At 40.7% G+C, this 72,089-nt stretch overlaps 1 long non-coding RNA gene across 1 annotated transcript; it reads left to right on the top strand.

Moving 5' to 3' along the window:
* Window positions 1-14,458: 14,458 nt before the first annotated feature.
* On the top strand, window positions 14,459-63,920 carry LOC129057590 (uncharacterized). Its single transcript, XR_008522228.1, has 4 exons — window positions 14,459-14,599; window positions 18,731-18,790; window positions 60,069-60,220; window positions 63,710-63,920. It is a non-coding gene; the product is annotated as an uncharacterized LOC129057590 (long non-coding RNA).
* The last annotated feature ends 8,169 nt before the right edge of the window (window positions 63,921-72,089 follow it).

The following is a 72,089-nucleotide window of genomic DNA, read 5'->3' as shown; positions in this document are numbered from 1 at the left end:
TGAAACTTGGATGCATACTGCTAAGTGTAAGAAGCCAGGCTAAAAAAGATACATACTGTATAATTCTAATTATATGTTATTCTGGAAAAGGCAAATCCATAAGAACAGTAAAAACATTACTGGTTGCCAGGGGTTCAGAAGAAGGAGAGAAGGCTAAATAAGTAAAGCACAGGGAATCTTTTATGGCCATGAATCTTCACAATACATTCCGTATAATGCAGTAATGATGGATACATGACATTATGCATTTGTCAAAATGTACAGAGTTTTACAGAACAAAGAGCAGAATGTAATGTATGTAATTTTTTTTAAGTCATTTAGTAAATCGGGTGATCTCCTGATCGGTAAATTGAAATCCAGGAATCACCTGATCACCTGGATTCCTAAGTGGAATTCCACTTAGGAATCCAGGTGATCAGGTGATTCTTAAATGGAATAAAGTGATTAGGAATAAGTTGGTCTCCTAAATGGAATACAGACCATGACAAAAGAATCTTACTGTATTGCAAATGCATGAAACATTATCATTGAAGGAAAAGGTAGTGACCCAAGTAACTTTAGAAATGCGTGGAGTTTTTAAGGCTGAAGGCAAAAAGAACTGTATATAAGCGCAGTATTCTTGTTGCTAAAGTTATTTCCCACAGGGGTTCAAGTTAACAATTCTTGCTATGCATGATTGAACAATTAAGGATGGTGGATGGTGGGAGCTGGATTTCTCACTGTTGGAGTGGGAGTGTACAGATAAGCCTAGAATGATCCAAGCAGTAATTGATTAGAGTTGAAATCATCAGTATGCATTCACGTTTAGTTTAATATAGATATAATTATATATAGAAATTGTTATAAATATGTGCACACATATGGATGAGTATACACACATACAGTTCTTTGCTCTGTCATCTGATAGAGGCTAGAATCAACAATATCACAGTGGCAATGAGCACACCTATGACTCAGATCTTGGTTTCTAATACCATTCTCCAATAAAAGGAAACAGAGCTCCTTGGAGAACAGCCTGAATCTAGAAATGGAGCAGGAAATACACAAGATAATTCTGGAGCATCATGTACTAACAAAAAAGTAAGGAAATACTAAAAAAATAAACAAAACTGGGTGTATGTCAGGGAAACACAGGAGCCAACTGAAAAAGCTCCCAATGGCCAAAGCTAGAACAATTCAAGCAGCAAAATAAATAAAACAAAATAAAATAGTATTGAATAACCCAAAGTAGAAAATAAATATTCATGAGTTCATATTGATATAAATAAATACATGAGATAATATACAATTCTCCCCTGTAGAAGAATTTTAAAGTTTATATATATATATATATATACTCCCTCCTCAAGCAGGTGGAGCATAACTCCTCAGCCCTTCCATGTGGACTTCACATAGTGACTTCCTTCTAAAGAGTACAACATGAAAAGGGAAAGGAGAAGTAACTTCACAATGGACAAACTAGATAAACACTATTCCAACCAGGCAATCAAGTCAACATCAACAGCGATAAATCATTCTGATAGTGTGTACCCTTGATATGATGTGATGAAAATGGCAATTTGCCTCCATGGTGTTCTTTCAAGAAACCTATAACTCCAGTCTAATTATTGTAACAATTGTACCATACTAATGTAAGGTGTTAGTAATAGTGGAAACAAGGTGGGAGATATATGGAAACTCTCTGTACTATCCTCCCAATTTTTCTGTAAATCTAAAATTATTCTAAAAGATAAAAGCTATTTTAATAATTATGCTGTACACTTATGATTGTGCGTTTTCCTATATACGTAATTCTTCACTTTATTATGTTCTGAAAATCAAATAAATTATATGACTTGGTATAAGCTATAACTTTTGCCATAATAGACAAAGGGTTTTGTGTTTTGTTTTTGTTGTTTTTTGTTGTTGTTGTTGTTATACTTTAAGTTCTGGGATATATGTGCAGAACATGCAGGGGGCTTTTTTTCTCTTTTTTTCATTATTTTATTACACTTTAAGTTCTAGGGTACATGTGCACAACGTGCAGGTCTGTCACATATGTATACATGTGCCATGTTGGTGTGCTGCACCCATTAACTAGTCATTTATATTAGGTATATCTCCTAATGTTGGAACCAACCCAAATGTCCATCAATGATAGACTGGATTAAGAAAATGTGGCACATATACACCATGGAATACTATGCAGCCATAAAAAAGGATGAGTTCATGTCCTTTGTAGGGACATGGATGAAGCTGGAAACCATCATTCTCAGCAAACTATCACAAGGACAAAAAAGAGAACGTGCAGGTTTGTTGGTGGTTTGCTGCACCTATCAACCCGTCATCTACCTTAGGTATTTCTCCTAATGCTATCCCTTCCCTTGCTCCCCACCCACCAACAGGACCCTATGTGTGATGTTCCCCTCCCTTTGCCCATATGTTCTCATCGTTCAACTCCCAGTTATGAGTGAGAACATGCAGTATTTGGTTTTCTGTTCCTGTGTTAGTTTGCTGAGAATGATGGTTTCCAGCTTCATCCATGTCCCTGCAAAGGACATGAACTCATTCTTTTTTATGAGTGCATAGTATTCCATGGTGTGTATGTGCCACATTTTCTTTATCCAGTCTATCATCGATGGGCTTGTGGGTTGGTTCCAAGTCTTTGCTATTGTGAGCAGTGCTGCAATAAACATACGTGTGCATGTGTCTTTATAGTAGAATGACTTATCATCCTTTGGGTATATACCCAGTAATGGGATTGTTGGGTCAAATTGTATTTCTAGTTCTAGATCTTTGAAGAATTACCACACTGTCTTCCACAATGGTCATACTAATTTACACTCCTCTGATTTTTCCACATCCTCTCCAGCATCTGTTGTTTCTTGACTTTTTAATTATCATCATTCTAACAGGCATGAGATGATATCTCACTATGGTTTTGATTTGTGTTTCTCTAATGAGCACTGATGACGACCTTTTTTTTCATATGTTTATTGGCCACATAAATGTCTTCCTTTGGAAAGTGTCTGTTCATATCCTTCACCCACTTTTTGGTGGGGTTGTTTGGTTTTGTTCTCATAACTTTGTTTAAGTTCCTTGTAGATTCTGGATATTAGCCCTTTGTCAGATGAATAGATTGCAAAAATTTTCTCCCATTCTGTAGGTTGCCTGTTCACTCTGATGATAGTTTCCTTTGTTGTGCCAAAGCTCTTTAGTTTAATTAGATCCCATTTGTCAATTTTGGCTTTCATCAAAATTGCCTTTAGTATTTTAGTCATGAAGTCTTTGCCTATGCCTGTGTCCTGAATGGTATTGCCTAGGATATCTTCTAGGGTTTTTATGGTTTTAGGTATTACTTTTAAGTCTTCAATTCATCTGGAGTTAATTTTTGTATAAGATGTAAGAAAGGGATCCAGTTTCTGTTTTCTGCACATGGCTCCATTTCTGTTTTCTGCATATGGCTAGCCAGTTTTCCAAGCACCATTTATTAAGTAGGGAATCCTTTCCCCATTGCTTATTTTTGTCAGGTTTGTCAAAGATCAGATGGTTGTAGATGCATGGTGTTATTTCTGACGCCTCTGTTCTGTTCCATTGGTCGATATAACTGTTTTGGTACCACTACCATGCTGTTTTGGTTACTGTAGGCTTGTAGTATAGTTTGAAGTCAGGTAGCATGATGCCTCCAGCTTTGTTCTGTTTGCTTAGGATTGTTTTGACTATACAGGAACTTTTTTGGTTCCATGCGAAATTTAAAGTAGATTTTTCTAATTCTGTGAAGAATTTCAAGGGTATTTGATGGAAATAGGATTGAATCTATAAATTACTTTGGGTAGTATGGTCATTTTCACGATATTGATTCTTCCTATCCATGAGCATGGAATGTTTTTTCATTTGTTTGTGTCCTTTTTTATTTCCTTGAGCAGTGGTTTGTAGTTCTCCTTGAAGAGGTCCTTCATATCCCTTGTAAGCTGTATTCCTAGGTATTTTATTCTCATTGTAGCAATTGTGAATGGGAGTTTACTCATGATTTGGCTCTCTCTTTGTCTATTAATGGTGTATAGGAAACCCTGTGATTTTTGCACATTGATTTTGTATCCTGAGACTTTGCTGATGTTGCTTATCAGCTTAAGGACATTTTCGGCTAAGCTGATGGGGTTTTCTAAATATACAATAATGTCATCTGCAAACAGAGATAATTTGACTTCTTCTCTTCCTATTTGAATACTCTTTATTTCTTTCTCTTTCCTGATTGCCTTGGCCAGAACTTCCAGTACTATGTTGAATAGGACTGGTGAGAGAGGGCATCCTTGTCTTGTGCTGGTTTTCAAAGGGAATCCTTCCAGCTTTTGCCCTGTCAGTATGATATTGGCTGTGGTTTGTCATAACCAGCTCTTACTATTTTGAGATACATTCCATCAATACCTAGTTCATTGAGTGTTTTTAGCATGAGGGGATGTTGAATTTTATTGAAGGCTTTTTCCGCCTCTATTGAGATAATCATGTGGTTTTTGTCATTGGTTCTGTTTATGTGATGGATTACATTTATTGATTTGCATATGTTGAACCAGCCTTGCATCCCAGGGATGAAGCTGACTTGATGGTGGTGGATAAGCTTTTTAATATGCTGCTAAATTTGGTTTGCCAGTATTATGTTGAGGATTTACGCATCGATGTTCATCAGGGATATGTGCCTGAAATTTTCTTTTTTTGTTGTGTCTCTGCCAGGTTTTGGTATCAGGGTGATTCTGGCCTCATAAAATTAGTTAGGGAGGATTCCTTCTTTTTCTATCATTTGAAATATTTTCAGAAGGAATGGTACCAGCTCCTCTTTGTACCTCTAGTGGAATTTGGCTGTGAATTCGTCTGGTCCCAGGCTTTTTTTGGCTGGTAGGCTATTAATTACTGCTTCAATTTCAGAACTTGTTATTGGTCTATTCAGGGATTTGACTTCTTCCTGGATTAGCCTGGGGAGGGTGTATGTGTTCAGGAATTTATCTATTTCTTCTAGATTTTCTAGTTTATTTGTATAGATGTGTTTATAGTATTCTCTGATGTTAATTTGTATTTCTGTGGGATCAGTGGTGATATCCCCTTTATCATTTTTTATTGTGTCTATTTGATTCTTCCCTTTTTTCTTATTAGTCTGGCTAGTGGTCTATCTATTTTGTTAATCTTTTCATAAAACCAGCTCCTGGATTCATTGATTTTTTGAAGGGTTTTTCATGTCTCTCTCTCCTTCAGTTCTGTTCTGATCTTAGTTATTTCTTGCCTTCTGCTAGCTTTTGAATGTGTTTGCTCTTGCTTCTCTAGTTCTTTTAATTGTGATGTTAGCGTGTCATTTTAGATCTTTCTCACTTTCTCATGTGGGCATTTAGTGCTATAAATTTCCCTCTAATCACTCCTTTAGCTGTGTCACAGAGATTCTGGTGTGTTGTGTCTTTGTTCCCATTGGTTCCAAAGAACTTATTTATTTCTGCCTTAATTTCGTTATTTACCCAGTAGTCATTCAAGAGCAGGTTGTTCAGTTTCCATGTAGTTGTGTAGTTTTGAGTGAGTTTCTTAATCCTGAGTTCTAATTTGATTGCACTGTGATCTGAGAGACTGTTTGTTATTATTTCCATTCTTTTGCATTTGCTAAGTAGTGTTTTACTTCCAATTATGTGGTCAATTTTAGAATAAGTGCTATGTGGTGCTGAGAAGAATGTATATTCTGTTGATTTGGGGTGGAGAATTCTGTAGATGTCTATTAGGTCCACTTGGTCCAGAGCTGATTTCAAGTCCTGAATATCTTTGTTAATTTTCTTTCTCGTTGATCTGTCTAATATTGACAGTGGGGTGTTAAAATCTCCCACTATTATCGTGTGGAAGTCTAAGTCTCTTTGCAGGTATCTAAGAACTTTCTTTATGAATCGGGTGCTCCTGTATTGGATGTATATATATTTAGGATAGTTAGCTCTTCTTCTTGCATTGATCTCTTCACCATTATGTAATACCCTTCTTTGTTGTTTTTGATCTTTGTTGGTTTAAAGTCTGTTTTATCAGAGACTAGGATTGCAACCCCTGCTTTTTTTGCTTTCCATTTGCTTGGTAAATATTTGTCCACCCCTTTATTTTGAGCCTATGTGTCTCTTTGCACATGAGATGGGTCTCCTGAATACAGCATGGTGATTGGTCTTGACTCTTTATCCAATTTGCCAGTCTGTTTCTTTTAATTGGGGCATTTAGCCCATTTACATTTAAGGTTAATATTGTTATGTGTGAATTTGATCCTGTCATTAAGAGGCTAGCTGGTTATTTTACCCATTAGTTGATGCAATTTCTTCATAGTATCAATAGTCTTTACGTTTTGGTATGTTTTTGCAGTGGCTAGTACTGGTTTTGCTTTTCCATATTTAGTCCTTCCTTCAGCAGCCCTTGTAAGGCAGCCCTAGTGGTGACAAAATCCCTCAGCATTTGCTCATGGGTAAAAGATTTCATTTCTCCTTCATTTATGAAGCTTAGTTTGGCTGGATATGAAATTCTGGGTTGAAAATTCTTTTCCTTAATAATGTTGAATATTGGCCCCCAATCTCTTCTGGCTTATAGGGTTTCTGCAGAGAGATCCACTGTTAGTTTGATGGACTTTCCTTTGAAGGTAACCTGACCTTTCTCTCTGGCTGCCCTTAACATTTTTTCCTTCATTTCAACCTTGGTGAATCTGAAATTTATGTGTTTTGGATTGCTCTTCTTGAGAAGTATCTTTGTGGTGTTCTCTGTATTTCCTGAATTGGAATGTTGGCCTGTCTCACTGCGTTGGGGAAGTTCTCCTGGATAATATCCTGAAGTGCATTTTCCAACTTGGTTCCATTCTCCCCATCACTTTCAGGTACACCAATCAAACGTAGGTTTGGTCTTTTCACATAGTCCCATATTTCTTGGTGGCTTGTTTTTTTCCTTCTCGTTCCTTTTTCTCTAATCTTGTCTTCATGCTTTATTTCATTAAGTTGATCTTCAATCTCTGATATCCTTTCTTCTGCTTGATCGATTCAGCTATCGATACTGCTCTATGCTTCACAAAGTTCTCGTGCTGTGTTTTTCAGCTCCATCAGGTCATTGATGTTCTTCTCTAACCTGGTTATTCTAGTTAGCAGTTTCTGTAACCTTTTATCAAGGTTCTTAGCTTTTAGAACATGCTCCTTTAGCTCAGAGGAGTTTGTTATTACCCACCTTCTGAAGCCTACTTCTGTCAATTCATCAAACTCATTCTCTGTCCAGTTTTGTTCCCTTGCTGGCAAGGAGTTGGGATCCTTTGGAGAAGAAAAGGCATTCGGGTTTTTGGAATTTTCAGCCTTTTTGTGCTGTTTTTTCCTCATCTTCGAGGATTTATTTACTTTTAGTCTTTGATGTTCGTGACCTTCGGATGGGGTTTTTGCATGGGCATCCTTTTTGTTGATGTTGATGCTATTGCTTTCTGTTTGTTAGTATTCCTTCTAAAAGTCAGGACTCTCTTCTGCAGGTCTGCTGAAGCTTGCTGGAGGTCCACTCCAGACCCTCTTTGCCTGAATATCACCAGCAGAGGCTGCAGAATGGCAAAGATTGCTGCCTGCTCCTTCCTCTGGAAGCTTCATCCCAGAGGGGCATCTGCAAGATGCCAGCTGGAGCTGTCCTGTATGAGGTGTCTGTCTACCCCTGCTGGGTGGTGTCTCCCCAACAGGAGGCATGGGGATCAGGGACCCGCCTGAGGAGGCAGTCTGTCCCTTAGTATAGCTTGAGCACTGTGCTGGGAGATCTGCTGCTCTCTTCAGAGCCAGCAGACAGGAATGTTTAAGTCTGCTGAAGCTGCACCCACAGCCGCCCCTTCCCCCAGGTGCTCTGTCCCAGGGAGATGGGAGCTTTATCTATAAGCCCCTGACTGGGGCTGCTACCTTTCTTTCAGCGATGCCTTGCCTAAAGAGGAGGAATCTAGAGAGGCAGTCTGGCTACAGTGGCTTTGCTGAACTGCGGTGGGTTCTGCACAGTTCAAACTTCCTGGCAGCTTTGTTTACACTGTGGAGGGAAAACCACCTACTCAATCCTCAGTAATGGTGGACTCCCAACCCCCCACCAAGCTCGAGCATCCCAGGTTGACGTCAGACTGCTGTGCTGGCAGTGAGAATTTCAAGCCAGTGGATCTTAGCTTTCTGGACTCCATGGGGTGGGATCCGCTGAGCAAGACCACTTGGCTCCCTGGCTTCAGTCCCCTTTCCAAGGGAGTGAATGGTTCTGTCTTGCTGGTGTTCCAGGTGCCACTAGGGTACAAAAAAAACTCCTGCAGCTAGCTCAGTGTCTGCCCAAACAGCCGCCCACTTTTGTGCTTGAAACCCAGGCACCCAAGGGAATCTCCTGGTCTGCGGGTTGCAAAGACCATGGGAAAAGTGTAGTATCTGGGCTGGATAGCTCTGTTCCTCACAGCACAGTCCCCCACTGCTTCCCTTGGCTAGGGGATGGAGTTCCCCAACCCCTTGTACTTCCCAGGTGAGGCTTCTGCTCTCCCTCCATGGGCTGCACCTGCTGTCTAACCAGTCCCACTGGGATGAACCGGGTACCTCAGTTGGAAATGCAGAAATCACCTGCCTTCTGCATTGATCTTGCTGGGAGCTGCAGACCAGAGCTACTCCTATTTGGCCATCTTGCCCAGGAATCCCCAGGTTTCATTTTTAAGCAGTTCAAAATTATTCTTATGTTTGCCTGTCATGAAAGTGATAATTAAGATAACCCTTTTATTTACACATTTATTTATCTCATGTTACAGGTGAGGGCTCCTATAATTCATTAGTTCTAAAAAAAAGTTTATTCATTTTTGTAGTAATGGTTAGAGAGCAAAATGAAACATTGGACAGAATAAATACTAAGGCAATAGGCTGCCAGCAGTATCCTAAAATACCCAGGTACAATCAGTGACAATGGCTGCAAGCTTAGCTGGCCTTAGATGATCTTTCTTCTTTCTTTTTTTTTTTTTTTTTCGTTAAGTATTTTATGCCACATTTTCTCTTTTTTCCAGCATTTTCTCCAATATAGATCCATATTATGTCTTATAATTGGTTTTTTTCCCCTGAGTTCTTCTCCCTTTTTCTCCGACCTACTGACTCCCAAGTGTGAGTTGCATACAACATAAGAATCTCATTTCCCTCTATTGGTAAGACTGGGGTGCCCCGATGTCATTGCTTGCTTTTGATGTACAGGGCTGGTAGGCCCATGAAAAGGCCAACCTGCCTCTGTCTCCACTGCTCTTTCCCTCATGCCCACCAGTCAACCACTGCCCCATGGAAGCCAGCAGGAAGATCCTCTCTGGCTTCTGTTTCTCTAGAGAAATAGGAAGTGGGATGTCTGTGGCCTGAAGTAGGCTTGGCATGAAATCCTGAAATTACCCTGCCTCCTTCCTGTGACAGAATCTATGAGAGCCTACAGTGTCCTGGGTTTTGATTGAGCTCCAAAAAGTGTAGAAGCCAAGTACCGAGCACAGCCGAGAAACCTTTATCACTTTGTTGAGGAGCTAAAATGCTTCAAGGCCCATATTCAATAATTGTTGAATGGATAAACCTATGAATTTAGAAGGCATTGCTTAGAAGTCATTGTAATGTTTCACTGATGTGTAATTTGTATAAATCCCTAGGATAATAGTATTTTCAAGCTACAGAAAGGCCTTGGAGAAAAATCTTCTCATCTAAGCCTTTTATTTTCTAAATGAAGAAACTAGCTCAAAGAGGTTACTTAACTTTCCTAAGGTCATACTACTACTGGTTGATCCTTCAACCAGAACCCCTTTTATTATTACCAGCTTTCTAACTAAATATATGACGTAGTGGTATAATAATATGTACTGAAGACAAATATGGTACCCATTTGTTAGTACGAACCCTAGTTAATCCCTGGGTCCCATATCTCTCAAGGCATTGTTTATAACTAGACTCTCTCATGCTCTCATTGCCATTTCCTTTTTGCACATTGTATGAGTATATTTATGTTTGTGTGTCTTTCCTCTCCCTACCCATTTAGCCTCAATTAATGCAATGGCATTGCAGATTTAAAGACCCAATCTTGCTGACCATTACACTCTACCCCCAGAAACAGGGCATCTTAAACTCCCCTATGGCTTAAGAAGAGCACTTCTTCCAAATGAAAACAGCAAACTTGATCTTTCAAAATCAGACTTTTTTTTGGATCAGTGCTTCAATGGCAACATAATTAATTCAATTAACCATCAATTCAATTGATATAAAGAGAAACCCAACTTTGGCAGAAATATGAGTTTCAGGCTTGGTGCTTTCCTATGTAAGTGCATTGCCATTGCCTCAAACATAAATCATATGGCTAGCTATTCTCAATGCAGTCATCATCCAAGGATTTAATTTTTGATCATGCCTTAAGCTTTAGAATACATTTGTAAACTGCCCCTCTATGGAAAACAGATGCTTCATAAAAACAGCACTTACACTTTGGTATGTTCAGTGGAACCAGGACAGGATATTCCACCAGTCCAATCAGACCATGGCATACAACTACATACTCAGACTAAGCTCTTAGTCCTAGTTCCCAAGAGTAGAAACAGTTTTAAATTATTACAGAATTCTGCCATGATCAAAATTCTTTGTTCACTGGATTTGACTAATAAAAAGTTCCTTGTTTTAGCCTTCAAAGGTTATTCTTAAAATGCAAGGCAACCTCTATCACTGTCAGCCAGGAATCTGTTAGCTGTAATTAGCTTATCAACACTGGGTCAGCTATGTTTTTATGGGAACAAAGATTTCATGGTCTGGAGCAGAAAGCAATGGCAAAGTAGGTCCTGGAAAGCCAAGGACCAGCAAAAGTATACAAGGGAAACCCAATCAGCATTCTAAATAATCGATTTACAGGCCTTTTGATAAAACATGCAGTATGAAGATAGTTGATTGCTTTGTTAAGAGTCTATGCTTAATTAATATTAGTTAGAGTGAGTTGAGAGGTATTTTTCTTGGCTTCAAAGAGTTTCTGTTTGCTGGAAGTATACACACATAGGTTAGATGGTCACGTTGAGGTGTGTCAGTAGTCTAGTGCAAGTAATGACACACTAGCAGCACATGAAATTAACATGGGGTCATAGTATTACGGAATTGAATGGAATGGAAAATGTCACAGTGTCTTACATGCGGTAAGGATAAATATTGTTTTATGAAACTTTTGTTTCATTTGTCTCTGTGTACAAATGTACCTAAGCATAACACAGCCATTGTGGCAAGAAAAGTAAATCACTGGTTTAGATGACTCCCAGAAACTATTCTATTTATTCATCTTGCCTCTCCATTATATTTTACACCACCTCATTCATAGTAGGTGCTCAAGAACAATTATCCATAAAATCAAGTAGAAATAACAGAACCTTGGAATCTCAACAACTCTGCAAGGTAGGTACTCTGACCTTGGTTTTACAGAAGATTAGATTAAATCACTTGCCTACATTAAATGACTTGTTCAAGGCCACCTAGCTGATAAGCTTCTGTGCCAATATTTGAATCTAGTCAGAACAGGGCTCTACAAGACCAGATATGAGCAATACTCCCTAATACTCTTCAGAAGCTAAATGATGAAATAGCAGAAATTAAAAGTAAAAATTTGCCAAAAATGTTTAGCCAATGAAAATTCAATTATTGTGACCACTTTAGAAATGGCGATGTTTTTAACTTGTGAATTCCTATTATTAGGATAAACACAAAACTCTGAATCACATAATCTAAAGTGACATTACCCAAATGTTAGTCCATAGATTGTCTACATCATAATCACTGGAGAAGCTTTAAAAAATACATATTCCCAAGCTTCGCTCCTAGAGAATCTGAGTGAAAAGGTACATTTTAAAAACCTCCAGTGGTTATGCACAGACAGGTTTGAGAACCACTAGACCTAGTCATATTCCTGGGTTTAAGAACTTTTTAACCGGAGGAAATGTTGGACGACATCTAGCCCCTTGGTGGCAATAGATTTCATCTTGAGGGCCAAAGGCAAACAATAAATAATGGCTGCTCATAAAATCAGAACAGACAGATTCCAAAACAGCGCCTAGGCCCAAGAGTAACAGATGATGTCCGACATGGATAAGGAGGTAGAAAGAGTCCCACTACAGTCCAAGCCCTTTATTTTCCGGCCCTGTATGCCCAAAAACATACATTTCAGTGACATGGGAATAAAACCCAGGCTTCCTCACTCCTAGTTTGGTGCTTTATTTATAACAATTTCCATTATTCATAACAAGGCTTATCAGAAATGCTGGTTTCTAGAGTGCTTCTTGCTGGTATGTGGCAGAAAAAGTCAACATTTACTTTATTTCAAAGATTAAGACAAATCTGCCCTAATTGCTCCTACTCATCAATGCCTTGGCCACTTTAAAAGGCAGGTTGACTATTTTATTCCATTATTATCTATAAAATTTTAAAAATTGAGATCCCTTGAGAATTAAATATGGAAAATCATGTGTTTTATTTTGAAAGTCCTACCACAATTTCTGGCTTGGGTTTAAATTCACACTAAAGAATATATGACTGATGTAAGATCTTTTCTTAAGAACAGCTTTGATGACAGTGCACAGCATGAAGAAAGAATGACTGGTACCTGAGGAGAAGAGGAAACATCACTGAGGGAAGGGAAAGGCACAAGGGAGGGTGCTTGCGGTATGAAGGGAACCTGTCCACTTCACAGTTGTGCTAAAATAGCTATGATATGGTGAAGAAAAGAAAAGTCGGAGAATGTATCCTCTTCCATCTGGGGCTTTAGGCACATTGCTTCTTTAGCATCAACATCCTCATCAGTAAAACATGGGTAATAACTCTTACCCCTCAGGGTTGTTCTCAGAATTCATCAAGAAAAACCTTAAGCTCCAGAAAGAGCCCAGTGCAGCTCCCAGCGTATACAATTCCCCAGTAAATGTTTATTTAATCTATGTGCCAGGTATGGGCAGAAAACTCTATATATACTGAAAAACCTCTCCATGAAAATCAGCATCAAGATCTGTTTAACCCAGGGCCCTATCTGAAATGAGACCCCTGAGTCACCCAAGACAACACCCAAAGGGAGCGAACACAGGAGGTAACATTGTGTTACAGGCCCCAGAAGACACGGCTAATCACAGAGTGTAGTACCCAGAGATGGGAAGGGCCTGGGAGACCAGTTTTACAGACAAGGAAACTCCAAACCACCCATGATCAGGAAGCATGGTCTCTTGTCCCAGCTTCTGTAAGCAGTGTCTGGGTGGCACCTTGGGAAAACATGTATTTCTGGCCCTGGAAGCCTCCATTTGTGGATTAAACACAAGGTTTTATACGGAACTAAACATTTTGACTTCATTCCTTCTCCAGCATGTCTGCCGAATATTTCCAATAGGTACTTTTGAACAACACCTATTCTGAGGTGATATGGGTAAATTGCAAAAACATTAATTTACTATTAACATAATTACAGGGTTTTTTCTCCTCTCTAGATTTTGTTTAGTGCTTGGGGCCAAATCCCTTTCACTCTCACAATACCTTCTTTGTTTTAAAAAGGAGATACTACAGTGTCTGGTTGGTAGGGGGAAAGTGCCCTTTGAAATTTCCTGTTATCACAGTCATAAGCTGTCTCTAATCAGAAGCAGTGCAATAAATAGACACAAGGCTCCCTTAAAATGCCTACAGTCTGCTAAGAATTAAATGTCTTCCTTTGCGTGTCTCCTCAAAATATATTTTTAAATAGTTGCTCAGTCCTGAGCTTTCCCTAATAAGGTTTCATTTAAATAAATTTGGAAATATTTTCCTTCTTTTAGAGAAAGCCACTCTATTTGGAAATGTCAGATAAAAATACATGTACGTTATAAGGCTATCACCTATTTTCAGCGATGTTTTTTCAAACTCTCGTTTTTCCTTTCTTTCTTTCTTTTTTCTCCTTCTATTTGCTGTTCCCAGTAGCTTCTGGGAGCTTCCTCACCCAAGAGGACCAGGCTCATCAGATCACAAACAATTTCATCTGTTTTCCTGGCTGTAGCCATTATATGAACAAAACTGGCCCCCATTGTCCCATATAGCCCTCCTGAGTCGCCCCAGCTCTCCAAACCCCAGCCAGGGCCATGTGACTGTATTGAAACCAACTTGCCCTTAACTTTGGAAAATTAGCCACTCTCCTCCTTGCTGTGCCATGTCAAAATTAAAGAGTAAACAGAGGTCCCCCCAATCCCCCTGATTGCATTAATCATTCAAATGACGTATTAGCATTCTTCAGACTCTTCTGTTGTGCTTCTAAATTAACACCTCCAGGTTCAAGGGAATAGAAATTAACTGAATTATCTGGTAGCCCCAGATGTCTTAGCATGCTCTTCCTTCTTGCTGATTTAATATGCCTGAAGAACAGTTATGAGGCAGAAACACCGCTAATGGTCAAGAAATAATTTATGAAATGTAACCAATAGCCTTAGCTCTCCTCCCACATTCCAAAGTTGTCCGGATTCCAGGTGAACCTTGGTTACCATGGGGGCCCCACTGCCAATGGGCACGGCCGCCTTACTAAAGCTAGGAGTCCAACTGCCCAGGATCAGCTGCATAGAACCCAGAAGCAGAGCTCCAGAGCTGGCCTGAGGGGTCAGTCCCAGAGAGCAAGAGAGGTATGAGAGGAGAGCCTGTGGGATCCAAAAAGGGGCCTCTCTGGTACTTCCCAGCTCTGGCCACGAGCAACCTTCTTGTCGAGGCATGAAAAGGATCAGCGATTGATTCCACAGAGCTGTGGAAGGGCTTTTTAGAACATTGATGTAATCCTTCACAACAGAAGCCAGTTTCCCTTGGGGGTTAATCCTGTCATTTGGGAGTGTCTCCAGGGCATTAAGCCATAATTGCTTGCGTAACTCCAAGAGGCAAACAGGAAGCTGGAACACACATTCATTCAGAAGCTTCCTAGAGCAGGCAGGTCCCGTCCTTGGCATTGCAGCTCCTTCCAGATCAAAGCACCCTCCCCCATCCATTCTGAAGGGTGTCCCCCAAAAAGAAGGAAGCCTGAGAGCTCACACAGAAACCTCACCCCTATCCTGGCTCCCAGCTGCCTGGCTGTCCCCAAGCTAGGAGTAGGGAGATGAGGATCAGGGGAGGGTCAACACGAGGCGTCAACTGAACAGAGCTGCCTCACAATAACAGGCAGAAACGCAAACGCTTTCGCCATGCCTTGGTGGGAACCGAAACATCAGATGTTTATTAAATGCCATAGCTGTGGCGACTACTTTGCACAGTAAGCCCAGAAGTGTATGCTGTCACTTTAAAAAAAATTGAGCTGATGCCAGGCTAGTCATGGTAATGCTCTCATGGCATGATTAGATTCATGCCCAGGGTTGTATTTGCATATGATATTCAGGGCATGAGTTTTTTATTGTTCTTAATCAGAGCCGAATGTCAACAAAATAAATGAAGTTGCGAGTTGAAGTGAAATTTTTATCACATCAGGGATGTGCTTTTTCTCCCATTTATCACAGCCCATATTGAGAGAGTGAAATTTTTTGAAAATGTGGTAATCAATGGAAGAGCTCCATATGGCAGGGATCAAAGGTGTTACATAGTGTGTGGTTCTGCTTTATTGCCAGCCAGTACTGTTAATTGGACAACAAGATCAGAGGCAATATTAAAATCCAATTAAATTGATATGAACAGATTGCCAAGTGATGTACACTAATGTATAATTGAGTATCAAGCAAATGCAAGTCCCCGTCTTCTGCTTCTACCTCCTGAATAAATGATGGCGCCATAGAGGACAGAAACAAGTTTGCACGTTAGCTGCACAGCTCTGGGCTCTCATTTGTTACTTTCAGAGTTGATGACTTTTGGTTTTCCTCCTAGTCTGTCTTAAAGAGACAGGCCCATTCCCTGTCCCCCAAGCCCCTACCCTTTACCCCCCACCTGGGGTGGGTTTTCTTCCCCGAAATCATTTTCCCCTTTCGGGGCCTGGAAATGAAACCCATGTTTCATATGCTTCATTACATGTCTATTATATAGCAGGTCCTAAAGAGCAGTGCATTGATAATATATTGTGCTCGTTGTAAATGATCTGTCCATCTGGAGCGGCACACTAACACATTTCTAATGCCGTTTCCCAGATATAGATTACAGCAGAATGTTTCTTAAGCCAAAAGGAAAGAGAAAGCAAGCAAGCAAAGCCCTGAATGAACACTGTCAGAATACCTCAGCACACAAAGAAGGGCCGGAGCCGCAGGTGAAAGAGTTGTCTGGGATGTGGATCCCCGGAGTGGATCCTGTGGCCCAAGCTCCTGACTGGTTACCAGCAGGAGCTGAAGTGGGCCTCCATTCATTCCTCTCCAAACAAGGCCGGGAAGGGACAGATCGAGAGGAAAGCAGTCCCTCCCACTCAATTAGAGCAATTAGCTCACAGGCCGTACAGGGGCCAGGCCTGGCTGAATGGGATCCCCCAGCCCCACCGTTTGTTATCCGAGCTGAGCTCACACAAATTAATGAGGAGAGGGAATGAGGAAAGCCAAGGGCTGTTGCTGGCAAACACTCTGGGGGCCTCGTCCCTTCCTCCTGTAAGAACAGCCCCAGATTACCCCCAACAATAAAACCTGTTAACTTATACAACTTTGCTTAAGAAACAAGCCTGATGGGACGTTGGCAGACTTCCCTGCTGCCAACCGAGAACTATTGCGGGCAGCCGCGGGCTTCTCAGGACTTAAGCGCATGATGGAATGGTAAACGAGGGAGCAGACTGTTTATTCCAGCAGCCAGATTGTTTCTGGCCATAAAGTTCTGTGTTTGGAAAGTTTTTTTTTTTTTTTTTCCTCCCCGGTATATTACCAAAAAAAAAAGGGAGAAGAGGGTGGAGAAAGAGGTATTGAGCAAAGATTATGTTTTATTTTTCATTCAAGCTGTTCCAAAAAAAGCATCGACCTTCCTGGGTTTAAATGGACTCTGCTAATAAATACATAAGCCCATTTCAGTATTGCAGAAAAGGGAAGGGAAGAAGGAAGCGAGTCCAAGTTGGAGCAAGGAGGAGTGGTGTTATTAAAATAAATTCTAAGGAATGAGGTTTCATCTAGTTTGGAATTTGAGTTGCAAAATGAGGCACATTTCAAGTTTTGATCAAATATTTATGTTTCTTTATAAATAGGTACACACTTTAAGAGATTAGATTTTATTTGTGGGCCTTAAAAAAACTGAGATGATATCTACACTCACAAACCAGTTTGAATTGTATTTTTTGGCTTATATTAGTCAAAACAAGTGGCAGATTCCTGGTCAGTAGCTACTTACCAAGCAACTGATAAATCAAAATGATGTTTTGCTTTCTTTTCCCCAAACCCTCCTGACTTAGGTCCAAACAGCGTCATATTTGCAGTTCACCTTGAAAGTGGAGCAAAGAGAAACTCCAAGCGGAGGCAGACCTACCACACACCTAGCAACACCATTGAAACCTGGGATTCTGCCCCCACAAACCACAACAGATAAAGCCGGTGAAGGCTGGCGTCCTATTAAGTGAGGAAAGCAAGACCAGACTGTCTTTCGCCTAGAGCAGAAGTGTGCTTTTTAATAAGGCAGGCAGCTCAGGGCTGTAACTCCTCTCTGTAGCAAGAGTTTCCCCACAGGTAACAGAAGGATGGGCTCTCTAGCATGGTACTCAGAGGTCTCTTGGAATTAGGGTGGAACAGTCTCTAGAAGCTGCTGTTTTACCTGAATTTCATGGTGCCTACTTGCCCTTACTGTGAGCACTGGGTTGCCAAAAGCAGCTCTAAGATGGGAGGAAGCAAGGAAAGACCCTGAAATATCTTTTTTTTTTTTTTTTGACATTATGGATGGATGTGTAGCATGAGCATAAAGTCACAGATGTTTGGGGTAGTTTGTTACTGCAGCATAACCTAATCCCCCGACAGATACAATGAACTTAATATTTTAGCAAAATAAATTCAGTAGTCTGCAACAAACAAAAAGTACGTTGTTTATCTTGAAACAACATCAGCCTCACTTGGTAACAGTGCCCCAATATTTCTGGACCTGTTCTGGTGCTCAAAATGTGGAAAATCAAAACATCTGAAGAACTGGGTGATACTGATCAGAACAGCTCCTACAGTAGAACTGCTCTTGGTGCCCATCATTGTGCAGTGCATTTCAGAACCTTTCTTCTTTCACTCATCACAACCTGCAAAGTAAGAGATATTATGCTCGTATTTTCAGAGGAAGCAACTGAATCTCAGAGAGGTTAAGTAACTTTCCAGAAGTCACACAGGGGACGAGACAAAACTGAAATTTAAATACAGACCTACCTAAATTTAATATATATTTTTTTCTTACTTTTGTCCTACACAATCCAGCCTCCCACAGTTGCTTCATAGAAAAGATCAGTCATTCCAAAGTCTATTTAAACTATAAACTTGAACCCATCACCACATGGAGACCCGGATTCAAGATGCTTAAAGAAATGATAGTTATTCCTGAAAAGACCAAGGAGAGTCTCACAGGTGGTTCTGAATGCAATGCATTAGGAATCTGGGGCCCTGGGTGTCAGGATTTTTGCTAACACATATTATGGCTGTGAGTAGGTCACTTCCTCTCTATGTTCTACTTCCTCTAGAAACAGTGGCACCAGCAACCTACCTGTTTCTCTTAAATGCAGATTTGTTTTAAATACTGAAATCACTTTAAATTCTTCAGGGAAGAAAACAATCTAACCAAATCACCATATTATCATATATCTATGTTGTAATGATCAGGACCATTTCCATTCATTCTGACTTTCTTCCTTCCAGGAAACATAAAAGGATTTGAAATTAAGTGTGGCCATGTATTTTTGGACAACGCAGAAAGTGGTAAGTGTCTCTCCTGATAGATTTTTTTTTTTTTTAGATGGAGTTTCGTTCTTATTGCCCAGGCTGGAGTGCAATGGTGTGATCTCTGCCCACCACAACCTCCACCTCCCAGGTTCAAGTGATTCTCCTGCCTCAGCCTCCCAAGCAGCTGGGATTACAGGCATGCGCCACCATGCCTGGCTAATTTTGCATTTTTAGTAGAGACGGGATTTCTCCATGTTCGTCAGGCAGGTCTTGAACTCCCAACCTCAGGTGATCTGCCTGCCTTGGCCTCCCAAAGTGCTAGGATTACAGGTGTGAGCCACAGTGCCCAGCCCTGATAGGAGATTTAAGAACCAGCATGCTTCATTACATCCTTTCCCCTTATGGCAATGATATGGGAGAACATACTGAAATTGAGCCTCCATCAGCTTAAATCCTTGTGTGACTATGATGAGCAAGGCCTCTCTGTGACCCACGATGGATATGTAACGTGAGAGTAAAGTCAGAGATGTTTAGGGTACTTTGTTACTGCAGCATAACTTAGTCCCCCTGACAGATACAAATCTCATGGAGAGTATCAACAGGAGAAAGCAGGCTAGAAAGTAAAGGCATTGAATGAAGAAAATCCATTCATTTAAAAATATTTATTAAGCACCTATTTTTATCACTGTGTGTGCTGGTGTGCTAGAGATACAGTATTCTTCCTGAATTGGGAAATCCAAAAGAGCATTCTCTATAGAATAATAGATGCATATGTATGTATTATTATAGACATGTTTATTATGTATTATGTGATTTGAAATTGGAAAAGTATTTGCCTTCGACAGATATTTTTATTATCAAAATCTATTTGTAGTCTACAGAAAAAAAAAAAATTCCCCCCAAAACATCCACAAATCTACCTCTCAAGTGAATCTGCTTAGTTGGTTCCTTCTCTTTGATTCTCTGTGGTTTTTCATTTGTAAAAGTATGGCTAACTACACCTAAAAGAGAGAAGACTGTAACCTAGGTGTATTAAAACATTGAAGGCTGGTGAGCATTTCTATAGACTTCTTCTAAAGGTTAATATTAAAGATCAAGATTATAAAAGAAACAGGTTACTCCTCCCCATGGGGATCCCATCTTTATTACCACTTAGGGCCCAATAAATAAATAAGTAAACTTGAGGTTTCCCCCATTTAATAGAGTTTACATAAAGTTCAGTTTTGTTTGGGAGAAAAACAATTGTCCATTGTAATGAGTTCATGCTACGTGCAGCTTGGTTCTCCTTTCCATCTCTTATGGGCTTCCCTTCCCTGTGCCAGTGAGGTTTTCACACTGGGAGGCAGTGGCTGGCATTCCATCATAAATAACCTAACAGCATGCAGTGTAAAACCTTAGAAAAAGCTTTTTTAGGAAACTTGGCAAGAAAAATGTTATGTGAGAAAATGTCAAATACCATAGTCCCATGGCGATTTTTTCAATTCTTTTCCATTTTTATAATTGTTTATGAAATTGAAGTTTTCCGTAATTAAGCTTTTCCATACATTAAATAGAAATTCATTTTTGTAAATATAAGTACATATATATATATACACACACACACAGCCACACACACACATATGTATGTATGTGTATATATATACATTTAAAAGGCAAGTTGAAGAATATGTGCTGTTGAAGAGTACGTGCTCAGGACTAAGAAAAACACTGCAGAGTGGTCAGAAGCGGCACGATGTTGGGAAAAGCCCCAGCTCAGCTACTCTCAATCTCTGCCCTTACGGCAAATCCCTTCACCTCTCTGGGCTTCTGCCATCTCACTTACAAAACAAGGAGATCTTGCCAGATGCTTTCAAATGCCCCTTCTTCCTCGTCCATCCATGGATCCATTCCTAAAGCTGCTTCCAGTTTGTAAATGTTATTGGGTAAATTGAAAGTCTGTGTGGCTAGGATTCCAACTGGGTAGAAATATGTCAGCCAACAGCAAAAAGGGAAAACTCAAACATGAAGAAGTTATGATATCAGAATGATGAAACGGCGGAAGATGTTTCTGTTTTCCCAGACTTGCTCAGTGTTATTGCTATATTAGTTTTTACAATTTTATAAATCAATAAACATTAAATAAAGAGAACAGTCTGTGTAGAGGGCAGTGTTAATAATTACTCTCAAAGAATGTCAACACATGAACACAAACCCTTCCTTGTCTTTATAGGCACACAATATATTTACTATATACCAAATCAATATGATTATCAGCTCTAATTTTCAATAGCAAAATTTTCTTAAGCAACACAATTTATTTGCCTACAGATGTCAGGTAAACTCATTAGCAAGCACTTTTGTTATTCAATTGTCTGCTTTGGCATCATGGGTACTATAAGAAATTTCTAATGTCATCCCACCTCACCCTGGCCACCCATGCACATGTGCTTATAGACATGACAAAGTTGGCATTCTCAGGTTAATACTTATACCAAAGGTCATAAAAATCATGTTAAGCAGAAGTGCCCAGGGAATTTAGGTCTCTCTCTGTTACCTCATTCTCTCTAGATTTTTGACAACATGATATGATTACATAATAAGTCAGGGCAGGAAGTAAAGGAGACGCCATTCCGGAAACCCAGGTGAAGCCCCCATGGAGCCACCTGAGTTGCATATCCAACCTGTATGTAAAGTCAGGGAAGAAAACACTATTGATCCCTGAAAATTCCCACTCACTTCCCCGCTCCACTCCCACCCAACCAAAAGCAATTTCTTCCATGGGAGAAATTATGCAACTGAGAAAATGATATGTTCTCCATAGCATTATACACTGATGGTAACAAATGAATTATTTTAACCAACAAAAAACTTGGTGGTCCACAGAATCGCTTCCTCCTCAGTGCATTCTTACTTTCTCAAAATAACACCAAGTAGTGTCTTTTTGACCCTGGCTATAAGAAGTCAAGATTTTAAACCATCTTTCCTTCAGAATATTTGAAGTTTTCATGTGACTTCTACATCCCACAAAACAGCTCACCAGAAATGCAGGCTCAGTCAGTGGCTCTAAAACCTTACCTGAAGGATCTCAAGTCTGGTTGCTGCCAATACTTACCTGAGGTTCAAGAAGAAAGAAAATGCAACTGACACACCCCCCCCACCCCTTCAAAGTGAGACTTTGGCATTGATAGGCGCCCTCCTACCTCAACAAAATAAAACTGCATAGAGCAGGAAGCCAACTGGAAGCCTTGGCAACAACCGAAAGAGTGAGACAACCATTCTACAGAATTTTCCTCCTCGCAAGCTTCACTCATTCTCTTTTTGAAGGCAGTTCCTGTTTTCTCCTCCAGCTGGTAATCCAGCTTTTGTAATAGACAAACAAACATTATTTGTAAATCTCTTGTCTTGTCACATTTTAGAAAATCCTTAGTCCATCTAAGATCGGGAGATCCTTAAACTAGGCAGGGAACTGTGAAGGGAGGCAATAACTGGAACAAAAAGTGCCTGAGAATCACTGAGGTCATGTGCTGCATTGTCCAAGTACATCATAGAAATTAATTACCTTGACTCTGAAGCCAAGGTATTGGGTTCTAATCTCAGCTCTGCCACTTATCAGCTTGTAATCTTGAGCAATTTATTTCCTAACTCTATGTCTGTTTTTTTCACTCATGTAATGGAGATAATAATACTGCCTCTTCCATCGGATCCCTATGAAGATTAAAGGAATACTTATAATAGTACCAGGACATGATAACTATTACATATTAACTATTATTGTTGCCAGTTAGCCATTGTATGTCTTTGGATAAGCAATCACTGCACCTCCTTGAGTCTCCATGTACCAAATGAAATTAATAATATCCTTATCCATCCAACTTACCTCACAGGGTTATTGAAAAGATCAAATAACCTAACTGAGGTAAAAAGTTTTTTAGGATGGAAAAACACTTCACAGTAATATCTGTAATATATTGCTTTTTAATATAATAATATTATACCTCAGCTGATTAAAACAAAGTGCTTCATTTTAAAGGAATTAAAAGAGAAAAAGAAGAACAATCCTGGATTGGCCAGAAACACCATCATGGGCTACGTTGAGGGGACGACTTGAAAGAGAACATACCAGCCTTGATTTTACTTCCAGTAATAAATCTTACCCCCAATCTATGGAATGAACTGGGGGAATATGATTAATCTGCATCACTATGGCTCTATGGCAAGTCATTTGTGTTTGTTCTGAGTGGCAAGACAATATAGTTTCTGGTCAATTCTGTCTTACTACAAGAGTCCTCTAAAATCAGAAATGTTTTGGGCACTGCTAGTAATTTCTAGGCCATGCAATTTCTGACCCCAATAACTGTCACGGGGGATTGGCAGATGCTGCTGTTAGAACTGCCCAGTCCCAATAGCTAGCCAGGCCAGATGATGATTTGGAGTTCAGGCCTCACAGGCAAGCCACCAGCTCTCCCTGAATATTGGTTGGACTGAACTTTTGGATTAAACGACCAGTTGTGCCAATGCCAGGTGAACATGATTGGAAGCAACGAGATGCCAAATGAATCAACTCCATGGGCACTCCTAGTCAACAGCTGAATGCATCTTCCATGTTTTTATTCTGTCAGCCCGATGCCTTGCTAACACACACCCTTGACCATATAACTGTGTGTCTTCTTCTTACTACCCTCTGCATTTCTTCCTCCCTAAAGTGCTGTGTCTTGGGCTATCAGTCTCATTTCCACTCATCTGAACCCACTTCCATTTCCACACTGTCCATGTGGTTCTCAATAATTGGAGTTATTCCTCCTCCTAAAAAATTCGTATTTCTCTCTCTCTAATTCACCATGCATAGAAAGACAACTTTACTATTACATATTTATGAAAATAATAATAATAAAAACTGACATTTATTGAGTTTAATCTCAGCTGGGCATTGGTCTCAGTACTTTACATAAATTATCTCACATAATCCCAGAACAAGTCTATGATGTGAGTACTATTATTTTTCTTTTTTATGGATGTATAGACTAAGGCATATAGATGTGCTGAAGGCCATACAACATGCATGTGGGACATCTAGACACTGGTAGAACCAGGATATGAGCACAGGAAGCCTGACTCACAGAGCCGCAGATTTTTAGTGAAGTGCAATAGACTCCAATATACTCACATGGGACATGTGTCTTCACAACCCAAAGTAATTTCAGTTCACACTGGATTCCCTAGGGATGGTAACTCAGGTAGATTTGTCTTATATCCCTTCGAGGAACACAAGAAAGGATTACTTCAAGGCTCTTTGAGCTCTACAACATGGACTTTTGGTTTGACTCCAAGATTCTAATTTTCACCCATGTAACTATGTGTAACCATATGAATATTCTTCCTTGCTGTGTACAAACTTCCAGAAACACAATTACACCTTCCAAATGGATGCCATATCTTTTGCCATATCAAAATGTTATGGTCAAGAACTTGTTGTGCCTGCCCCTGGAGGCCTGGTGGTGAAGACAGCACTCATAGACCCTGCCCAGATGGAGATTACTACAATTTAGTAGAGAAGACAGCCATCAAATGAATGATTGTAAATAATTAAGAGAACAATGTGATGAAAGCAAAGTGCCCTGAAGAAAATACAAGATGCTTTTGAGAAAATGGAAGGAGAGGTAGCTAATTTCCTTTAAACCCATGGCATCCTTCTTGGAAGTTGAACTGAATGCTTTCAAAATTGCCCCAAATCCTGAAATCACTTAATAAATATTTCTGAATTAATATCCTAGACAAGGGAAATGAGGTAATACTTGCAAACCAGAGGAACGCGTGGCAGTTTCTTTATACTCCCAATGTTGGGAGAAAGTTGAAATGAGCTCAAACAGAGAACGACAAGAAATGCAGGGCACATTTTGCTGTGGTTACAGCCCTCGCCACACTAGCCGGATTGTTTTGGGTCTCATTTTCATGAGGCTTAATACAATCAGGAAGAGCTTAGACGCCCAGCCAGTATAAATACCCCACCAGGAGCCTGATCAAGGAGAGAACCAAAACCTAACCAGCCTGGGCTCTCTTGTGGTGCCCAGACACACATGTGGGCAGCTCCCCCAGCCAATAACTCTGGCCCCCTCTGGGGGCTCCCCACCCCCACCAATCAACACATTCTTAAAGTAGCCTCAGGCTGCTGACGCTCATAATCAGACCTGGGTTGGATTGCAAACATCTCTATACTGCCAGTGCTGGCTAATGTGATTAGGCACAGAGCATTAGCCAAATAAAAGGGATGGGGAACAAGGAGCCAGAAAGACAAGGAGATGGAGAGAAGGAAAGGAAACTGTGTGCACAAGGTGGGAAGAAATGGGGAAAGGCTTTGTGTCACCCCCAAAGAGAGGACATTAAAAGTCGAGGGAACCCTCAAATCAAAACAATTTATTGCTGAGTCAAACAGCTGGCCAGCAATCCACAAATATTGAGCTCCTACTGTGTTCATGTTCCCTTACCATTAGCCAGCTCACAGCCCACCAGAAGGCACACTCAAAAAAATGCCATAAAGACTGATGATTAAAGCATCCACCAAGATTATACGTACTTTCATAACAGAGTTTTTGAAGGAGAGGATGAATGAATGGATACAAATAAACAAGTACCCTACTATAGGGTTAATTCCATGTGTCAACTTGGCTAGGTTATGGTGCCCAATTGTTTTATCAAACGCTAGTCTAAATGGTGCTGTGAAGGTATTTTTTAGATAAAATTAATGTTTAAACTAGTAGACTGAATAAAGCAGATTACCTTCTATTATATGGGTGTGCCCCATCCAATCAGTTGAAGATCTTACGCGCACAAACTGAAGTCTCCTGAAGAAGGAGGAATTCTGCATCAAGACTGCAAAATTGCAATCCTACCTGAGTTTCTAGATTGCTAGCCAGCTCTGCAAATTTTGGACTCACAACTGCAATATAATTCTCCCCTGGGTCTCCAGGCTGCTGCTCTGCCCTACAAATTCTGGACTGACTAGCCCCTATGATTGTGTGCACCTCAAAATATCTATGTATCAGCTGAAATAAAGGTTATATATATATGAAAAATATATATGTTTTATATATATATGTTTTATATATATTTATATATGTTTTATATATTTATATATATATGTTTTATATATTTATATATATGTGTGTGTGTGTGTATATATATATATATATATCCCTGTGTCCTACAGGGTTAGGAGAGCCCTAGAGGGGCTCTAAACCTTTATAAAAAAATAAAGGATTTATATATATATATATTAGATTTCGTGTAGGTGTGTCTGTGTGTGTGTATCCTATTGGTTCCATTTTTCTAGAGAAACCTGTCTAATACACCCATTAAATAAGCCCATTGATTGTAAGGCAGGCCCAAATTCCAGGAATGTTAAAATGTGAAAAACTTGTGCTTCTTAGAATTCAGGAGATAAGGTCACTGTAATTAGTATAATAACTTCCAGTGTACTGAGGATTGCCAAGGAAGACAGAGGATGCTATGGGAATTAGTGCAGAAATACCTGCATGAACCTGGCAGGGTCAGAGTGCTGGGGAAGCAGAAACGAGAAGTATTAGAAAGCATCACCAGCCAGAAGACAAAATGGGCTCAAGCGGCAGAAAAGAAAGGAGGTAGGTATTCTGGTAAAGAACAAGGAACCTGCATGTGCTGTCCACAGACACTCCCACCACTCAAAGCCATGACCAACTTGCACTGTCCTGAAGGCCAGCCTCCTGCATGTGGCCCACCAGCCTCTTCTCCAGGCCCTGGAAGAGCAGAGCGTCTCACCAGTGGGTGAAGGTCTCCAGCTTTTGCATCTGAGACAGAAAGCTGTGAGCCCGCATTCCACTTGCACAATGCCAAAAGGGTTAATTCCCAACATCCCCCTTTCTCCCCCACCCTGTAAGTAGTGGCAATCTTTTCTAATCATTTCCATTTCTATTCCTCTTTAATTCTCCCACTCCCCTCTTTGTTTTCATGACCTGTGGGAACCTGAACTGCAGCTGGAGGTAGAGACTGCTTTTATACTTAAAGCAGATATTTAAGCAATTATCCTGTCACTGGGCCTTGCCTTGCCTCCTGCATATGGGTCGCTCCCAAGCAAGGCATTTGGTTTCTCCTTTGTTCCCGGTGCACAGAGTAAAATTGTTCCAGAAAGCCCTTGCCCTTGAGCAATGGGGCCGGGAAGATGGGGGTGAACTCTGCTGGGATCCTGGATGTCAGAAAGGAGGCAGGCAATGGTGACTTGAGCCACTTTCAGCCTCTTTGGCTCTGTCTACCCCATGCTGCACAGGCTGTCTCCCTCCAGCAGCAAAGAGTCTGTGAGACACTCATGGCTGCTCCTCACCACAGAAGCTCAGGTGGTGGGAAGGCCAGGCCTGTGATGCAGAAAGTTCTGCCTGCTGCCCTATGGCTGCACGTGCATGCATGCTCTCCTCTGGGGCTCTCCTAACCCTGCAGGAGGACCCAGGGATCAGGCACCCCAAGGAGAAGCAAGGATAGCCCCATCAGCTTTGCTGTGACCTGAGTGTGTCACCTCCAAGAGGGTGATCTCGCAGAACCACTGGTATTGGTTTCCTGTGGTCGTTGCAACAAATGACCACAAACTGGATGGCTCAAAATAAGAGAAAATGCATTCTTTCACAGTTTTGGAAGCCAGAAGCCCCAAACCACTACAACAGGGATGAAATCAAGGTGTCAGCAGGGCCACACTCCCTTAGGAGGCTCTAGCAGGGAATCTCTTTGCTTCTTACAGCCTTTGGTGGCTGCCAGCATTCCTCAGCTTGCAGTGGCATCATTCCAATCCCTGACTCCTTTGTCACATTGTCTTTTCCTCTGCATGCATCAAATCTCTCTCTGCTTCTGTCTGATACGGACACTTGTGATTGCATTTAGCACCCACCTGGATAATCCAGGGTAATCTCCTCATCTCAAAATCCTTAATATAATCCCATCTGCAAAGACTGCCATGTGAGGTAACATTCATAGGTTCCAGGGATTGGGACTTGATGTTATAGTCTCACCAATGCACCACAACGTAGCAGTCTCTTGTGAGGTATCACCCAGACTTCTTTGTCTCGTGACCAGGAGAATTGGGGAGTGTGGACACAAAGGGTCGGGTAAGAGTGAAAGTTTAATAGACAAAAGAAGAAAGCTGTCTGCTGTGGAGAGGGTCCCTGGAAGAGGGTTGCTGTTTTTACAGTTGGATGCAAAGGCTTTTATAGGAAACCAATGAGGGTTGGGCATCTCATTTGAATAAGATGCAAATTTCTGGTAGCTCCACCCTGCCCTCTTAATGTGCTTGTGACTCTTAGCTTGAGTTACTCCATATTGCTTTGTTCCCCTTACTGCGCATGTGTCAGAGGAGGGAATTTTCCACTGTGGGCAAGCCCCCCTGTGCAAGTTCCCTTATCTGTGCCTGTGGGCTGTTCTTTTGTTTGAAAAGATTCAACTGAAGACCCACGCTAACTGCAGACCCACACTAACTGCCGGCCTGAGTTTTTTCCTTTCTCCTCTCTCACTATCCCTCCCTACAGCAATCTTATGCCTACTTCTCTCAGAGTAAGAGATGGGACCAATAGATAAGGTGTGATGGACCTCTCTTCTATCCTACATTCCTAAGTGTTGAGGGGAAACCAGGGTCTTACCAGATGAGCAAGGACCAGCTCCTTCACAGTCACGGAGGTCAAAGAGAAGAGAGTGGAATGGTTGGGCTTTAGTGCCCCATTATCAAAAACACTGGGTAGAATTAGGTAATGAAAAGATGTCTGGGCTCAATCTTATACAAAATTATTTACTAACAATGTGGCTTCCAACAAGTTAACCTGATGTCTCTAAGCTTTGGTTCCCAAACATATAAAATGGGCACATCCATAAGGAGTCATTAGGACTTATTTCATATTAACCATGTGCTGGATATCATGGTGAGCACTTTCCAAATATTTTCTAATCCTTACGGAGATTTATAAATTAAGGATTATTATCCTCATTTTACAGTTGAGTAAATAAAGATTCAGAGAAATTATGTAATATGCCCTGGGGTCACACACCTTAAAGTCACTCACAGAGACTTACTTTGTAGCCAGGCCTGTCTGACTCCAAATCATAAGACAATTAGCCCAAAGAGAACTTAGCCTCGATCCCCATTAGAATCACCTGGGGAGCTTAACCTATGTAGCTTTGCAGGGCCATCCTGACCAATCAAATCAGGATCTCTGGGGATGAGGCCTGGGCATTTGTTAAAAGCCTCCCAGGTGACCAATGTGCAGTCAGGGCTGAGAACCTGTCAGATACATGAGCCCCTCCCCCTCCTCATGCTGAGTGAGGGCCATGGTCCTTCTCCTCTGCAGGCTGGTTGGTCCCAACTGCACATCCTCGGTCAGCCCTTCCTGATAACTTTGTCTTGATCTAACAACGAAAACCTTCCCTGCTGAACAAAGAACATTCTCAATTATTCATTCATTTATTTACTCGTTTATTGAATGAGTACAAACTCCATGGTTCTTTCTTTCCAGCCCCTCAAACAGTACCTGGCTCTTAGTAGGTGTTTGGTGAAACTCTATTTCATTCAGTGTCTACTGCAGGTCAGGCATTATAAAGGTTTCCTTGTTATGTACCCCTTACGTATGTTTTCTTTCCCATTTTGTCTAATCTCCTCTGCCCCATGAGGACAGGTCCCCTGACTCCTAGTGTGGGCCTGACCCCGCTGTGCCTATTTCCTGCCTTTGCCACTTGTGGAAAGTTGAAACATGGCCCCCCAAAAGACATCCACATCCCAATTCCTGGAATCTGTGAATGCTACCTTATTTGGAGAAAGAGTTTTGCAGGTGTGATTAAGTTAAGGATCTCGAGATGGGAACTCTCCTGGATTATCTGAATGGACCCCAAATGCCATCACAAGTGTTTGTATAGGAAAGATACAGAAGAAAGAGGCCAACACAAGAGGGGACAGGAATGTGACCCTAAGGCAGAGGTTGGAGTGATGCGGCCACTTGCCACAAAATGCCCACAGCCACCAGAGGCAAAGATTCTTCTCTAAACCCTCCAAAGGGAGTGTGGGCCTCCTGACATCCTGATTTTGGCCCAGTGATACTCACTTCAGACTTCTGGCCTTCAGAACTATAAGAGAATAAAGTCTGTTGTTGCTAATTTGTTACAGCAGCCACAGGAAACTAATACAATATTTGTCCTGATTTTTTACCTTGTGCCCACCACCTCAGAGTTCTAACCAAGCCAAGCCTAACCCCCAACACCTGGTCCACTCCATGCCAAGTCATTTTCCCACATCATCATTCCACAGGGGCTTTTAATCTTCCTGCCGACTGCTGAGAGCAAGGGCCTAGGTTTCCTTGCTAGGCCATAGGTCACACTGCCAGATACAAAGTTTAGAGTTTGTAGGACAAGGCCCTGGGTGAAGAGAAGTGGAATACAAGACTGATCCCAAGGAGCCATCAAAACAAGCAGGCTAGTCCCTTCCATGGACAGCCCAACAGGATAGTTCACATCCTGGAGAGTCCTGGGGTGTAGAGATACGCAGAAATAAAACAAGCTTGGAGACTAAAGTACAAAGTCAGAACTTCACGTTCCCCCCACGCCACAACTTCTCTTGTAGCCTCACCATTTCACCTTTCCCTACAAGCATCACGGGTCTACCATCACCTTCTGTGAAGTCTGTCACATTTACAAAGCATTTACTGTTTTTGAAAAAGATTGCCACATCCATCACTTTATTTGAGATCCACGCTGTGAAGTAGGCGGGAGTGTTACCGTCCTATTTTACAGCAAAGGTCAGAAGACTGAACTGAGATTGGACAGTTTGGGAAGTTAATGCAACAATCAGTCTAACGCAACAGCAGGTCTCCTTACCTGCATCCAGTGCTCCACCCACTTCACTTCACCTCTTGCCTTCTGTGCCTCCAAGGCTTAAGTACAAGAGGTCCAAGTATAGAGAAGTTAACAGACCAGGCAGGGTGACCAACAGCTCACTCTTCTACACACTTTGTAGAAGCTCATACTTCTACTACACTTAATCCTCACAACAGCCCTAGGAGGCAGGTACTATTCATTATCCTCATTTTATAAATGAGGAAAATGAGGCACAAGGAAATTTCCCAATTAGCCCAAGTTTTAATGGGTAGCACGTGGAGGAGCCAGGCTTTGAACCCAGGCAATTTGGCCCCAGAGTCTGTGCTCTTAACCCAAAGAGAGCTAATGTAGTACTGCAAGAACTATTATCTTTGAGCTGGAACCTCTCAAAATATAGTATAAACCAATGACGTTCTAAGCAATCTTCAAAACAAAGAACCAAAGGCAAAATGAAACTAAATTAGCCCTTTAGAATGAAAGTGATATTGCTTTGAAATTCCTGTTGGAAACCCTTTCCACCAGATGTGTCCATTTGTAATGTGGTCATTATTAGCCACACATGTTTGGGGCGCACGCACGCGTGCATGCGCGTGTGTGTGTATGTATGTTAGTTCATGTACTGTGAAAGATGAGTGGCAGACTCTCCAGATGGTTCACTAGAAACCTTACTTCAGGGCTCCCCCAGTGCTTCTGCTCCATCAAAGGGACTTTGAGTTTGGAGTTTCAGTAAATTAACAACATCCCTGTTCTTTATTTATCTCCCTTCTGACTGTGATAAATAGCCCTGGGGAATCCTTCCTATTTCTGGGTTGAGAAAAAAATGAAACATCTCTGCCTACATTTCACACCAATATGGTTCGTAGAGTATTTATTATAAGCTAGCTGTATTCTAGTGTTATAGTACACGTTTTCAATCTCCCAAAAGTAGTAAGTGTGCTTATCACCATCATTTCAAAGCCTTACTAATTACCTTAACCAGGTGCGGCAGGATGCCACAGCTGTGTAGAAATAACTGTAACTTCCCTATAATAACTGGCGGTAAAACCCACATGTCCAATGCATACAGCCTACAGGTAAAAATATGCTGACACTTGTTGGAAGATGGGTTTGGGAGGTCTCCCAGTCTAATCTCTTTATCATATAGATGTGAAACTGAGGTCCAGAGATAAGAAATGATTTGTCCAGGAATACTCAGCAACAGAATAGCAGTGCCTGCTTGTATTGGCACATTAGGCAACTTAGATGAACCTTCATACAGAGAATAATCAGAAAAGCTGGGCAATATTTAAAAAATTATCTGGCACAAGAGATGTTCCAAGTCAGGGAAGAATTAGAAGACCAAGACTGAGAGAATGAATAAGAAGGAAACCCAGAGAAGTCAGTCTGAAATTTTAGACTACTTTTCCTCCTGACTCTAGAGGCTCAGCCGATTCCATTCGAGGTGTCTGAGAAGTTTGAGAGAAAAATGTAACAGACCTTTTGATAGACTATCTTGTGGATATGAAAAAAAAAAAAATTATATTCAGGACCTACCAAAACTGAGGGGCTGATAAACTCCTGAGCTTTGGGTTGGGACATGAAAGGGACATAAGCTTACCCTAGAAGTAAGGTTGAATCAAAAATAGATCTCACTGGACTAAAATCCAGATTTGAACCATTTATGCCTAATTATATTAAGGTGGTATTGAATTTCAAAGGGATGGTGACTTTCAGTAAGACACAATTTAAATCCTCTCTAGAGGAAGATAACTTTATGCTTAGTGTCAAATTATCTCTAATTTTTATATACAATACATAGTACCCAATCAAAAATAACCAGAAGGACTCAGATAACAGAGTTTTCAGACACAGACTTTAAAATGACTATGCCTAATATATTCAAGGCATCTAAAACCAAGATGGAAAATTCTGCCAATCAACTGGAAACTATTTTAAAAATAAGAAAATAAAACTTCTAAAACTAAAAAATACAATAACTAAAATTTTAAAATCACGGATGGCTTTAAGAACAGATTAAATGGAACTGAAATGTTAATTAGTAAGAGAGAAAATAGGTTGGAAGAAACATCCAGAAGAAAGCACTGAAAGATAAATGATGGAAAATAGAGAAAAGAACATATGAGATAAATTAGGACCTATTGCATAGGAAGAAAAGGTCTAAGTAATATTTGCTGTCATAGAAGAAGAGGAGAGAAAGAATAGAGGAGGAGCATTTTTAATTTAATTTTTAACTTTAGAGCATTTTTCAAAGCTGCTGAAAGACCAAAAGGCACAAATTCAAGAAGTACTTACCATGAATCTTAAGCATGATTTTTAAAAAATCAAATCTTACCTACATATCAGAAAAAAACTGATAATTAACCAAAAAAATGGAGAATTCCTTAAAAGAAAAATTACATAAACAAAAATATAACTCACATCTGACCTCTCATCAAAGAAAACACAAGCCTGGCAGTAAAGTAATAGTGTCATAAAAGTGCTGAGAAGATAACTGCCATTCTACAATCCTATACCCAGCTAAAATATCCTTCAAAAAATGTCAGTATAATCAAGATGTTTTTCACACAGTAAAAACATAGAGAATTTGTCAGTAGACTTGAACTAGAGGAAATGTTTATAGGCAGTAGCCAAGTGATCCCAGATGGGAGCTTAAAGGTGCAATAAGAGCAACAGAAATGATAAACAAGTGGATAAGCTAAGTGAGCAGTTACTACATAAAATAACGATAATACTATCTTGCAAGATTTAATATATGTGTCAATGAAAATTTGTGGTCATATCAGCATATAAGTTGAAGGTGGAAAATATAAAGTGCTTTAGGGCCCTTGCTTTATTCAGTAAGTGATGAAAGCTCTAATTTATGTTACAGTTGTCATATTAAATATATACATGTAAATTTTAATAACCACTATAATTATAACCAAGAATATACCTATAAAAATCACAAAAATATAACTAGCAAGTTAATAGAGATAGAAATGAAATAATAAAGGAATAGTAAGTCCAAAAGAATGTAAAAAAGGAGAGAAAATGAAATACCATAGGTAAGGCAAACAGAAAACAGTAAGAGTGTAGATTTAAACTCAAATAGATCCATAAATGCAATAAAAGGCAAATGGACAAAATGCTCAAATTAAAAGAGAAAGATTATCAGACTGGATAAAAACCCAAAACCCCCAAAAAAAATGAGCATGCTGCTTACAAGTGACACTCATTGAATATAATCATACAAAAAGGCTGAAAACACAGGAAAAGATATACTGTGCAAATACTAGCCACAAAGAGCTGGCAAAACTAAGTTAATATCAAACTTGTAGAATGTAAGGCAGGAATGATTCGTTGAAATAATAAGGGACACTTCACAATGATAAAAAGTATTCAATTGACCAAGAAAGTACATAATTCTAAATTTACACATAGGTATTAATATAGCTAGTCACCAGTGGGCTAGGTCCCAAGCGATGAGAAAAGAATACCTTTGGCTTCAGAGGATCATCTTAAATGAAGACAATAACAGAAAAAAAAACAAGAAGAAAAATGGAAAATAGGTTAGGAGAGTCATGGAGATAGGAAAGAGATGCAGAGAGAGAAATTAAAAAGATAGTCGGGTATGGATACAAAGTTTAGGGAAAATGAAAGAGAGGGAAGAAAGAAGGCTAGAAAGGACAGAGAGCAAAAATTGAAAGTAAAGCTAAAATGTGTTGAGAGAAAAAGTATGAAGTCATTGAGATTCCACAAGTGCACGTCCTTCACTGAAGCTTAGCTCTTCACAGCCAGGGTCAGACTTTCCTGTGGCACATCAAGTGACAACTGCCTTTATTAATTTCAAATATCAAAATCAGAAATCAAAAGAGTAGCAGTCATCACCATAATCCCCTTTCTGGCCTCAGAACTTGCATACAAATTGTGGTGTTCTCCACGTCGTAAGAGCAAGAACAATTATGCATTTCCCTTCTGCCCAGAAAAGCCAAGAAGTCACAGATTACGTAGCCATGCCCTCACCCAGCCAGACTGCCAGGACCAGGTCCTGTGTATGGTCTTGTCAATGATGAAACCAGGGAGGCCTAAAGTCAGGACTCAATTAAACCCTGAATTCAACTTTTGGACCATTTTCCACAGACACAAGTTGACTCCTGGGTGAACAGGCCAGGGAAGATGATTTTGTAGCAAATCTATTTCTGCTGTGCCCTATCTGCATGGAATGTTTGCTCTGCTTTTTGTGCTTAAAAGTGCTTTGGGGATGTAGAATTTTTTGCTGGGATGAGTACATGGGACAGAAGAGTCATCATTCTTTAAGCAGAGAGATTTTAATAACAGTTTTGAAAACACTGACTGGTGTGCAGGGCCTGCAGCTGTAAGAACTCTATTGATCCCATTGACGTGGTATTTGTAAAACTTATGGCTTCTTAGAGGATTCATTCATTTATTCAACCAATAATGGCGAGCAAGGTAGATATGACCCTACCCTAACAGAGCTTACATTCTAGTGGGGAGAACATGAATAGTCAAACAAAACAATTACCACTTGTTATGAGATATGAGGACAGAGAATAACTGGAAAGAGGAGAGAGCCCCCTTCGGAAAGGTTGTCAGGAAAGGTCTCTTTGAGGAGGTGACACCTTGGCCAGGTGTAAAGGAAGTGAAAGCCAGCCACATAGGAGCCAAAGACAGCTTTTAGCAAGAGGGGAAGCATGAGAGAAAGCTAAGGTGAGAAGAGAGGCTTTGGTGTGTTTGAGCACTAAGAGCCAAGACCGGTCGGTTGGTGTGCAGAGGAGGTGCCATTTGAGGGACCAACATAGTGGAGACTATGCAGAGCCTGCAGGCAGTGGCCAGGAGTTGGGTTTCAACATGCCAGCCATGGAAAGCTTCCAGGAGCTGCCAGGTAGAGGAGTGACTTGATCCATTCGACAACTGCAAAAGCCACAGCCCTCAAGGGCAGCTGCAGAAGAAAAACTGTGAAACTTGAAGAACTTCCTGGCTAAGAGTGACTGGCACCAGAGCCAGTAGGTAAGCAAGTCCCAAGAGCCTCCCTGCCCCAAGGCTCCAAAAGCCCAGCCTTTGCTCAGCTGAGATGGTCTAAGAGAGATAGATCTTCCTCAGGGAAGGGAGAGCCTGGACTAGTGACTCAGAGGTTGTTCTTGTGACTGTAATTACACTGCTGAGGTTAATCCCAGACCCAGTGTCGTCACAGTACTTCTGAGCATTAATTCTGTCCAAAGGTAGGCAGCTAAGTTTTACCCAGTAAAGAGATACTACAGGGTTAAGCCAGGTAAACTATGAACCTCAACCAAGTGAAACAATTACAAGCTACATTTGAGTAGAGAGACAGAGGAGATGCTGGTGTGGTCGAGATTTTGGACCAATATTTCTCTAGTGTGGTCCATGACTCATCTGCATCAGAAACAACTAAAAGACTTGCTAAAAATTCAGATTCCTGGTTTCATACAACTCAGATCTGCTGAATCCAAATATGGCTTTGAGTTTGGAAGGGACTCTTTGTGGCAAATGCATCCTTGCCTGTCACATCATTGGCATAATATATCATAAATATAGGAAAACACTATTGAATATGTGCTGTTAGTTTTCTAGACCCCCAACAATCCCTCAGCATCCCTCTTATCTTTTTTTTCATTATTATACTTTAAGTTCTAGGGTACATGTGCACAACGTGCAAGTTTGTTACATATGTATACATGTGCCATGTTGGTGTGCTGCACCCATTAACTAGTCATTTACATTAGGTGTATCTCCTAATGCTATCCCTCCCTCCTACCCCCACCCCACGACAGGCCCCCGTGTGTGATGTTCCCCTTCCTGTGTCCAAGTGTTCTCATTGTTCAATTCCCACCTATGAGTGAGAACATGCTGTGTCTGGTTTTCTGTCCCTGCAATAGTTTGCTGAGAATGATGGTTTCCAGCTTCATCCATGTCCCTACAAAGGACATGAACTCATCATTTTTTATGGCTGCATAGTATTCCATGGTGTATATGTGCCACATTTTCTTAATCCAGTCTATCATTGATGGGCATTTGGGTTGGTTCCAAGTCTTTGCTATTGTGAATAGTGCCGCAATAAACATACGTGTGCATGTGTCTTGAGAGCAGCATGATTTATAATCCTTTGGGTATATATCCAGTAATGGGATGGCTGGGTTAAACGGTATTTCTAGTTCTAGATCCTTGAGGAATCGCCACACTGTCTTCCACAATGGTTGAACTAGTTTGCAGTCCCACCAACAGTGTAAAAGTGCTCCTGTTTCTCCACATCCTCTCCAGCACCTGTTGTTTCCTGACTTTCTAGTGATTGCCATTCTAACTGGTGTGAGATGGTATCTCACTGTGGTTTTGATTTGCATTTCTCTGATGGCCAGTGATGATGAGCATTTTTTCATGTATCTTTTGGCTGCATAAATGTCTTCTTTTGAGAGGTGTCTGTTCATATCCTTTGCCCACTTTTTGATGCAGTTGTTTGATTTTTTCTTGTAAATTTGTTTAAGATCTTCACAGATTTTGGATATTAGCCCTTTGTCAGATGAGTAGATTGCAAAAATTTTCTTCCATTCTGCAGGTTGCCTGTTCACTCTCATGGTAGTTTCTTTTGATGTGCAGAAGCCTTTTAGTTTAATTAGATCCCATTTGTCAATTTTGGCTTTTGTTGCCATTGCTTTTGGTGTTTTAGACGTGAAGTCCTTGCCCATGCCTGTGTCCTGAATGGTATTGCCTAGGTTTTCTTCTATGGTTTTTATGGTTGTAGGTCTAATATTTAAGTCTTTAATCCATCTTGAATTAATTTTTGTATAAGGTGTAAGGAAGGGATCCAGTTTCAGCTTTCTGCATATGGCTAGCCAGTTTTCCCAGCACCATTTATTAAATGGGGAATCTTTTCCCCATATCTTGTTTTTGCAGGTTTGTCAAAGATCAGAGAGCATCCGTCTTACCTTAATGAGTCTCAAGGTGAATTTACAGAACTATGAATATTTAAATACAGATATATAATTTAATCTATTTTTTTTAAATAGTGTTGCTTGCCATAAAAAATAATGAGTTCATGTCCTTTGCAGGGACATGGATGAAGCTGGAAACCATCATTCTCAGCAAACTAACACAGGAACAGAAAACCAAACACTGCATGTTCTCACTCATAAGTGGGAGTTGAACAATGAGAACACGTGGACACAGGGAGGGGAACATCACACACAGGGGCCTGTCGGGGGGTGGGGGGCAAGGGTAGGGAGAGCATTAGGACAAATACCTAATGCATGAGGGGCTTAAAACCTGGATGACGGGTTGATAGGTGCAGCAAACCACCGTGGCACATGTATACCTATGTAACAAACCAGCACATTCTGCACATGTATCCCAGAACTTAAAGTAAAATAAAAAAATAATAATAATAATAATGTTGCTTTAATATGTATGTGTTGTTTCCTAACAGCTCTACTGAGATATAACTGTTGTACAATAAACTATATATTTAAAGTGTATGTGTGATAAGTTTGACACAGAAATATATCCATGAATACATCACTACAATTAAGACAGTGAACACAGCTGTCACCACAAAAGGCTTCCTCATGCCCCTTGGTAATCCCACTGTCTTGCCCCTCCCCCTCCACCCCATTCCAGACAACCACTGATCTGTTTTCTATCACTGCAGATCAGTTTGCACTTTCTATATGTTTTATAAATAGAATCACACAGTATATCCTCTTCTTTTTGTCTGGCTTCTCTTACTCAACATAATTATTTGGAGATACATCAATGCTGTGTGTATTAATAGCTTATTTTTATTGCTAGGTGGTGTCCTGTGGTACAGATATACCACCATTTGTTTATCCATTCACCTGTTGATGGACAGCTGAGTTGTTTAGAGTTTTTGGCAATTTCAAATAAAGATGTTGTGAACATTCTTGGGCAAATCTTTACACAGACAAAGGCTTGCATTTCTTGCTGGTATGTACCTAATGGATGGGTCCTCTGGCAGATGTACATTCAACTTTTAAAGAAACTGCCAAGCTGTTTTCAAAAGTGTTTTATTGATTGCTTTACATTCCCACCAGCAGCTTATGAGAGTTCCAGCTGCTGCATGTCTTTTCCAACACTTGGTATGATCACCAATTTTTATTTCAGACATTCCAATAGAGATACAGTGGTACTTAATTGTGGTTTTAATCTGTATTTCTTCTATGTTTTAATCTGCATTCCTCTTGAGCATTTTTTATGGATTTACTGGTCATCAACATATCTTTTTTGGTAAAATGTCTATTGAAATCTTTGCCCATGGTGCAGAGGTTAATTTTCTTATAACTGAGTTTGGAATTTCTTTATATGTTCTGGTTATTCCGGGTCCTTGGATTGGGTTTGTAGATGGTTTGGACAGAATCTTAACAATAGTAAATCATTTTATTCATAAACAGTTTATCTCTCCAATTATTTATGAACTCCTTAATTTCTCGTAGCACATACAAGTCTTGCATGACTTTTGTCATATTTGTTTGCAGTATTTTTTATCTTCGATGCTGTTGTAAAGGCTATTTTTTGTTTCAATTTCTGATTGTTCATTGTTAGCATATAAATATTGTATCTTTTTTGGGGTCTTTTTTGGGTTTTTGTTTGTTTGTTTGTTTTTTGTTTTAGAGACAGAATCTTGCTCTGTCGCCCAAGCTGGAGTGCAGTGGCACAATCTTGGCTCACTGCAACCTCTGCCTCCATCCTGCCTCAGCCTCCCAAGTAGCTGGGATTACAGGCATGTGCCATCATACCCAGCTTTCTTTCTTTTTTTTTTTTTTTTTGAGACAGAGTCTTGCTCTGTCGCCCAAGCTGGAGCGCAACTGGAAATGCCAACTGGAGAATGAACTGAGTCACAATCTCAGTTCACTGCAAACTCTACCTCCCGGGTTCAAGCGATTCTCCTGCCTCAGCCTCTTGAGTAGCTGGGATTACAGGCACGTGCCACCACGCCTGACTAATTTTTGTATTTTTAGTAGAGGCAGAGTTTCACCATGTTGGTCAGGCTGTTCTCGAACTCCTGACTTCTGGTAATCCACTTGCCTCGGCTTCCCAAAGTGCTGGGATTACAGGTGTGAGCCACCATGCTGGGCCTGTATCTTGATCTTTTATTTTGCAACTTTGTTAAATTTATTTATTAGTTCTAGTAGCTTCTTTGTAGCTTTCACAGAATTTTCTACACATGCAATCATGCCGTGCCCAAATAAAGACAATTTTTCTCCTACCTCTCTTATCTGGAGGATTGTTTTCTTTTTCTTGCTGTTTTGTACTTCCTACACCCTCCAGTAAAATGTTGAATAGAGGAATGAACATCCTTGTCTTATTCTTGAACTTAGGGAAAAATCATTCAGTCTCTTACAATTAAATACAATGTTAGTGGTAGATATTTCATAGATGCTAATTATTGTTAGGACGTTTACTTCTTTTCTTGGTTTGCTGGACATTTAGAATAGGAAAGGAGTTGATTTTATCAGAATGTTTTGGATTTGTTTTGTTTAGCATCTACTGAGATAATCATTTTATTTTAAAATTTTTAAATTTAAATTCTTAAATTGGTGAATTACATTGTTTGATTTTTGAATGTTAAATAACACTGAATTCCTTAGATAAACATCACTTGGTCATGATGTATTGTCTGTCAAAGGGTCTTCAAAACTTCATGGAAAGTGCATATTATGAAAAAACTGCATGGATTTCAAATTTTTTTGCATCAAAATACAGTTGTGCTAAACTGTTATAACATCTCTGAACAGAATCAAGTTTGAGGCACTAAGCAAGATAAAATATCAGTTTGAAAAAGCTCTTAAGAGAGTAACATGAATTCTGCTCAAATTGAAGCAAGAACAAGCATTAAATCTATTGTGAAGTTTGGATGGAAGAATGGTGAAATCATTGAAATCATCGAGAAAGGTTAAAGCTAAAGCTAAAGCTTATGGTGACAATACCCCAAATAAATCATCAGTTTACAAATGAGTAACTCATTTTAAGAAAAAAATAAGATGACAAGGAAAATGAAGCTCACAGTAGCAAGCCATTTACATCAACTTTTGAGGAAAAAAATCATCTTGTGTGTACCCTAATTAAAGAGGACTGTTGATTAACAGCACAAACAATGGTGGACACCAAAGACATCTCAATTGATTCAGCTTACACAATTCTGAATGAAAAATTAAAGTTCAGCAAACTTTCCACTGGATGGGTGTCAAAACTGTTGCACTCAGATCAGCTGTAGACAAGAGTAGAGCTTTCAATTGAAATTTTAAACAAGTGGAATCCTGAAGCATTTCTTTAAAGAATTGTAGCAGGAGATAAAACATGCCTTTACCAATGCAATCCTGAAGACAAAGCACAATCAAAGCAATGGCTACCAAGAGGTGGAAGTGGTCCAGTCAAAGCAAAAGCAGATTTCTGCTTTTGAGTATCAGTGTAACACTGTCTTATAAGTTGAGTTGAAAAATATTTTTTCATCTTCAATTTTCTGGAAAAGTTTGTGTATAATTGATATTTTTCTTCCTTAAATGTTTGGTAGAATTTCCCCATGAAACCCTCTAGGACTGGAGTTTTCTTTGTGGGAAAGTTTTTAAATATGAGTTCAACTTTTAAGAAATAAGAATACTCAGTTTACTTACATTTTTGAATGAGGCTTTATAGTTTGTATCTTTCAAGAAATTTGTCCATTTAATCTAAGTTGCAGAATTGATTGGCTAAAGTTCTCCTTTATTATCCTTTAAATAACTCTTTATTGATAATTCATATCTACTGTCTCTTTTTCTAGTCAGTCTAGCTAGAGGTTTATAAATTTTATTGATAATTTTATTGATCAATTTTATCAAAGAATCAACTTTGGGTTTTATTGATTTTTCTCTATTCTTTTTCTTGTTTTTAAATTTATTTCCATTGTGTTTTTTTTTCTTCTTCTTACTTTGGTGTTCTCTCTTTTTAATTTCTCAAAGTAGAAATTGAGGTCATTGATTTGTAACTTTTTTTGATATAGACATTTAGTACTATAAATTTTCCTTTAAATATGACTTTAGCTGCTTCCCACAAATTTTTATGTATTTTCATTATTGCCAATTAAAAATAGTTTTTAACTTTGCTTTTGATTGCTTCTTTGACCCATGGGTATTTTTAAGTGTACTATTTAATCTCCAGATACTGGAGAGGGTGGTGGGTTGAAATACCTTTCTGTCATTAAAGTTTTAATTTACTTGCTTTGTGGTCAGAGAATGATTTGATTTGGATTCTATTATATTTACTGATATTTGTTTTATGGTCAAGTATAGTCTATCTTGGTAAACAGATATCCCATGGAAACTTGAAAAGAATGTTTATTCTGTTGTTGTTGGGAAGTGTGATCTATAAATGTCAATTAGAACAAATTTATCTGTTGTGTTGTTCAGATCTCCTATATCCTTACTGATTTTTCTATTCACTTATTCTATTGAGTACTAGAAGATAGCTCTTCACATTTGACTATAATTGTGTATTTACCTATTTCTTCTTGCAGCTCATTTTTTGCTTCTTGTATGTTTAGGATTGTAATATCCTGTTGAGAAATTGACACTTTTATCACTATAAAATGATATTCTTTATTCTTGATAATATTATTTATTCAGAAATCTACTTTCTCTGATATTAAAATAGCTACTCCTTCCTTTTGATTAGGTTAGCATGAAATACCTTTTTATATTCTTTTATTTTTGACTTATTTATGTCTTTAATTTCAAGTGGATTTGGGGGTTTTGATTTCTTATCAAATCTGAAAATTGTAACTTTTGGTTGGGATATTTACATTTACTGTAATTAATAATACACTTGGATTTTAATCTACTATATTGCTATTGGTTTTCTATTTGTCCCATCTGTTTCTTTTATTTCTTTCCCACTTTTTTTGAATTAATTGAATATTTCTAATAATTCCATTTTATTTGGATGGTTGATTTGTTAACTATAACTATTTCTTTTGTTATTTTAGTAGTTTTTAAGGATTTATTTCATTCATCTTTAACTTATTACAGTCTACCTTTGAACAATATACGATTTTACATATGGTACACGATGGTTAATTTTATGTCTCAACTTGACTGGACTATGGGATTCCCAGATAGCTGGTAAACTTTATTTCTGGGTGTGTCAGTGAGAGTGTTTCTGGAAGAGTTTAGCATTTGATTCAGTAGACTGGGAAAGAAGATCCATTCTCACCCGTGGGGATGGGCATCATCCAATCTGTTCAGAGTCCAAAGAGAAAGACAGGTGGAAGAAGAAAAAACTATTTCTCGCTTCTGAACTTGAACTGGGATACCATCTTCTTTTGCCTTCAGATAAAAGAGGTCCTGCTTCTTGAGCCTTCAGACTCTGGGACTAACACCAGAACCATCCTTTTATCCCCTTACACCTTTGACTCCTCTGGTTCTCAGACCTTTGGACTCAAACTGAATTCCTGGTTCTCCAACTTGCAGGCAGCATATCATGAGATTTTTTTGGCTTCCATAATCACACATCAATTCCCATAATAAATCTCCTCTCATATATATATATCCTATTAGTTCTGTTTTTCTGGAGAACTTGGACTAATACTTTGCTACTCCAGAGGCTACAATAGGAGGACTGCTTGAGCCCAAGAGTTTGAGGCCAGCCTGCATAACATAGCAAGACCTACCTCCAAAAAAAAAAAAAAAAAAAAAAATTCTCATGCTGCTAATAAAGACATATCCCAGATTGGGTAATTTACAAAGGAAAGAAGTTTAATTGACTCACAGTTCCACATGACTGCGGAGGCCTCACAATCATGGTGGAAGGTGAAGGAGAAGCAAAGTCACATTTTACATGGCAGCAAGCAAGAGGGCATATGCCAGGGAACTCCCCTTTATAAAACCTTCAGATCTCATGAGACTTATTCACTATCATGAGAACAACATGGGAAAAATATACCCCCATGATTCAGTTATCTCCTACCAGGTCTCTCCCATGACTCATGGGTATAATGGTATTATTACAATTCAAAGTGAGATTTAGGTGGGGATACAGAGCCAAACCATAACACCTATATACCTCATTTTTCACTGTTTCGCATTTCTAATGGAAATTTTATCCATTATTTCTTCAATTTTTTTATCCTGCCTCTCTCTCCTCTTTAAGGGCTTCAGTTACACATAGACTAGTTAGAATTGCCTCACAGTTGATTGGTGCTCTGTTTCTCTCTCTCTTTTTTTTTTTTCTTTTTTGAGATGGAGTCTCGCTCTGTCACCCAAGCTGGAGTGCATCTCAACTCACTGAGGCCTCTGCCTCCCAGGTTCAAGCAAGATGGGGTTTCGCCATGTTGGCCAGGCTGGTCTTGAACTCCTGAGCTCAAGTAATCTGCCTGCCTTGGCCTCCCAAAGTGCTGGGATTACAGGCATAAGCCACTGCACTCTGCCTCAATCTGTTTTTCTATCTGTGTTTTATCTTGGATAGTTTCTATGCCTATGTCTTCAAGTTCACTGATGCTTTCTTCTATAATGTCTAATCTGCTGTTAATCTCATTCACTGTATTTTTTTTTCTCTTGGACATTGTGGGTTTTGTACTTTCCATGTCTCTACCTAACATTCTTAATCTTTTTGCTAGTTTTTTATAAACTTAAAACAGTTATAATTGTTTCAGTGTCCTTGTCTATAAATTCTATCATCTGTTTAATTCCTTAGCTGGCTTCTATTGATAGGTTTTTCTCTTTGTGGGACATATTTTTCTGCTTCTTTGCATGTCTCGTAATTTTTTATAAGGTTGCTAGACGTTGTGAATTTTACCTTGTTGGGTACTGGATATTTTTACATTTCTATAAATATTTTGAGCTTTCTTCTGTGACACAATTAAGTTGCTTGGAAACAGCTTGGTCCTTTCAGGAATTTTTTAAGCTTTGTTAGGTAGAATCAACATTTAATCTGGAACTAACTTTTCTCACTACTGAAAAATAACTCTTCTGAGTATTCTACTCAATGTCCTTTAAATTATAATGTTTTCCACTTGAAATGAAAGAAATAGAGATTATTCCTGGCCCTAAAATCTTCAGAGGTATTTTTTCTCTAATCCTTTTAGGTAATTCTTTCTCTAGCCTTGTGTAGCCTCCTCAATGCATGTGCTGGTTAGCACTGCTCAGCAGATGATCTGAGTAAAAACCCTCTATAGAGCTCTGGAGCTCTTTCTCTATGAAAGTCTCTTCACTCTACCACTCTACCTTGTGAACTCTAGCCACCTTGCTTCCCCAGAATTCCAGCTATGTCTTCTAAGGAACTTGCCATAATTCACTGGGTTTCCCCTCCCTGTACCATGACCTGGAAACTCTCTCCAGGTAATAAGCTGAAGTGATCATAAGACTCATTTCATTTGTTTCCCATATTTTCAGGATCTCCATCCTGGTTGTCTTTATGTCTTATGACTTGAAAGCCATTATTTTATATACTTTGTCCAGTTTTATAGTTGGTTGGGGGTGGAAAGGTAAACCTTATCCTTGTTACTTCATCCTAGTCGGAAGAGGAAGTCCTGAATATACCTGCATCATAGCAGTTCCTATATCTGTCCATGTAATGACCCCTTACAAGACCATACCTTCTTTGAGACTAGGAACATACTTTACCCACTACTAAACACATAAAATACATTTAATTAGTATTGATTAAACTGAGTTATTATGACAGAATATGTCTCAATCATTCCCACTCTAGTAATGACATGGAAGATATAACTCTCTTTTGTTTAATATAGGGTATGGAAATTAGGATTTCTGGGTTCTGATCCTACTTCTACTACCAAAGAGCCTATATAGTTTTGGAAAAATACATGATCTTGATAGTTCTTGACAATGAAATGAGGATAACTGCTCTTGCTAATTTCAGAAGATCGCTAGGATGAATTTTCTAAGTGCTAAAAAATCAGCCCAACATAAAGATTACTGAAGGCAATAACAAGAATCTCCCAGAGTGCCTAAGAAATGACAATACCTGGAAATACATTTTTGAAGTTAACATCACTGAATACTTATCAACATTACTTTCCAGAATTGTAAAGTGCTAGAATGGGAAGACAGAACTGAAAGGATCTTTTCACATTGTACAGATAGGAAACCTGAGCCCAGAGAGGTTAAGTGATCTGTGCAAGGACATTCGGACAGTCAGTGACAGAACTGGGAAAACAGCTCTTCTCATCACAATGCCACACCTTTCAGTCTAAACCATCACTTTCTTATTGTTTTCATTGATTTTTTTTCACTTATTCTTTGGCATTCCTGATGATTTCACAATCTCAGTGGGGATCATTTCCACAGATGTAGTGGATTGCAATGTCACAAATTTTTTAAGAAATTAACAAATCCAAAGGTCACTTGTATAACTGCCATGGTAGGCATTAGGAGGATGATTTACAGATGCAGAGAATATTCAGCAGCAAAGGATTCTCTGGCAGTAATAGTGTTAATTCTATGCCACATGCTGAAGTTTGAAGCTGGAACATTATTAGGGAAAGAAAACCCAAGACCAGTGTGTTAGTCTGTTCTCATGCTGCTATGAGGAAATACCCAAGACTGCGTAATTATAAAGGAAAAGGGTTTAATTGACTCACGGTTCCGCAGGGCTGGGGAGGCCTTGGGAAACTTACAATCAGGGTGGAAGGGAAAGCAAACACATCCTTCTCCACATGGCAACAGGAAGGAGAAGAATGAGAGAAGTGCAGAGCAAAGGGATAAAAGCCCCACACAAAATTATCACATCTCATGAGAACTCACTCACTAACAAGTGAACAGCATGAGGGAACATGTGAACTCACTAACAAGTGAACAGCATGACGGAATCCCCGTGATTCCGTCACCTCCCACAAGGTCCCTCCATTAACACATGGAGATTACAATTCGAATTACAATTCAAGATGAAATTTGGGTGGGGACACAAAGCCAGACCATATCAACCAACATATTTTAGTATTTAACTAACCAGTGATCATCAGAATTAAAAGAAACACCACTGTGTCTTAGGGCAGACCCTGACCAATCAAAACCAAGTGCTTGACAGATGAAAGTAATCCAGGGCAGGAACTGAAGGGAAAAGAGTCCAGAAGGATGGATGCTGAATGAAATCTACTTAGCTTCCAATCTACTGAACTTCCTCTATTGGACAGACCCAAAAAACACAGACCACAAAAAGGGAAAAATCAGAAAATAAGGTCCTCCAAGACACAATGTAACAAAAGTCCAAGGGACCTTCCTGGAGCTGAGGTCAAGTGGAAGAGGAGACTGGCAGGAAGCCTGGAAGTATTGGGCACTCATATTTTGCTTGAGTTGTGCCAAAGATGAAACGTGGTAATTGATTTTTCCATTACAATATCCTAGAGCATCTCAGCAATATCCAAAGCATCCTTTAGAATGAATCCTCTTCTTCTGGGTTGATGGTGGAATGCGAACTTGCTCCCTGGCTTCTGAACATTTCTTATAAGCAGACTCTCTGCTAGAGGAGCCCATAAAGGGTCTATGCAGCCATTCATGCTGTGATCTTTGAGAATGCCCTGCCCCTTAGTTGTTCAGTGTGCATCCTCAAAACTGTGTGTGGCAGCCCTGCTATGATATTTTGAGACACGGTACATAGGAGCTATTTGTTGTTCCACATAACTAACAAGGGCTCCAGTGATATTATAAGACTCACTTCTTCAATTCAAGTTCTAAAGAAAAACATTTATCTTTCTCTTTGGCCAATATTTGGGTTTCTGATATTTGGTCTGCAACACTGAAAAGAATAGAGGTCCAGCTAAGTAGAAAAATATCTTTATTCAGAAGTGATAACAATTATGCATTTAAAGACTGAGGAAGCAAAGCCTCACATGGATATAGACATTTGTGTATTTGTATATCAGTCAGGATAGGTTAGATTATGCTGCAGTAATTTAAAAACCCAAACTTTCAGTGGCACAAAGCTACAAATGTTTATTTCTTGTTCACATCATGCAGCCCTGGGAGATCAAGCAGGGGCTCTCACTCCAAGGCCCAAGCTGATGGAGCAGCTACTATCTGGAACTTTGCCAGCAAATATAACAGAAAGAAAAGAGAATGCTTGTTTCTCACAGCTTCCACCTAGAAGTGACACATATTGGCTTTAATTAACATTATCAACCAATCCAAGTCACATGATGGTGTCTGCCAGTGTCCAGGAAGTGGAATTCTTCCCACAAGGAGGTGAACTGCCAATTGGCAAACAATGGTTCAGTTAGGCCGGCATGAAAATAAAGGGTTTCAGGGAAGTCAATCTAGGATGGTGAACTAATATTTGGGAACAAGATTTATTTTTTATTCATTCGTTTGTTCATTCATTCATTCACTTAACTAGACCATTACTTACCTAGAGTGAGGGGAGAATACTGCCTTGCTTAGGAGAGGCAAATGAGACCAGCCACAAAATTCCAAAGAAATAGGCTAAGAATCAGCAAGAAACCATGAATCTTGCTGAACACAGCAAGAAAAATGTAGAAAGGAATAGCAGAGATTGGGTAGAGGAAGAAGGAGAACCCAGTGAGCTACCAAAAGCACATCACTGAGGGACATTTGAGGAGTAGGGAGAACATCAGAAATGACAATAAATTGAAATTGAGACCTGTCCCCAGACAGCAGCCATCAACTGCCCTCAAGTAGCAGTGTCTGGACACAGACTCCTGGACCCGGAAGATGCTCTCGTACACTCACCAACAAACCAGTGCGCTTCCCAACAAGGCCACAGACCACTCCACGGCCCAGCCGCCCTCCTGGGACAGCCGCCGTCTTCCTCTCCCTTTTCCATCTTGAATGGCAATTAGGAGAAGGTTAACTGAGTGTCTTTCTCCCAAGAATCCTCTTCCACTTTTCAAATCACAGCGTTAGCAAAAGAAAATCCCAGCTTAGGCTAACAGGTAGGAACGTGGTGCAGCCCTGGGAGCTGCTGTTGGAAGTGGGGAGATTGGGTGAATCTTCCCAGCGGGAGGTTAATACTCATCATTCGGAGTTGCAGCTGAGGCCCATTTGAGTGACAGGCAGCCAGGAGCTGAAAGAGCCGCTCGGATCCCAGAACTGCTGGCATGCGGGCTTGAAAGAGATTTATTTCAGGATAATTAGCTGGGAGTATTAAAGGTGGCCAGGAAGATCCGCAATTACTGTTTAGCAAACAGAAAGAAGACACACACATGCAAAAAAAAAAAAAAAAAAAAGAGCCAAAAATGAAATTAAAAGACCCAAGTTTTTCTCCACTTGAAAGTTGTTGAATAATTGAAAAAAAAAGAGCTCAAAGCAACTTCATTGCATTGACACACATGCAAAAGTGTTAGAGGAGGAAGGAAGGGGAAAACAGAGAGGAAGGAATGGGATCTTGGGTGACAAGGCTGATGGCAAAAATACTCTCACCAAAACTGAGTATTTGGAGGGCAGAATCTTAAGGCAAATTGTTCTTACATCAAATGGAAAGTTCTTGCACCTCTTTTCTTGTTGCTTCCTTTTACCCACACAAAAAGAACTATGTCAACACCAGTATTCCTTCAGTTTAAAAGAAAATCAAATCAAATCTTAAAGTGCAAGTATCTGAAACAAGAAGTTTCACATTTCCCAGACATTTCACAAGCAAAACTGAAAAAGAGGGAGGCAGGAAAGAAATGAGGGAGAGAGGAGGCCCTGCTCCTTTATCACTTGTGCCCTAGAGGAAATCAGCACCTTCATCTGGAGCCAAAGGAACTGCCAGCCCTTCACCTTTTAGAGTTGGAGTTGGAGGGCTGAGAGAGCTCCTCCTCCTGTTTTCTACTTTTGCACCCTGGCTGGAGATGAGGTTGTCCAAAAAGGAAGATATTATATTTTTACCTCGTTTTATCATGAGAGGACCAAGCATCGAATTTTCTAAGTAGTCTGATTAATGACAGTTTTGTTCCTTATTTGGGACAGGCAGACTGGATAGCATCTTCCTCGCCACACCTGGTCACCAACCTTGGCCAAAGCAGTAAATACAACTGCACCCATCACAAGGCTTCATTTCTGGAGTATGCCAAGGAGGGGCCCAAATGGCTCCTGATTACTCACGGAATCCACTCAATAGAGATGCATTCATTCCTTAGCTTTTAAATGTTCACTCCCAGGTGTGTCCCCATAAAAAGGCTCCTTGGAAAGTGGAGCCTTACATTTTTATGGGCTAAGGTATTGGCCCAGAGTCTTTCAAAAGGCTTCAGAAATAAATGTCAGGTCCCTGGTTGAGGGATCTGAGGAAGAGGCACCAAGAGAGAGGAGAAGACTGAGCAAGGGGAAGGGAGGCCACATTGCCCCCTGGGTTTGCCACGTTCTCAAACCTGGTCAAGAGAAAATGCTACACTAACTACTCACAAGGCCGGTGGATTCACAAAGAAAGACCCAGTCTCTGGCCTTGCCTGTTTACATCTTGATGAAAAGATCTGCAAAATTTTAAATACATGAAACAAGAGTTTATATTATTTATAAAAACATACATATATAGTAAACATACAAAGTGTGCATGGGAAGGATTCACACAAACTTCTCAGAGGGATGAAGCCTGGGATTTCAGCTCTGACAAGTCTTTATTCTTTATAAAAGATAGTAACACTAAAGGGAAATGAGGAAAGGGAAACTGCTTGAGAAGAGCTATGGGGGCAATCCTGCTTTGCCATGCCTTCGTGTGTCCCAAGGAAGATGTGAGGTTAACCTCAGAAAGTTCTCTTCTCATACATACACACCTGATCTCTCATGACTCCTCCCATTATGTGGTCAGTCCTGATTTCTTGCCCCATGATGTCCTGCAGCTACAGAGAGAAGTCTCCTGCTCTTCAGGCCTCCCTTCCTCACAAGATCACAGCTTCAGGCAGAGAGAACAGTGTCTTCGGTCTGTTCAAGATTCCCCATCAAGCCTATCACAGAGCTGGGTTCCTGTAGGTGTGCAGTAGTGAAATGGGATTCTGAAAGGAGATGAGGTTCTGTTTTTCAGGCAATTGGGAACAATTAACCAATATTCAGGGATGTTTGCTAGAGTATTGTTTACAATAGGAAAAAATGGAAACAATCTAAATGTTTATCAATAGGAAATGGTTTATTTGAATTATAACATATCAGTAATATGGAGTATTTTACATAATATTTGAAAGAATGAGATACAGTTATGGAATAATACCCTAAATATAGTAAATAGAAAATGTAAATCCACTTTAAATACATTCACACTAAAAAAAAGCAACACTTTGAACACAGACCATACGCAGTGGCTTACACCTATAATTCCAGCACTTTGGGAGGCCAAGGCAGGTGGATCACTTGAGGCCAGGAGTTCAAGTCCAGCCTGGCCAACAAGGCAAAACCCCATCTCCAGTAAAAATACAAAATTAGCCAGGCGTGGTGGTGCACACCTGAAATCCCAGCTACTTGGAAGGCTGAGGCAGAGAATCACTTGAACCTGGGAGGCAGAGGCTTCGGGGAGTTGAGATCACACCACTGCACTCCAGCCCAGGCGACAGAGCAAGACTCCATCTCAAACAAACAAACAAACAAAAAAACTATGTATACTATATATACTATATATATATATAGTATATAGATAGATAGATATAGATAGATAGTATATATAGTACATAAACATCTTTACATAAATGGAATCATAACTGGAGGGCTATATACAATAGCAGTCATTATCTTGGCTTGTATCTCCCTGTGTTTGGCCATTCTCACATTGCTATAAAGGAATGCCTGAGACTGGGTAATTAATAAGAAAAGAGGTTTAATTGGCTCACGGTTCTGCAGGCTGTACAGGAATCTGCTTCTGATGAGGCATCTGCTTCTGCTGAGGGCCTCAGGAAACTTACAATCATAGTGGAAGGTGATGGGGAACCAGCGTATCACATGGTGAGAGCAGGAGCAAGAGAGAGAGAGATGGAGAAAGTGCCACACGCTTTTAAACAAACAGATTTCTAGTGAACTAACTGAGAGAGAACTGACTCATTACCGAGGGAATGGTGCTAAGCTATTCATAAGGGATCTGCCACGATGATACAATACCTTCCATTAGGCCCCACCACCAACATTGGAAGTCACATATCAAATAAGATTTGGAGGGGACAAATCCAAACCATATCATTCCCCAGCCCCCACGCCTGTGTCATGCCAGGATTCCAGGGTCATACAAAGCAATATCTTTCATATGGTCCCTCCAAATTTTGATCTACTCTGGTTATTACATTATCCAAAAGACACAGGAATCATCATATCATCTTTGGGCATAGGAGTCTTCACAGATGATCCCAGTGACCAAAGTGCATTCTTGGGTACAAGAGACATTTTACCCATTCCTTAGGCCTTGTCCCTGCCTAAGGAAAAGGTAAAGGTATGGACAAAGTCCCACCCTTTAGAACCTGTTTCTGATCCAAGATCACCTCCCAGTATGTCTCGCCCAAGGCTTCTGCCTATTTTTCCCATCTTACCATGCTCTCACCCCCAAGGAATAATCCCATCAAGTTGCTAGAGCTTTCAGAAAGGGAGGTTAGGGGCAGACAATTTCTGCTTTGTCTTTACAGTATGAAGCTGGGTGTCTTCCTGGAATGGGAGAAGGTAACAGAATAATAACAGAACACAAATTAATAGCTCTATAAATTATCCTGCCATAGATGAATAGATAAATGGACAGATTACACTGATGGAAGATAGATAGATAGATAGATAGATAGATAGATAGATAGATAGATATAGAGTATTAGTCAGGATTCTTTAGAGAAAGAGAACCAACAGGATGTGTATAGAGAGATATAAAGAGGCTTATTTTAAGGAATTGGTTCACACAATTGTGGTAAGTCCAAAATCTTCAGGGTGGATCAGCAGGCTAGAGACCCAAGGAAGAGCTTCCATTTGCATATAAAGGTGGTCTGCTAGCAGAATTCCTTCTTCTTCCAGGAAGGTCTTTGTTCTATTAAGGCCTTCAACTAATTGGATGAGGCCCACCTACATTATAAAGAGTAATCTGCTTTATGCAAAGTCACAGATTTAAATGTTAATCTCATCCAAAAACCATCTTCACAGAAATATCTAGAATAATGTTTCACCAAAAATCTGTGCACCATGGCCCAGTCGAGTCCACATAAAATTAACCATCACAGATAGGTAGGTAGGTGGAAAGATACATGTTAGATGGATGTGTGGGTGGATAGATGGATGGATAGATGATGATTGATAGATAGATAGAATAGATAGATAGATAGACAATATAGCTACAGAAATACATGAGAGACAGAGATAGAGATGATAGAGACATGGTTTCTAGAAAGATTCATTCCCACACTGAATACTCTGGGGGAGAATTGGGAATATATTTCTTAATTGTTCAAATTTTTTATAGTGAAAATGTACTGATAAATTATTTGCTCTGTGTGTGTGTGTGTGTGTGTGTGCCGTATGTTTAAAGAACAAGGATTCTGGAGGGAAGAAAGGGAAAAAAATGCTATTTATTCCTTCAAACCGCTGGCAAAGGAGCTCTGTTGTCCTCTGCGCCTTTGTAAAAGGAGGTTAGTGTTACAGTCACCTATCAGATGCTAGGCACGTGCTAGGCACCGGGTGTGGGGAAGTGAACAAAAGGGAAGAGCTAAACTCCTGGAACATACATTCATATTGTTTAATGCTAAAACAGCTCCATGAGGTAGATAGCAATGCCTCATTTTTGTAGATGAGAACACTTTCATAGATGAGGTGTTGTTAAGAAAACATCCTTAGCCCACACATTTTCCCCCAGAGCCTTAGTCTCTTGGTCCCCAAATCTCATGCTCTGCTTAGGACAAACACTGGACTCTCTCTGCAAAGGGCATCTGTGTCTCTTAGAAATTAGCACAACAAGCATGTTGCAGCTTTTTCAAAGAGACTTCAATTTTCCTCCTGCAGCCCAGATAAACTTTCCACTGCCTGTGGACCCTGGCCGTGGCTGGCAGCCGGCTCCAACACAGGCGTGCCAAACACAAATAAAGTTCGAAGGACAAACTCAGCCAGAAAGCATCAGACCTTTCCATCCAGCATCCAGACTTATTATTTCTTATTATTTCTCAAGAGCATCCACTGCTCTTTTAAAAACAAGGGCCCTATTTTGTGAGCTGCTCAATGGTCTATTTTAAACTCATGGCTGTGTTTGTTTACGTTCAATCCTAGGCCTTGGCCTTTGCAATAAATCGCCACTGGCATCGTGCAAAAAGCTAGTGGAGACTGCCATATCACTGTTTCCAGCCTTCTCACTTCAAGAAAGGGGTGGAAATCGAATATTTGCAATTGTCCAAATTCTGAGAGGGCTCTAGAGAGGAAAAACAGTGCCAAGCTGACAGGTCTAAGAATTTCTGGGGCAGGAGTGAGTAGTATCTAGGGGTTGAAATGGAAAAGAGTGAATTCTCCTACACTGAGGGAAATAATCAACGTGTTCATATATTCAGCAAATACTCATTGAGCACCCACTGTGTGCCAGGCACTGTTCTAATCACTTGAACACAGCAATGAACAAAACAAAGAAGCTGCCCATAGGGAACTTACATTCTAGTGAGGGAAAGCAGACAATAAACAATAATTAATAATGTTATATATTATGTTTGTAATAGATTAAAAATAATAATAATTAATACATTAGAGAAACTTCAGATGTTTCTCATAGAAGTTCAAGACTTTTCCTAAAGAGAAGGCCAGATCCTAATGTGACATGGGCCAATCATTTCAGAATTGTGACAGCTGAACTGTGAGCACTGTTGGTGTGATTTTTGTCACCTCTTCAACCCTCCTCATCAATTTGGCCCATATGTCTGCTCACCAAGGCGGGGCTCCAGCATAACAGGGAAGGAGGCCAGACTGATTCTCCATGACCTCCAGACCTCCCCCCACAGCACGCCCTCCCTTTCCTGGAGACAAGAAGGCTTCAATCTCCACACTGACACCAGCAAGACCTTCCCTCTTCTGCCCTCCAACCCCTCAGGTCAGAGAGAAAACAAGTTGATACAAACACAATTTAACACTGAATGGGCTCTGGTTTGCACCCCACAAGTATTTTCTTTTTTTTTTCTCTTACTATTTTTAATCGACACATAATAATTGAACATATTTATGGGGTACAGTGTGATATTTCTATGCTAGACATACATAATATGTAATGATCGAATCAGGGTAATTGGCATATCTATCACCTCAATCATTTGTCATTTAATTATTTGATTTGTGTTGGTAACATTCAAAATCTGCTTTTCTAGCCATTTGAAAATACATAATAAGTTGTCCATTATTGTCACCCAACAGTGCTCTAAAACACTACAACTTATTCCTAATATCTAGGTATAATTTTGTTTCTGTTAACCAACTTCTGGCTGGTCCCCCTGCCCCACTCACCCTTTCCAGCCTCTAGTAACCACTATACTACTCCATACTTCTATGAGATTAACTTTTTAAGCTTCTGCACAAAAGTGAAAACATGCAATATTTCTCTTTGTGTGCCTGGCTTATTTTACTTAGCATAATGTCCTCCAAGCTTATCCTCATTGCCATGAATGACAAAATTTTGTTATTTTTATGGCTAAATACTATTCCACTGTGAGTATATAAAATATTTTCTTTATCCATTCATCTTTTATGGACACTTGGGTTGATTCTATGTCTTGGCTACTGTGAATAGTGCTGCAATAAACACGAGAGTGCAGATATCTCATCAATATACTAATATCCTTTCTTTTTGGTATATATTTAGCAGTGGGATTGCTGGATCATACGGTAGTTCTATGTTTAGCTTTTTGAGGAACCCCATACTGTTTTCCATAATGGCTGTACTAATTTACATTCCTACCAACAGTGTTCCCCTTTCTCCACATTCTTGCCAGCACTTGTTATTTTTTGTCTTTTTGATAATAACCATTCTAACTAGAATGAGATGATTTCCCATTGTGGTTTTGATTTGCATTTCCCTGATGATTAGTGATACTGAGCATTTTTATATGCCTGTTGACCATCTGTATGTTTTCTTTTAAGAGATGTCTATTCTGCTCATTTGCTCATTTTCTAATCAGATTATTTGGTTTTTGCTGTTGAGTTGTTTGAGATCCTTGTATATTCTGAATATTAATCCCTTATTGGATGAATAGTTTGAAAATATTTTCTCCCATTCTGTGAATTGTCTTTTCACTCTGTTGATTGCTTCCTTTGCTGTGCAGAAATTTTTAGTTTAAAATAATCCCACGTGTCTATATTTGGTCTTGTTGCCTGTGCTTTTGAGGTCTTCTCCATAAAATCTTTGCGCAAATCAATATCCTAAACTGTTTCCCATGTATGTTTTCTTCTACTAGTTTTATAGTTTTGGGTCGTATATGTAAGTATTGAATCCATTTTGAGTTGATTTTTATATCTGGTGAGACATAGGGGTCTTGTTTTATTCTTCTACATGTGGATATCCAGTTTCCTAGCATCATTTATTGAAGAGACTGTCCTTTCCTCAATGAATGTTCTTGGTGCCTTTGCTGAAAATCAGTTGACTATAAATATGTGGATTTATTTCTGGGTTCTCTAATCTATTCCAATGGTCTATATGTTTGTTTTTATGCCAGTACTATGCCATTTTGGTTACTATAGCTTTGTAGGATATTTTGAAGTCAGGTAGTATGATGCCTCCAGCTTTGTTCTTTTTGCTCAGGATTGTTTTGGCTATTTGGGGTCTTTTGTGGTTTTATATAAATTTTAGGATTTTTTTCTGTGAAGAATATTCTTAAAATTTTGATAGAAATTGCATTGAATCTGTAGGTTGCTTTTTGTGGTATGATCATTTTCACAATATTAATTCTTCCAATCCATGAACATGGAATGTCTTTCTGTTTTTGTATATCTTCCTCAGTTTTTCATCTATGTTTTACAGTTTTTCTTGCAGAGATCTTTCACCTCCTTGGTTAAGTTTATTCCTAGATATTTTTGTAGCCTACTATAAATTTCTGCTAGCTCACGGTTGGAATATAGAAATGCTACTGATTGCTGTCTGTTGATTTTATATCCTGCAACTTTACTGAATTCATTTATCAGTACTAAGTATTTTGGTGGAGCTTTTAGGGTTTTCTGTATATAAGATCACATCATCAGCAAACAAGGACAAAGTATTTGCTTTTTAAATGACAACTCCCCTCTCCTTTTCCTCGCAGGTACAATGCCTAACCAAAAGCCTATCCTTGATGAAGAAATTTCAGACTCTCTGAAACCTAAATAAGCAAGCTAGTTTTAGACCAAGAGGCCTTCTGGGTACTTTCTTGGAATCATATAAATCTTTATCTCTGCCCCCCAAGTCTGCCGTTCACTCTCTCCTTGCATCCTTCACTTGCCAAATTTCAGAAACAATTCTTTTTTTTTTTTCCTAGGGACCAGTAGTTACTATATAAAATCACATCAGAAAACCTGCATATTTGAGCAAGACATTTGTTAAGAAGGCCTTTGAGTGCCCTTTGGGAGAGGGGATCCAGTACAGATTGATCCCATGGTCTATATAGAGAGACACACACTGCAGTGATGTTTTTGACAAGACCCATGGTTGATTTGCCAGTTCATTAATGAATGAACCTAGAATTGCACATTACTTTAGCTTGAGAGAAAGCATATGATTACGGCATTTGTGGTGTAAAATGCTATAATTAAAGATGCAAAACACAGTTTATTACACACCCATTTTCAGTGCTTGGAACTTTCTGAAACAGTCTCCTTTTTAGAAGCACTGTTTGCAGGTAATAAGCCTCAGGAGGTTTTCTTCCACCCAGGGCATACAAAAGATGTAAAAGAGCAGGGCTGGGGCGAAGAAAGGGGCTTCCAAATTGTTATAATGAAAGAAGAAAATGAGGCCTACCTTGTCCAGTGAAAAAGTGAAAGAAGGATGCCCATCTCTCTCAGAATTGAGCCCCAAATAGCTGGATCTCAAGGGTTAGGACAAATTGCTGTTTTGCATTCAGAAGGTGGCATTTGGAAATTATATCATAGATCTGAAATACTGCATTTCAACAGTAGATCATTGTAATATAGAGTCTGTCCTCTTATACTAAGTTCACAGCGGTTTCTTCTGAGCCATTAAAAAATAAATAACTGTAATCATAACAAAGACAAAAACACCATCATAGATGTATAGCATACATTCCCTGCCAACAGCACCAAGAAAATTGCCTGGCTGCACCTGACACCTCTGAGTTAGAGCAGGTAAAAGAAATGGTCCTGATTTTCCAGGCGGGGAAAGGAAGGTAATGAGGCACAGAGAGGTTAGGCGAGCTACCCAGGGAGAGGCAGGTCAGCAGCCAAATCAGGACAAAAACCAGCATTCCTGATTCCCTATTCAGTGCTCATACTCCTCAGACTGCACTGTCTCAGAAATGTCAAACACATTATGCGGGAATATTGGAAGTCTGTGTTGAGGCAGAAAATACTTGATTTCCAGTTAATAAAATTATCAGTACATACACCACATAAAAATGCCCTCCCTAGCAGACTGCACACCTCAGAGAAGACCCTGGGAGCCCAGGCACCCCCAAGCAGCACACCCCTGTAAACGCTGGTTAATAGCAAAGCTGTGAGATGTTGCTCCCCCAGCCTACCCGCCCCTTCAGGACACATGATTAATTGTAAACCTGGAAGAACATCCACATACGCAGAGTGGAGGGAGTAGGGACAGTCACACTGGAAGCTCCTACCTAAGTAGTAACTTTTTTGCCCTTTTCTTGATCCAAAAAATATAAATGTGTGGAGGATGTTAGACAGAGAATTTCTCATCTTAGCTGCAAATGCACATGCAGACAATAAGACTGCAAATTCCAACCAAGCCAGGCTAGGAACACCTCACTATAAACATCCAGGCCCTTTGGCCCTTCTCGGGAAGGCATTCTAAAAGATACTTGGATCTGGGCCACGTGTGTACAAATTGTTTGCATACATGTACACACACTGTGCAGAGTATAATTTTCTGTAACTTTTTATGAAGATATGTGCTACACTGAACAACTACGATAAACTGATTTCATAAAATTATAAAATGATCTTTACATATTCCTTAGAAGATCATTAGTCAACATCTGTGGTTTGAGCTGGTCTGGAAAAGCATCTTTTCAGACCTCCAAAGAGAGATGTGCTAGAACCCTCCTCAGTCACCTCTAGGAAAGCTTAACAACTTTGTCACTAGAAAGTTCTTCCTTAAGCTTACACCCATTAAACTGTGGTTTAAACCAGCTCGCTCTATCCTATCAGAATCAGTATCACATTTGCTTTCTTTTGGCAAATTCCAATTTTTCTTTTCAGTACTGGTAGTAACCAAGGACTTCTTGGTAATAAGAAGACAGCATGCAGACTTATGTGAAAACAAATAGAAATCATGAATGAGGATCTTTTACTACAATCTAGACTTAATGTTTCTAGCTGAAGTTGAGAGCAAGAGTGTAAGTTACCCAGTCTATACCTGAATTGACTGAGAAAACTTTGGTTATTTCTACCTAACATGACCAGTTTAAACTTTAATAGTAGTCGTGGAGTTTTGGTCATTCTATCATAGCACAGATTACCATTTCTGGTGTAAACGTGGGTAAAACTGAAAACCCTAAAGTTGAAGATTCAATTAACTTTGCTAAGGCCACTAAAATGATCAGTGTGTCCCTCATATGTCCTTGTCAGAGGGAATGCCAGATCTTGGCTTTTGATCCTAGCATAAACACTAATTTGCTGTGCAACCCTGGTAAAATAACTTGATCTCTCTGAACTTCCACTCTTTTTCACTTTTGAACGAGGGTAGCAGAATAGATTATCTCAAAGGGGACTAAGATGTCTAAGAGTCTGTCTAATAATGTTATGATGATGATGAATTGAGACAAAGCTTGTGAACTGCTTAGCTCAATGTCTGGTACACAGTAAGCACTCAATAAATGTTCACTGTCATTATCAGCTTGTTATTATATATGCACACTCTGGGCTCACCAACTTGAAACAGAACTTTCAGTCCTATTCCATTGTCCTGTAAGGACGTTACCCTTGAGCTCCAAGATCAAGCAATAGGTAAGTTCACAATAGTTGTAGAAAACTGTATCTTTAACCATAAGTCTGTGAAACTTCAGAATCGTGGGAGTGGCATACAATAAAGCATAAAAAGGCCCCATGAAGTCATTAATTTAGTCTGTTCCTTTGTAACTGGGCAACAATGACTCAAATCAGACCAGTTCTGTGTCTTCATTACTTGATCGCTAAGTGTGTCAAAGACCTACCCTGGGTTCTGCCTAAATACTACTGTATGTGGTTTATGTCATTCCTTATGACCACCTGACACTTTCCTTCTCCTGTGCACGTAGGAAGACCATATGTCCCCATCCGCCTTGCAGTTGGGTTAGGGCCATGTGGCTTAGTTCTGGCCATTAGAGTTTAGCGGTGGTGATATACCCATTTTCAGACCTAATCCTTAAGAGCATCCATGAGACATTCCATCCCTCTTTTTCCCTTAGTTGCAACTGTGGAAGCCACATGCGGAAACAACGAAGTAATAAGATGGAAGCTACTTGGATCCCACACAGTAGACAGCTACCTTGAAACATTGCCCAACCCACACCGAACTTGACAAAAGCAAGAAATAAAGCTTCACAGTATCATGCCACAGGTGTGTCAGGGTTCGCTTCTGCAGTGTAACTTATATCCTAATTAGTAAGAAATCCGGCTCTTCAACATGTTAAGGGAATGGACATTAATTAAGTGCCTACAGTGTTTGTTAAACTGTGATGCAACCCATTCCTTGGTCATAAAATCAATGTAGTGGGTTGCAATCACCATATCCAATGAAAAAACACAATATAATAGAAACTATCAGGGAGCATTTTTAGACTATAGGTTAAAATTGTTTTATGAAATGTTTGTTTTCATTTTACAAGTGCACGTACGTAGTTGTTTGTGCCAGCTCATGATGTAAACTGTATTTCTTACTGTGGTTCATGATCAAAAATTTGAGAGTCTCTCAGAGCAATTTTATAAGGTTGGTATTATCTCCATTTCATAGCTAAGGGCACCACCATTCAGAAAGGACTAAGTGATTTTTCAAAGTCACACAGGTACTAAATTGTGGCACTGGCATTTAAGCCAAGCTCATGTGCTGGTCTTCATCACAGCTGGTGCAACCAGCAGCCTCTGGCCCAAAGCCACACCAGCCAGCTTCCTCCTGGGTCTCCTGAACATGCAGCCTCCAACTTTACCTGGCCCTTTGCACATCTTTAGAAGCCATTTGTGAGCATTTCAATAGCTTCTATTTGCAAATATTTTAAACTGGTAGCATTTTAAAACTCATGCCTAGCTATAAAATAGATGAGTTTATATTTGATTTCTCCCAAGTGGTACCTTGAATACCACGGAAGGAAAACCCAGGTTACTTAGGAGAAATGTTGGCTGATGCCAGGCCAATGATAGCAAAAGGAGGTCTGATATTTATAAATCACAAGCATAAGACAGAAAAAAGAGAAACCATCCATTCTTATAAGGCAGATGAGGTAAAACAGAAAAACTTGAACTCTCACAAGGCCTATCCGTTCCACTCATTCTCATTGATTCCTTAAGTGCATCTGTGGACAATTCTAAACTAAAACATGGATGCTGCATATCGTGAAAGTCCATTTTAAATATTCCTAGGAGCTTTGTCCCCTTTAAATATCAATCCATGTGCTTGTCAGCTTGGCTTCTAGGAAGTTCAGGCCTTGATTCTTTTGGGGAATGTAAACATTTTGCTGCCCAATTTGGAAGCTGGAAGCACCATTCTCAGTCTCATTCTTGGACATAAGGCAGGGCGCCATGGCCACCCGACAGGAGAAGTTCGGGGTCATTTTTTCAGGTTTCACTTAGCATAGGCAAGAGACATGGTAATGTCAAGTTCATCTTTAACCCTTAGTAAAAGGGCCAGAATTCAAAATGAGCTCAGGAAGGTCATTCAAGTCTTGGCTGGCAGCTTCCCACGGGGCTGAGTCATGCTTAGAAGGTGGTGTGGTGCAAGATCTCTAGCCTTTTGGCTGGTAGAGGAGCTTCCTGCACGCAGGGAACCAGGCCCAATGCCCACAGGTCAGACAGGTAACAAAATGAACAGGATTCTAAGAACACTTCTCACTCACTTTAAGTAGGGTCTATTCTATTCCAGCACAGCCAACCCAGGATAGCTGCCAGAGACAAACCTTTTAGCTTGCCTCGAGGTCCCCCAAAGAGCCACAGTCATAAAAGGCTAGCAAGAATGACTTTGTAACCCCCACACCCTGTCTGGGCAGCTCCACCCTCGGTCTGACATAGCAAACATACGTGGACACATCATGACTCCCAGCTCCTTTCGGCTGACAGAGTGGTCCTGGAGGCAGGATCTTTCACGTTAAACACTTCCAGCTCAAATATTCCATCAGAAACGTGTGGGCCCCATCTGGGCTCACATGTGCTGGCATGGCCTCGCCCACACCCCTCCTTATCTACCCCCAAGACATTAACAGTCTGATGTTCCCGCTCTTCATCCCTGTCTCTTTGGGAAGGGAAGACGTTACTCACTAACCTAACGAATGTATTTAAAAATTGCAGCTGACTGCCATAGTAAATTCATGTCATGTTTTTTATGATAGATAATATTTCAGAGACACAGTCCTGAATGGAACCAAAAAAAAAAGGGGGTCTCTTTAGAAAAACAATTTCTGTTTGGAAACTCAGCTGCCCAGCTTTCAGCTGTTACTTCTACAGAAAAAACACATTCTGAATTGCGGCAGGCAGGCGACAAAGCCAGCAAGGGACTGGTACATAGAAGGACTTTTTGTGTAACTTATACCTAATGTGGGAAACTCCAGTCATGGTGCCCCACCTTTAAATCTCATTAAGCCCCTTCTAGGTATCAAAGGTGGGCCAGTCGTGCCATTTCCTGAGTCCTGTCAAGCACGGTTACAGGAAATTGACAAAAGAGCTTCCATTAGCCTAGCCAAAATTCACGTGGCCCTATTATTAAGATGCTGCCAAGTTTGATCACCCTCTTAATCTATCAAGACTCCAAAAGGATAATCTCTTAAAAGCCTCCCCCTTTCCCACCCTTCCAACCCCCAAGTCTTTTTCTTTGTGGCTTAAATCAAGGTAAGTTGATTTTGCACAAAGTTTGGAGGAAAAACATGCTGGTAGTTGGTAGCTGACAGGAAACAAACACGAGACTTTTCTACCTGGAAACTGTTCCCTTTGATTCAAGACTGAATGTCACCACTTTGTGAAAAAAGAAGATGATTTAAAAAATGCTGCCTCCCTTTTTTTCTTTTTTTAACTTTTTTTTTTTTTCCAACCAAGAGTCTTCTCACAGTACCTGGCACTCAAAAACTCCCATTAGGCACACCAGAAGAATACTCAAAGGGATTACGTGCTGTTTGCTGGTTTTGTTTTATAAGCCAGAGGCCATTCAAAGAAAATAGAGCCTCCCATCCAGGTGTCCCTGCCTGGCAAAATAATGGAGGCAGATTGATGTGATCTGGAGGTAAAGGACATTAACATCCTCAGACCCCTGGTAGGCACACTGCCAGCCTGGCTCTGAAGAGGCCTTGAAGAGCAGAGCAAGACTCACTTGCACCCCTGGACATCTCCCGACGAGGGCTTTTATTTTGGGACCAGCCTATAGGCAGGTGCTCCTCCCCCTCATAACAGAATGGGCATGCAAGACAGACTGCCTGCATTATTGATTTAAGACGGCCAGCTGACAATACACTGCGCCTCCTTTTATTTATTTCCAGAAGGTACACCTTTCTCCAAACTGAGTTGTCTTTGATTTAAAAGCAGGGGTGTCTTCCCCCACATGCCCCCCTCAGCAAAGAAACTGAATCCATCTCAACACAGCTGCTCAAAGGCTGGCTGGTGGCTGTTACCTACTGAGGAGAGCTTTTGTGCTACCCAAGGGAAGATAAGGACCGCACTGTGCAAATAATTTTTGATCATCCCTGTTTAAATATGCTGTGTGTCAATCAGAGAAGTTTGAAGAACATTATAATTACAAAATATATTCCTGCTCTATAATCAGTATTGTTTGTTATAATGGACTTAGCAGTGATAACAATTTCAATATGTAATTCATGGAACTTACAAACACCTATTTTACATGTATGTTCAGGAAACATGCTGGGAAGAAGGAGAACAAATCAAAGGGAACTGCACTGGTCAACGGCCTGTCTGATGCAGGGTTGTCCTCTTGTGATGGCGACAGTGACGATACGATGGTAATAAACTGTCCCCACCTTGCAGACATTGTGTGGCCAGAACTCCTTGCCCCGGAACACTGGGTCAGAACACATTAGGTTCATTAAATAATTGACCATTGCCTCAATTTTACTTTCACTTTGTGTGGGATTTTGCAGGACTCAGCCTAAGTCAGGCAGGCTCCCACAGTCACCTTCAAGTTGTGCGTATGTGTGTGTGTGTTTTGTTTTTGTTTTTGTTTTTTTGAGACGGAGTCTTGCTCTGTCACCCAGGCTGGAGTGCAGTGGGGTGATCTTGTCTCACTGCAGCCTCCACCTTCCGGGTTCCAGTGATTCTCCTGCCTCAGCCTCCCGGGTAGCTGGGATTACAGGCAAGTGCCACCACCCCCAGCTAATTTTTGTATTTTTAGTAGAGACAAGGTTTTGCCATTTTGGCCTGGCTGGTCTTGAACTCCTGACCTCGGTGATCTGCCCATCTCGGCCTCCCAAAGTGCTAGGATTACAGGTGTGAGCCACTGCGCGCCCAGGTGTGCGTGTTCTTAAGAGGCCAGGAAAAGAAACAAGAGAGGAAGCCCACCAAGACACCTGGATGGTGCCTCTAAGAGGTGCCTCTAAGTGGCAGACTGGATATAAATTTTAAAAGAGGTCCCTGATACACCCTCACCCTTCTCTCCACTTTGAAACCTGGTTAGCAAACCCACTCACTCAGCTTCTCCCCACCCCTGGATGGCTTCCTTCATGCTCGCCTCCCACAGGGCCCCCCCACTTTGACATCAGGATCGTCCACCAGCACTCCAGGCCTGGAGAATGGACTGCACAGAGTTGGCTGCCTTCCTGGGAGTCCCTCGTGTGCCATCACAGTGAGGCAAGCTCCAAGTGAGAAACAGTTTGCCTTCACTGACTTCCTTTGACCTACAGGGTCAAACACACACATTTTAGGCTGCCAGTCCCATGCTGTCCACCATCTGACCCCAGCCTTGCAATTCATCCTCCCTGTAAAAAGCCCTCTTATTCACAATCCCCCGTACCCTGCTGGGAGTTCCTGCCACCGCCTCTGCTTATGTCCTTTCTCCTGCTCTGAGGGCACTCGCTGGCCCTCCCACTCTACTCTCACCCTATCTATCTAGATCCTACCAGTGCTCACCCATAGCCTACCTGCTCCCAGAACTCCACACCAGGACTCCTCTTTGGTGGAGTTGCAGAATTCCAGAATGGAAAGGAGACTTACCCATCACCTGATGCAGCACCCTTCCCTTGTTCTGTTGACAACTCCTACATGTAGACTCAGTTTGCCCAATTCCCAGACCCATGATCGTGCCCCTAGCCATGCAGCTTCCTGTGCTTCTGTAGTGCATGTTGCCCATCTGCTGCCTCTCCCTGCTCTCTCCAGAGCTTCCCCTGGTGCCTCTCCCAGTAGAAGAATATGAAAGAGCTGGCAAATAAAATCCCTGCTGCCATATTGATTTAGGTTGGCTGACAGCTCTGAGGCTGTAAGTTCTCTTTTTACTATCCACAATGTATAGCTTTCTCCCAAGTAAATTACCTATTATTTAAAAGACAGGTTGTCCTCGTCCCACCTTTATCTCTTTTCCCCAACTCCTCCCCACAAAATGAATCCTTGTCAAGGCAATAGATGTCTTCCTTAATTGCCACAGTTTTTCTTCCCAACTGTAGCATCACTGGCTTTCCGTTCAAGATCCCGAGTTCTGAACCACGTGCCAGGGAGAGATAAAATCAAATACCAGGAGATGAGTTACAGAGGGAAGGAAGCAGGAGCCCTGCCCGTCTGTGACTCTTGGTCTGTACTTCCCAGACTGCACCGCACCCCATGCTCCAGTCAGCCCAAAGTGACGCCCACAAGAACGCCAGCTTACTTCTGATACCCTCATTTCCTCCCACGTCTAATGTTCACCTCACCAGGCCTTGTCTGCTTTGTTCTCAGAGTTTAGAATCATTTTTTTTCTTTTGAACAAGGCCACTGTAACTTATTAAGGTAGTCCCGTGAGAACACATAAGGAGATATGCAGTATATGTTTAATTCAGGGGTAACATCGACTTGGAGTAGAAAGGGAAGGTTTCACGGAAGAAAGAGAATTTGAAATGGGCCTGGAAAGACAAGTGGGTTTGTACAGAGCATTTCAAGTAGAGGACATGAGGAGACAAAGTCACAGGAGTAAGATCCAATATGGCGGCAGACAATCGACCAGGACTGAACGTGAACTACAGCAGCTCCTCGGCAACACACCTACAGATGGTCACCAGCGATGCAGTAAAGAGGCTTTTCACCATCACTTGGGTGAGTGGAAAGAAGGAGGTGGGCAGGAAGAGAAGGATGGAAGGTGGAGACCCCTAGGAAGACAAAGCAACCAAATGTCACTCCTGGGGCACCCAGCCAAATGCAGTGGCCTATCAGGGAGCTGACGGTGAGCGTTGGGAAGGGCCCTGGGGACGTTTTTCCTGCCTTGTCCTCTCTCTGCCAGCACTAGCCACAGAAGGGATAATGAAATATTAATTCTATCTGATCTGGGGCCACCCAAGCAGGATCATGTTACATGATACTTTAATGACCACAATTCAGGCAACACAGTCTGGCTGTGAAGGAGGAACTCCTCTCCCAGCCCAAATCCAAAAGGTGCTCATGTTACAGGAAGGAGCAGGAAGTGGGGCCCAGAAACGGATCATGGGACCCCATGGATGCCCCCGGGCCCCCTGAGATCCTGCTAAGTCCACTCGAAATAGGAAGACATCCACTACTTTCCACCTTTTTCCTCATCACCACTAAGGTGAGCTGTTCTTCAGCATAGAGTGTCACTCCAGAACTAATAAAACGTGAAAGTCTAATTGTATTAGCAATTTCCCATCATATTCTATTAATATGTATCATATTGGTATCCATTTTCACTAATGTGACATGAAAGGCAGTAATGTGATTACATTTTTAGTGGAAACAAATGCTAATGTAATTAAATGTTGACCACACAGGCTAGGAGATATGGCAACCAGCACGTATTTGGGACTTTCTTCCTCTAGAAGAAAGAAAGGGGCCGGGCATGGTGGCTCACGCCTGTAATCCCAGCACTTTGGGAGGCCAAGGCGGGAGGATCACGAGGTCAGCAGATCGAGACCATCCTGGCTAACACGGTGAAACCCCGTCTCTACTAAAAATACAAAAAAATTAGCAGGGCTTGGTGGTGGGCGCCTGTAGTCCCAGCTACTTGGGAGGCTGAGGCAGGAGAATGGCGTGAACCTGGGAGGCGGAGCTTGCAGTGAGCCAAGATTGCGCCACTGCACTCCAGCCTGGGCAGAGAGCGAGACTCCGTCTCAAAAAAAAAAAAAAGAAGAAGAAAGAGAAGAAAGAAAGGAAGCAGAGGAAGAGGGAGGTGTCAATCAGATTGGACAAAAATATTTCAAGCATACCATGGAAATCTATGGTCAAAACCTGCCACCCAATGAGCTCTTCTCTAGGACAATGCCTGGCACACAGTAGGTTCCTGGGGTGCAGTGGGAGGCGAGGCAATGTGGAAATAATAACTTGGTTGTTGATAGTGAGAGATCTGGCCTCATATATTCTGGAATCTAGCTGGGAAACTTTGGGCAAGTTAATTTCTTCAAGCCTTAGTTTAACCACTTGAATAAAGGAAATAATAGCAGCACCAAACTCAGAAGTTGTTATTAAATTAAATGACATCATCCTCTTAAAGCACTTAGGCACGGTTTCTGGCACATGGTAAATGGTCGCTAAATGGTGGAAATTATTGTTGTGGTAAACACAGGAGCAGAATAGACTCAAATTTTTTGTCCAGTGATGTCAGTTCATGTTCTGCATGTCACCCTTTCAGATATGCCTTTGTTGTCCTAGAATAATTTACTTTTTTTAGAAGACTCAGAAGGAGATACCACATTCAAACTATAAGGAAAGAGAACATGGGAAATAGGAAGCAAGCCTACCCACAAACCCTTCTGAATTCTGTTCTCTACTGAGCTAAGAATGAGTGAGAGCTTAAGGCTCAAATTTCCAAACAGACCAAATACCATTTTGGAGAGTTAAAAAAAAGTGTTTTTGTTGTTGTTGTTGTTGTTGTTGTTTTCATCCAGGTCCTTTGTTCCTTCTTCCTGCATAGTTCAGAAGTGAAAACCTAAAACCCACTTTCTCCCTACTGCCCAACAGGAAACAGAAGGGATGTTTACCTAGAGTTGCAGTCATTGCCAGGGACACAGAGGGTGTGCAGTGAGCACCCAGCACTGCTGACCCAGGCTGCTAACCAGCTAGGCAGCACTCCAGGTGACATGTGGCAGAAGGGCCTTTCTGGGACTCTTCCCAGCCAGGGCACGCAGAGGAGAAGAGCCAGGGATGAGGGAGCAGACCAGAGGACCACTTGCGGTTGATTCCCAGCAGGATCAGAGCAATACAATATAGATTCTGGCTACCCAAGACTGCCAAACGATTTCTGCCCAGAGTGGCACTATATCACTTCCAAGTTCGCTTCTCACTGGAAAAGCCTCTGGCTCTATAACACTGGCCTGAGTGAAACAAACCACTGGTCCATCAACGTTGACCTCTAACAAGCAACTCAGAGCTTTTCCGTCTTTCAGCATCCCTAAAACAAAGACCTTTCCCTGGGACATTTGGAATGTGCATCTATAAAATGGGAATGGGCTTGTCCAAGGGGACTGGTGTCCCTCGAGGTCAGGACACATCAAAAATTTCATTTTCTACATCAGAGGACTCCAAACACTTGGAGGCTTATATAACTTAGAATTCCATCTGGCTGGTCTTCTTATAAATACGGTTTATGTGCTGAGCATTTGTGCTAAGCACTTTATTTAATACTAACATCAACTCTCTGAAGAAGGCACTATTAACCTCCTTTTATATATAAGGAAGCTCAAACTCAGAGAAATTAAGTGACTTGCCAAAGGCCAACAGCCAGTGAGGGATAGAAGTAAGAACTGAATCTAGGCTGGCCCTAACCCCAGTATTCTTCTGCAGAGACCGCCTACCTTTGTGGGGAAATGCCTTTTCTTGCAGAAGTTGCTGGAAGCTCACTGAGGGAAGGGATTGCATCTCACCAAATCCAATGAAATCAGGAGCTCTGTGTTTATCCCTGCCTCCACCTCTCACCAGCTCTGTGAGCCTGACCTGTGATTTGACCTGTCTGAGCAAGAAAGCCATGTGATTTACAGTCCAGACCAGGATGTATCTGAGAATGAGAGGAAGCACTAATCAGAAAAGACACTGGGAGAACAGACAAACCGGGACTGTCCTATGAAAATGGAGACATGGTCACAGAGCCTCGCACACTCAGTTGCAAAATGAGGAGTTTGGATGAAACCTCAAGGTCATCTCCTTGTGAAAAAGGGAAGACATATGCATCTGGACAGCTCACCAGGAATACAAAATGGGGACTGTCGAAGGCCAAATGAGTACACAGAAAGCAAATGTTTTAGCAGGAGTGCATTTGTTCATGTATTGCTTAAATTCTGAAAAACATGACAAAACACTTAAAAGAAAAGTCACTTTTAATTTTCTAATCTCACTGACTATAACTCTCTTGGAGTTTAGTGCATTTTCTTTCCTCATTTTTACTTATGTTTAAGAGAACACCATTAGATATAAACATACATCTCTTTTTAATCAAAAGAGAGTAATTGTGTTCCACGCATCAGCCTGCACTATGCTTTCCCTCATGTCAGCTTTGCCTAGTAAGGTGATAGCTGTATTATATTCCATTGCATGGATGAAATCATACATCTGACCATTTCCCCTATTTCCAAACATTTAAATTGTAACCAACTCTTTCACAAACCAACTATTAACAATGTCATTAGAGCCTGGGCATGGGGACTCATGCCTGTAATCTCAGGACTTTGGGAGGCCATGGCAGAAGGATCATTTGAAGCCAAGGGTTTGAGACCAGCCTGGGCAACAAAGCAAAACCCCATTGCTACAAAAGAAAAGTCATTATACACATATCCTTAAACACATACAATATTGCTGATATTATCTTACGCTTAGGTGCTAGATAAGAGCATTTTCAATTCTTAGAGACCCAACTACACTACTCACCCAAAAGGCTGTACCAATTTACATTCCCATTCCCATTCTCACTGACGCTATATGAGTCTGCCCATTTCCTCACACACTTATCAGCATCAAGTTGTTTTCATTTTTCTCAATCTACTCTGTGAAAATATATATACAATATTATTTAATTTACATTTCTTTAATAACTAGTGAGGTTGAGTATCTTCTCAAATGTCTCTCAGCACTGGTATGTATTCTGTAAATTACCTGTTCACACTTTCGCTCATTTTGCTACAGGTTGTTGATCTTTTGCTTTCTGCTTTTTAAGACCTCTTTGTATACTAAGAATATTAAACCTTTATATGGTATGCCAATGTCTCCTTCCAGTTGGTCATTTGTCTTTTACATGTGTTTGGGTTGTCTTTTGTTATATAGAAAAGTTTTGCCTTTATTGAGTTCTATTGTATCTATTCTTTCTCTAGGGGTTCCCATCTTCCTCTGAAAGGCATCCTATCCCCAAGTTTATTACAATTTTGTTCACAGTGAAAGTTCAGAGCACAAGTAGACTTCTGGAGCCATCTGGAAAGAGGGCTGGGCTGTAGTGGAGGCTCGCAGGCCTACAGAGTTCTGGGCCAGGCCAAGGGGCACACAGGCAGCCAGGCTTCTTCTGCTTTTCTCTCAAAATGTTCCAAAGGGCAGAGAAGAGTAAATCCACACTGCCAAGGGACAGGGGCCCTAGCTCAGAATTCCAGTGGAAGGCAAAAATTTTTAGAAATCCTGGGTTTCACCTTATTTTCTACTCCATGATTTAGTGGTATCTGTTTTTCTATAGAAGTCATATTTTGGTGACTAACCAACTAAAATATTTAACTTCTCCTGCTTGAAATCCACTAGGCTGATGGGGCAGCATTGAGTCCTTGGCAGTAACTGAACCCCAGTATGAGATGCACCAATGCAACAGGGCTCTGCAAGATTTACCAAGCTTTCCCCAGTGTTCACATTACTGTGAACATTACACCAAAGCAGAACTGAGGGACACTGTCCAGTTGACAAGTTTCACAGTTTAGGAAGCTTAAAGTTCCTTCCAGGATATGTCATCATGGCATCTGACCAGAGTACTGGACCAGAGCAGGAGCAAGGTCTGGCTTTTCAGGACCTCTTTCCAATGCCTCCCTTTCCCGTCCCCACTCCTCCCCTTCCTCCACCAGTGTGCCCCAGCTCCTTCACCTCCCTTCCACTCATCCCAAACTTTTCTCGTGATCCCCAAACTCATCTAGTTGCTCCACAGTTTTCCAGCATATTCTTTAATGAAGCAGCTTTACTCCTGCCTGCTTCAGAGCCACAGATTGCAGACCTGCACTCAGCCATCCAAAGGCCTAGGCAAGAAAAGCCCAGGATACATGGAATGTGGCATCTCCCACTAGGACAGGTGCTAGGGCAGAAGGTTGAGTGTTGACGCTGCACTGATTGCTCAGAGGCACCTTAGTTACCCTCAGTCTCCTGATGGGCAAAATGGAGCTAACAACATAGCTACTTTGTAGGCTCTAGGGAGGATTAAATGAGTCAATATGAAGTCCTTCAAACAGCATCTGTCACAAAGTAAGCATTCAACAAATGTTAGCTGTTGTCACTATTATTCTACTATATACAAATGCTCAGTTAGGATTTGTCAATTAATGAATGAGTCCTGTGCCACCACTTTCATCCACAAGAACAAGTGCCCCCATGCCCCAGATGTTCCAAACCAAGGAGGGATAGAGGCTGGAGGGGGCGGCGGTGGGTGTTAAGCAGATATGTTAGGATAAGTAACTAGCTTGCCTGTCACATGGCACTTGCATCCTAGGCTGTTCCAAAAAAGAACAGCAGGAGATCTGTGTCTTGGTTTGCATCACTCCCAGCAAAAAAAGATTTCGATGAGAAGAAACCGTCCTCAGAAGGACTGACTTTTTCAGATGGATTTACCTGGTGTCAGTTCACACCTTCTCAAAGTCTGACATTCCTCCTCTTGGGTTGATCCTGTAGGGCTCCCTCACACTTTTCACTCTCTCTTTTCAATTCTGAAGCAGCATTGCGATTTGCCACTGCTGTACCGTTTTCATTCCAACGGCCCGTAGGGTCCTATTCCCAGCATGGCCCTACCGCTTGCTAAATGACAAAAGATCAAAGCTTTCCTAAAGCCACAATGAGAAGGAAAGGGAGATCAGGTTATCTGGGCCATTCACCATCCACATACCCAGGCCTGTGTGCACCCATTCGTGGACACACACACA

Source organism: Pongo abelii, chromosome 12 (genome assembly GCF_028885655.2).
Source record: "Pongo abelii isolate AG06213 chromosome 12, NHGRI_mPonAbe1-v2.0_pri, whole genome shotgun sequence".
NCBI lineage: Eukaryota > Metazoa > Chordata > Mammalia > Primates > Hominidae > Pongo > Pongo abelii.
This window is presented reverse-complemented; position numbering and strand designations above follow the sequence as displayed.